Consider the following 72089-nt stretch of genomic DNA (forward strand, 5'->3'; position numbering starts at 1 on the left):
TGGTGATGGAAGCCCCTCGGCGCAATCACCGTTGGAGGCCCCCCGAACTCTAACAACAACACGTACCGAACAAACAAAGAAATAAAAAGGGCAGATCAAGCACTTGCTCATGTCCATGTTTATGGGCACTTTAAGCAGCACAAATTTTGTTTTTAAAATAAACAAAAAGCCTCTTTAATGCGCAATAATATTATTGGGTCTTTCTAACAAGGTAAGATTTGTATGTCTACAGACATATTAAATCATGATTTATCACGCGAATGGTTGTTCATGGTTCTATACAGAACCATTGTCTTTGCTAAAGAACCCTTGAAGAACCACCGTTTTATTGTATTTTACAACATTACACTCTTTTTTGGCACTAAAATGTTTTTAAAGAAAAATACAAATGACATGAGTGAACAGAAAATAAAGGTCTGTCCTCTCGCTTCATTAGGCGGTGGGGTTAGGGTCGCATTTTGGTGGGCCAAATCAAACGTCCTTAGGGGTCACACTTTGGTCAGCCGTGCACTAAAACACTCCATTCGAATGGCAACCACAAAGTCCCAACTTGAGGGTCCTGAGAGCAGCTGGCCTTTCTCCATCCATCCCCTTCATTTAGATAGTTGATTTTCAATGGCTATTCACTCAGCTAATGTCCACATTCTGCAGCGGATCAGTCCGAGCATTTGAGCCTCCTTGGGATGGTGGTCTGAGCCCCCCCGCCCCCCTCCCTTGAAGACCGTGGGGCAGTCAGATGCCCCTGGGTACTAGTCCCTGGATTGGGACCACCGCCCACACATTTCTTCAGCAACCTGCTCAGGTGGGTCCGTTGTATTGGCGGTTTGGGGATTTCCTCGCGCCCCCTTTATCGCCCCCTGGCGGCCTGGCTGTCCACGCTGCTCACGCCAACGTCACGCGCGCGCTTCAACTTTCAATCCACTTTGCTCCACGGAGCTGCACGCGCACGCTTGTATTCTTTCTGTATGAGGGTCTGTGCGCGCTGATCCATCTACACCCTGACTTTAACCAATCAAAGCTCTGACCTTTTCTAATAAAAGACAGCAGTTGGGACAAACAAACAAACAAACAAACAAATGTATAGATCCCAGTGTCCCTACAATGCACACAACGTCCACGCTTTCATCGTCCTAGAGAAGTCTGGACCTCACAAAGAGTTAAACGCGCGCGCGCGCGCGCTCCTCCCCCCCCCCGCCGCCCCCACGCGCCACCAAACACTCATACACCCCCTACCACGCACATGCTTGCGCGCGAGCGTTCGCATATATACACCTATACCACCTCCCGAACCCCCCCCCCCCCCCCACACACACACACACACACACACACAGAGGCGTGCGCGCGCGCCCTCTCTTTCTCACACTTGCACACACGCGGGCTCGCGCTACGTCATCACCGGAGCGCGTGGGGAGGGTCTGGAGGAGGCGCTGCCTGTTTCGGCGGGACTGAGCTCGGGCAGTGCGCGCGGGTGGCACACAGGAGAGCAGAGGAGTGGAGAGGAGAGAGCAGGATGGAGAGAGAGAGCGCGAGGAGCGCGCGCACACAGCACAGCCACGCTTCAGCCGCGCGCACGCACTCCTGCGCACACAGCACCACACTCTGATCTGCACCACCGGGAGAGTAACGCGCCTGAGCCTCCAGAGGAGCCTTCATCATCATCATCATCATCATCACCATCGACTGACCCCCTCTGACACCAAACTGTCCACAAACTTTGAGTCTCTGAGTGGAACATTTCCTGCAGCTGAAGAGCCACTCATACTTTTTTTTTTTGAAGGAAGCAACATCAACAAAAAAAAAAAAAAGAAAGAAAAAGAAAACTTCTTGGAAGAGAGGAAAACAATAGCAAAATAAAGAAAAAGGAGAGGAAAAAAGAGCTGTTGTTTGCCCCCCTTCTCCAGGTGCAGCCCCCTGTGCCATGCGAGAGTAAATGCTGGGGGCACAATGTCCCGCCGCAAGCAGGGCAACCCTCAGCACCTATCCCTGTCCCACAGGGAGCCAGCACAGCGTGAGTATGACTACTGTTCCCTGGCACTTTGGGTTCTGTGTCTTTTTTTGGACGGATGTGCATTATTAGCTGGTTTTGAGAGCGCACAGCTTCATTTTTGCTTGTATATTATTGTTTATTTGCTTTTATTTACGTAGCCTTATCTCAGCGCCTCTGCGTGAGTGGACTTGAGGCCGTGGTGCATTTAAAGTCATCTCAAATTCTCTGATAAACTGAGTTTAGTTGACAGGGAATTTTCTTTAAAATACCTTTAAGATGGTGCAACATATTAATTAACAATATGCAAACAAACTCGATTGACTCCATTGAACAAAGCTTGAAATGACTGATGTGTGATTTTAGACTGCGCTGTCACTCTTCAGGCGTTTGTTTTGGAAAGCTGCTCCATGCTACAACTATAACTTTACTAACTATTTTAGAAACTACCAACAAGAAATAGGTTAGAAATAGGATAGAAATAACAGCAGCAGGTTTAAGAGTAAAAGAGCAACCAATGAAGGACCCAAAAAGGCCTCAGCTACATTCAACGCGCAGGCCAAAACACATCCAGACTTTGTCAAGCGGTGTATTCTACTGAACAGCCATACCCAGGTCACTGTAAGATCGTACATCTGTTTGGATAATGTGCTTTCACGGGTTTCGCTCCATAACAGGCTCAGTTTATATCGTGTATATTTCTGTCTCACCTGAAAATGCTCACCCTTCTTTAGATTTCATACGAACGCTCACGTTCACACATGGCAGCGTTTAGTTTCATTTGAGCAGCAGCATGTCGTTCTCTCCACATTTTGGATTTTCCCTTCTTACTGGGTCATCAGCATCATCGGCCTCAGATAATCATTTTCTGAGTGCACGAGCCAAAATTGTGCTCACCTGAAATTTCACTTATCAAATGTAGCAGCACTGGAACGATCCCCATTCTGAGCGTTTCACTGCTAAAGTACAATTTCTGAATAGTGGCCTAATCAGCCCAGTTCACAGCAGCAGGCTCTACTCAATCTGTTCCTTATCGAAGAGTTAAGGGCAGCCTAAGACACTTACGTAGGCAGATTTCTAAATAAAACGCATGCTGCTGTAGTAAACGCCATAGGAAGATCATTCAAGTGTTTTTATTACATTTTTATAACAGTGAAGAGGATTCATTTAGGATAATAATACATTACTGATTCTTTGCTTATGGTCTTAGTTCAACCTTCAGCCAGTTGGCTGTATTTTTATTCTGCTTGAATTTGCTTTTTATTTATTTATTTCCTTTTTGCCAGAAATGGACATATGCGACATATTTATCAGATGCTAATGGCTCTGACGACGTCTACATTTTCTGTAAACCTGATATTACTTGCCGTCACTAGTTGTACATTTGCAGCCATTGTCGTTATTTTCCTATAATTGCAGTTTTTATGAAAAAGTGCCGTTAAATGTAATATAACTCCTGGCATAGCAAGGAATTACCGGATCACTTAATGAGCCTTGTATCATGGATGCAGTGTGTTATCAAAGACGATGAAGCAGAACAGACAGCAAAACTGAACTGGAAGCCGATAAAGGACGCTCTAATCAGGCCTTGCAACCAGGAATTTAAGCCAATAACACCTTGGAGCTTTACTAAACAGTTGACTTTTAGATTTCGAAGTTGAGAAGTTAACGTACGGACGAGGTAACGCTTACAATGAACGCCAGTAAGCTGTGCGCTCCTGCGTGTATGCACATGTTTGTCTTGATGTAGCTCTGAATATTCATAAATACTTGTGTTTGAGCAGAATAATGAGAATGTGACTCATTATCAAAACAGTTTGTTTGAATGGCTGTGCACATGTATCTGTCCGAGGAAGTGTTTCTGTGTGCTAGTGTTTGTTTAACGCTGTAGTTGGTGTGTAAACTGATTGTAGAAAAAGCAAAGCATGCAGAGCAAATCCCAGCTTGACCCGGCAGGCTGTTGTCACTTCTTTCAGGGCTCAAACAAACCGGGGGGGGGGCAAACCAGAATCGCCTCATTTAGCTAAGTCAACCGTCCCTGAACAGGACATGGCAGTTAAAAAGACTTGCTCAATAGACACATGGCCTAGAGTGATGAGACCCATAGGTCATGTTCAGGAGGAGCAAAGGACAAGAGAACTGGAATGTCTGCATACTTCCCGTCTCAAAATATATACAGAGCATACTGTACAGGTGTGCACGTTAAAGAGCTGGAGAGCCTTTAGTCAGTAGTTAGAAGTGTTTTAATCCAACTGCAAATGCACGTGACTCTTATTATTCAATTGCAGTTGTACTCATTTTGAGACATATTGACTCTATACACCTTGTCTTGACTCAAGGGTTTTTACTTTATTTTGCTATTTAGGAAAGTTATGAAAAGGCACAAATAGGTCCTTTTCTCCTGGGAAAGCTAATGGAGTGTATAAAACTAAAACTAAAAAAGAGCATTGTTGTACCTTTGAGGTACATTTACGTTGTTTATTTCATGGCGAACAATGTAACTGTGTATCAGATATGGCTATATATTACTAAAATATAGGTTATTTGACTCGACTATATAACAATAGTGGAATCCTTTTGGTGCTAAATAGAAGATTTTATAAGGTCCTTCAAAGAACCATATTTAAGAGGTTTTTATAGAAGAAATATGTATAACTGTTTATAACTATTGTCACTATATATATATATATAAATGTGTGTATGTGTGTGTGTGTGTGGTGTGTGTTCCTATATGGTAATTTATCTATATATATCCACACGTAATGCTTACATAAGTGCTTCCCTGCAGTGCTTTCTTTTTTACCAATTTGTGTGAAATTTTACTTGAGTCAATGCGCGAGCGCTTTACGCGTGTTTACGTGTAGGAGGGGGACGTCCATCGTAATCCTGCGGCTCGTTGAATGTGTTGCAAATTCTCCACCGTTTCATAATGGTTTTGTGTGGTGGCCTGTGGAGGCACGCACAGCACATCTGAATGACCATTCAGCTTACCCTGGCACATGCTTAAGGCAGGACACCTTCCTCTAATGAGGAGCCACCCACGGCTCAGTGGCTCATGAGAATCCCAGACCTTTCATGTTGTGTTTTGTGGAACGTGATACATTTTATATCCCTTTCTTTACACATACGGCGTGAAGTCGTATGAGATTAATTTACCATAAATCGCCGTCTCAGCCTTTGTGAGGAATTAGTCTAAAACAATTGCAGGAACCGAGCAGTGAAACTTGTTTCATTTCAGTAGCTTCTGAGTGGAGAGAAGCACAAAGAAAATTAGGCCTCGTGTAACCCGTTGACCTTTGACACCGGGAGCTATTTAAAGCTTGTGCATCTGCAGTGTGCTTTCCTATATCGTCATTAGAAATGTTTCTCTGCACATGTTTTTGTCAGTTTCGCAGCGCGTACTGAGACATGTGGGTGGATTTCTCCAAATTTGCTCATGCAGTGTGTACACCACAAGCTGGTAGGGGGTGCTCTAAGTCTTTAGGAGCTTCTTGCAATTGTAAAGCTTGACATTGCCCCCTTTCTCTTTTTCTTTTCGGAACTTGCGCTGCCCTCTGATTATAGCCTTCAGGAATAACAAGTGATAAGTGTGTTTATAATCTGTGCACTGTCTGTCATCCCCAGAGTATCATTCCCAATCCACACTTGCTACACATCTCTTATCTTAAGCTGGATATAATTAATTCAATTTACTGGCATATAAATTTGTCCCTGGAGAGGACATCTAAGTGGTACGGCTGATGAAATTATTGCTCCATCGAGGCGATAATATCAAGTTTAGAGTTTTTGGGATGATGTTTTTGGACGTCATATGGAAGTTATGTCCAGGGCAGGCTGGTTAAAACATGCGTTGTATATGACTCGTTATTTGCTTGGCCGAAAATGTGTCAGCTGTATGGCAATATGCAGTTCTCTGGAAATGGACTTGACGAGGTTTACAGTCAATTGTTAGATCTTCTCTATTCATTTATTTGCACTCATTATGTTTCCATCAGGTGTCTAACAAGCTCTAAACCACATACACCCTCCGATGACCTTTTGGTTAATTTGCGTTTCTAAAGGTAAGGTAGAAAATGTGTTTCGAGGATCGTTTAAAGTATTTGAAAGGATTTTTAAAGATTTTATGGTTATATTTTAATGTGATAATGTTTTTTTTTATTGCATTATGATTATTTACTTTTTGTGTTTATTAACTTTGCATCTATAATCTAGAAGCTAAAATACCAAATAAAAATAATAACAGTAATAAAACAAATCATATGGTTTGAATTAGTAGTAATAATAATCCAAACACTAACAGTAATGATTATTATTATTAGAATAATAATAATAATAAAAGGACATAGATCATTTATCATATTCTTATTACGTTTGGCCATAGATTGCAACACCACCTTTCTGTTTATTCCCATGTTGCATCCCTGTAGTTCTCAGCCCCACCTGCAATTTTTTGCCCCATGCCCCATGGCAATGCTGCGCAGTTCTGGGGGGTGCATTCCTGTGGCATTGGCACTGTGCCATCTCCATGACATTTATGTTCCTCCTCTGGCGATGTTACTCAACCCTGAACGAACAAAACACGTCGAAGCCTCGCTCATCTCGCAGCGAGAGTGGAGCGCAGATGGCCAGGTGTGCGTCAACGGCCCGTCACTTACAGCACTTCACCAACGCTGCTGTTGTGGCTCTGCTTAGGCCGCCATCTCACAGGGCCTTCAGCTGCTGCTGGAACATGGCGGGACGATTTGAGTGACATACAGAGTGAATTTGTCATCACTGTCACTTTCATGCGCTGTTATCTATCAGACATATAGCTGCACTGTACAGATATAAACCCTAGTGTAGTTATACTGCTACACATTGTGATGTTAGTTAGCCATTTATGTGACACAGCCTGCATTATTTTGACCCACATGATTTATATTTGTTGCCCAAACACCCACAAGATCAACTTTGGGTGAGATGCTCACAGCACACAGTAAAAACATTTATTCCCGTCTTGGACTGCTCAGCATTCTGAATGCTGATTTTCCATTGAAAGGAAAATGTAGTCCCTGATAAGGCTTAGTCACTGTCCGGGAAACCAGCTCTTAGTAATCTTCCCCATATATCAAGCCTTGTAATATCAGTACTGTAAAGGTCAATATTGTGTTAATGATATAATAATGATGCAGTACTTGTCTCACTCTTAAAATTAAAGGAACCATAGAAGAACCATTAGTGATTCCCTTTAGAAGCTTTCAGGGGACTTTTGTTTTCATGCAACTTTTTTTGAAAATAACTAAAAAAACAAACAAGCAAGCAAACAAATAAAGAAAGAAAGAATGTGCACATAACATGAAGTCTCCTAGACCCATTTATCTCAAAGAGCTGTGAGACAAATGGAGCTACTCTCTCACAGTAAAAAGTCTATTCACCTTTATTGTCACATCACATTTACAAAGGTGTGAGGGTCAGTGAAAATCTTAGGTGCGTAGCCCTGTTGTAGTACTTAAATATACAAACAAATTATAAGAAAAGAAGAAAAAAATAAATATATATGTACACACATTAGACTCTAAATGCAAACACATATAGGCAATATACACCAATATTGCACCATTCCAGTATACAGTTTTATAACAGTGATATAAGTTATGAAAAAAAATCGGTTAAAAGCTTTTCCATATATGGAATAGGTGAGTCTGAGGTAGATAAATGAGATGCAGGGTGCACAGGGGATAGAGAATTTATATACATATTTAATTTTATACACGATATGGATAGAAGGTGTACAGGATGTCAATCTTAGAATCAACAAAATACATATGAAGTACATAAATGAACAGGAACAAGTATATAAATCAAAAGTTAATACAAAACATGCATTTAAGTGACAGTAGGAAATTATAAGTGAAGTGATAGGTTTGTGTTTAAGGGATGAAATGTTGATACAGCTGTAAAAAGATGTAGGGGCAGGGTGTTCCAAAGCTTAGGGGCAATGCAGGAATGCAGATTCAGGCACTGAGATACGTGTGACGAGGAGAGCCTTCACAATTTGCTTGCAGTCTGCATATCAATGCATAGTAACTGAACAGAAAACATGCAGTATATCGAATAGATAAATCGATACATTCCACATTTAGCCTTATATGCATAGTGTATATGGTTTTATAGCTAAGCATTACTATCAATATCCGTATCCCTTGTATTAGTCCATATCTGGAAATGGAAGTTTGTCATTTGTCTCAGTGTTTTGTTATCATATGCCACATTAAGCATAACTTATATACATGTTACATATATATGAATACAATATTGTGCCAGAGACCACTATTCATTTATTTGATTTACAGTCAAAAGAACCATTAAGTACAAGTTTTTCACTTTTCAGTGCAAGGAAAAAGTGCAAAATATATAGTTAAAGTAAAAATTGACACAGAAGCCTCAAAACTAAATATAATAACAAGTTTTTTTTCACTATATAGTCTTTTCAGTATTTATTTCTATATATAATGTATAATGACTGCAGTAAGTGAGAGCAGCCTGATAGAAGAGTGAAGACCCCAGTCAGACAGGACAGTAAAATGCTCACATGGGACGCAGTTGTTTTTTTTTTTTTTTTTTTTTTTTTTGGGTATCCTTAACCGATCTTTCCCGGAGTGCACCTGCGCTGCGCTGTGTGTGAAAGCTGAGGCGGCCTGCGGCTCTCCGGAGCACACACGCACTCTCTCACCCCATTTGTGGCTTCAGCAAACGCTCTTTAGCATCCTCTGATCTACCTGTACAGTGCATGTGCATCTCTCCAGCATCCGGTCCAGCATGCACAAAACTAGACCGGAAGCAGAGATGCCACTGCAGGATTGTGTGCTTTTGCACAGCTATCACACATACACCTTGTCTGATCTGAGTTTGTAGTTCACAGGTGTTTAGGCTTTGCGGTGCGTAATATTGCAGCATGAAGAAAGTAGAACGGTTGCTAAAGAGGAAGGCATGGAGTAGCTGTAAGGCTCTGTGTGCATTATAAGAAGCATACAGTGCATCAGTTACGTTAGTTTTTAAATGACATGAGTGCATGTGTGTTGTGGTCACTTTGAGGTCTGGTCGAAGCTATGAAATGAGGAATATGGCCCTAGTGCTGAGCAAATTTTTTGGAGTGTGAGATACGGTGTACTCAGTTATTTCCAAATCAAGGCAATTTCGCCGAATAGCTGAAAACAAATCAACTCTTCTGAAACAAAAGAAATGGCTGGTATCCAAAAAAATTGACAACAGTATTGACTTATTGATGTTGTGGGTGACATAACTCATTGCTCAGCTCCAATCATCATAGAATGTATCATAGGTACCACAATGTGTCATTGTACAAATATCCACATCATACTGTAATGTACTGTATGTATGTTCTGCTGTATCATGTGGAGAATGTGTAGATATGTAGGCTACATATTCACATATTCACCACTACTTTTTTATACATCTTTTATGTTACATTTGCATTTTGTTTGAAAATGACCTACTTTGTAAGCATATGTTGGTCTCTTAGCCCTGTATGTGGGCACACACTTAACTCTTATAACTGTATAACATATGTATTATGTTCATACCAGTTACTGAATAGTCCACTAGTCACAGTCTGTGAGTCATAGTATATGTCGGTCAAAACATGCACTGGCCTTCTTATGTGTGTAAAACCAATAATTATTCTAATTGATGGTGATTTTGATTGTAAATTGGAATCACAGTCTGGTTTACATCACAGTCTGACCAGATTCACAGTCAGGATAAGAATTGAAATTAAAATCAAAATCACAATCAGAACACAATCACCAACAGAATCACAAACAGAATCACAGATTAATAGATGTCCAGTTACAGTCACAATAAGAATTAAAGTCAGAATCACGATCAAAACAGAATCAAAGTCAGAATCACAATCAGAACAGAATCAAAGTCAGAATCACAATCAGAACAGAATCAAAGTCAGAATCACAATCAAAACAGAATCAAAGTCAGAATCACAATCAAAACAGAATCACAGTCAGAATCACAATCAGAACAGAATCAAAGTCAGAATCACAATCAGAACAGAATCAAAGTCAGAATCACAATCAGAACAGAATCAAAGTCAGAATCACAATCAAAACAGAATCACAGTCAGAATCACAATCAGAACAGAATCAAAATCAGAATCACAATCAGAACAGAATCAAAGTCAGAATCATTATCAGAACAGAATCAAAGTCAGAATCATTATCAGAACAGAATCAAAGTCAGAATCACAATCACAACAGAATCAAAGTCAGAATCATTATCAGAACAGAATCAAAGCCAAATCAAACCATTAACATCTCTTCTGCCTTGTCTCTTTCCTTCACAGATGACTCCACGCATGACGTGGACACTGATGGCCACTCTCCTGACTCCTCTCTGGTCAGTCCAGTGGCTGGTGCAGCCGGAGAGAGAGACTTGCTGACTTGCGGCCAGTGCCAGACTAACTTCCCCCTGGGAGATATCTTGGCCTTCATTGAGCACAAGCGGAGGCTGTGCAGGGGCGCAGGCAGTTGCTATGAGAAACCAGGTGATAGGGGCAGCGGACCCTCGTCCCCCAGGCCGCTGCGGGCCGGTCCCGTGGAGATCGGTATCCAGGTGACGCCGTTCGGGGAGGAGAACGAGGAGAAACGCCTGACACCTGCCAGAGGAATCTGCCCCAAGCAGGAAAGCGTCCTGACAGGTATGTGCAAGACAGATGCATTGTAGAGCTGAAAACTGGCAGGAAAGTATGGGAGCTACACACTCACATTGTGAGGTGTTCGGTAATATGTTCTGTCACACATGCAGACACAACAAGTCAAAAGATTGTAAGTAACACGCTTATTTAAAAAAATAGAAAAAGGATTCTTTTGCAGTAATACACTTAATACATGTTAAAAACAACATAATCTGTCACTAACTAGAAACATCATTGTGTTCAGTTGGAGACGACACACTTTGTGTTATTTATAATTCAAAATGTGTTGAAAAATTACTGTGCCCAGAGAACAGTATGACACAAAAAGTGTTAAAATGAGTAACACAAGTCAGTGTTGTTATTTAAGCCACCACTTTTTATTGTGTAGTGTCGAGTTAACTGATTCTGGAAGTGCTGCATACACAGCACAGGTCAAACATTGGAAGGCAAATGTGTCCAAGTTAAGATGAATGTTTCATTTTCAAGAGATAACAGACAATAATCTTTACATTCGAATAAAAAATGAATAGAATTTTCTGAGTTATATCTTCAGCAGTAGTGCCCAACTGAATAACCGTGCTAATGCATTATGATAAATGGTGTTAGAGCTTAACAGTAATGCGAGAAATTAAAGTTGAGTTTGATTTTATTCTATTACAGTTACTGTTCAGTAATGTTTATGGGAAAATAATTAAATAAATGAAAGTATTCATTTAAATTATAGCAAGCAATAACACAGATCAAATAAAAAGATGAACAGACCACTATTAGCCTTTTAGGCCATTCGTCAAGGCCAGTTAGAGCTTTAGAAACTAGTAAAAGAACTTCTTTTTTTGTTTGAATCCATGGTGTTGCAATTTGTATGAGTTTAAAGGATGGATTGTTTGCTTAGGACATCTACAAAGAAGACCATTACAGTAATCAACTCTGCTTAAATATGTTTTTGTGTGGCTCTAGAGAGAGATAGAAAAGGTTAAAGCAATATTTCTCAAGTTATAAAAAGCTGTTTAGGTGATTGTGTTTACATGCAGGATACAGCAGAGTTTGGAATTTGTACTTCCCCATGCCTGTACGCTGCAGGCCAAGGGTTTGGAGGTCTCGCTGGGCCAGATGTGATCTTGTAACCTTGTGAAAGTGAACCTTAATGTAACATAAGTTAACATGGCTGAAAAACTCCCCAAGCACCTTTAAATAAACATATATATGTGTGTTGTGTGTGTGTGTAAAACACATTAAATATGGTAAAAATAGATTTTATCTTTTGCTGGAGAAGAATATTCTGTTTTCAAGCAATAGCAATTCTCTAGCTAGCTTGTTTCGCTTGTATCATGAATTGTCCTCTGACTAGAGGAATGTGGGGTGGATTTTAGAAGGACCATTCCCTTATTACCACCGCAATCCAGGGCCAAATGTTTAGCAGGCTGTCCCCAGATGTATATTCTCACCAGCTCAAGTCTGGCCCCTCAAGAGTTTGGAAGCAGAACTCATAAAAAAAAGAAGAAGAAGAAACATTTTACAGTAATATATTTATTGGCACAAAACAAAATTTGACTGCACAGTGAACAAGTAATGCATTGAATATTATTTCTATATTATTGATATAGCCTATATTACATCATCATAATTTAGCAAAAAGTAAGTATACAGAAAGGCACACAATTATTGATATAGTACTTTATTCACATGGAAAGGATGTCCACATTTCAATCAAGTGAATTCAATACATTATTCAAAAAGTAGCTGCAGTTATCATGTGCGCAGTAAGTGATAGTTAATGAGTTGAGCTCCTGCTGTTTCTCCTACAGAGTTTTAATGCAGCTCTAATCAGATCCACCTGATTCCTCTATTCAGATTCTCCTGAAGGCTCATCAGCTCAATCAAATGTTACCACAGGAGAGTGAAAAGAATGAAAAACTCATCGGTATGCTAGAGTTCGACTAAAGCTCGTAACTCAGAATTTCTGACTAGGAAAGAGCTCCCATCAACTCGGAATTCCTACTCAGAAAGTCGGGTAAGGAGTTCCCGGCTCCGAGTTCAGCGTTAACCGTCATAGTTCACATTGCTGTTCACACTGTCAACGATCATAAAGTACCACCTCTCTACTTCTCTCTGAAAGAGATTATAGGAATATTTGCCTTAAATCAGAGACAGACAGACACCGACCTCCACACTCAATGAGAGAACAAACATATTTTGTGCTATTAACCTATTCAGTTCTCATTTTCCTTTAAAACTGTGTTAAGTATTGTAGTAGTCACATATAACATTTTATAAAATCCATTATGAAAATATACTTGTTTTTATCCAGCCTACCTTTTTTGTATTTTGTTTTAGTTTTTTGCCCCTTGGCCCACCACAGACATTACACTTGGGTGCACAGGATAAAAGGTTTTGGTGCCTCTGCCTTAGATAAATCAACATACATACACGTTAGTTGGTTAAATGTGTAACATTGACCATAAAGTTTGCTGAAAATAGACATCTTGATCCTTAAATCACTCATGTCATTAACTGCTGGCTAGTTCGCTGCTAACAGTACTCGCTTTCATTGATATATGAAAATATACAATTCATCATTTATATCAAATGCAGCATAAGATCAGCGGAATGTTCTGGATAAAACTGCTTTGGACGTTATAACATGCTGTATGTTCTTTTGGGCGACTGATGTAATTGTACTTTTAGCCCTACTTTTGGTTCCAACTTTTGGCCTGTAGTGTAAGTTTGTGCCTGTACCTGTGTATGCAGTGGCCCTAAAAAGAATTTGGACACTTTAACCACTTAATAATTGGTAAAAATTAAACGTTAAACATGAAACACTTCTAGCACAACATCAAGCTGTGTTCAGAAAGCCTGGAGAGGAACTCCAACCAGACTGCACTTAGGGTTCTGTAAAACACAGAGGTGGAAACCTCAAGGTCTGGGCATGTTTTTCTTACAGTGGTGTTGCTGAGCTTGTGTTCGTTAGTGGGAGAAAGAAAGGAGTGGAATGGTCTGTTTAAAATAAATGGCACTTGTTTCATTTTTTTTTCCTCAACACGATAAACTAAACACATTTTTAAGTTTGGCACAAATGTCAAAATACCTTTTGGGGCCACTGTATTAACTGACAGGATTCACTGACACATACTGTACCTACTCACACTTGGAAAGCCCAATCTTGAACGTCCTCACCTGTTCTTCACGGAGAGCTTCCGTCAAAGATTTTTCCGTTTGGCTTTGACATGTGCCTTCGAGAAGGATTAATAGCTGTCAGATGATTTCATTAGAACTGCTCTCTCTCTCTCTCTCTCTCTCGCTCCCCCCCCCCCCCCCATCTCTCTCTCTGTCTGTCTCTCTGTCTGTCTCTCTCTCTCTCTCTCTCTTTCTTTCTCTCACTGTGAGTAAAACATCACATAGCAGCCTTGAGCACTTTGGCAGCTGAGAACAATTTTGCTAAAAAAAAAAAAGCAGAAGAAAAAGAAGAAGCACAAGCTTCACCCATGTTTGGGGGAAATTTAGTGCATTAAAAAATGTTAAGGAAGCTCATTAAAATTCGATAGCTGTGAGAAATAGAGACATATTAATAACAGATTTCGCATTCGGTTGGGTGAAAGAGGCTGCAGAGCTGTGGAACTGCACACGCTCAACATTATCAGGTCTCTAAGCTGAAGCTGACAAAATACACACTAGGGCTGTAATGCTGTCTAAAACACTGAGACAACAACTAGCCTTTCAACCCCTTCAGTCCAAATTTCTTGGTGTTTTTTTTTCAATGGTTTGCCGGAGCGTTACATCTTACATCTAGTCATGACGGATTTAACACAAAGGACCATCGCACCCTCAACACACGAGCATCACATCGTTTAGTATAGTGTCATATTGCATTATGTGGCATCACATAGCAGCAAGTAAAAAGCGCAGCTACGCCATGTAGAAGTTGCAGTGAGAGTGCTGATAAGCATTAAGCTGAAGTTAATGTTGCATAATCCCTATATTGATTTGATGGAATAAAAATTTCAATATCATTTAGTGAATTTATCGTGTATCAACAAATTATTTATTGACAAATTCACTATTTTCCAGCTAAAATGCATGATAAAAGGCTAGGCTAGTAATGTTGGTAGTGCTAGTAGTGCTAGTAATGTAGGCTGAAAAAAGGCTAGGCTAGTAATGTCGGTAGTGCTAGTAATGCTAGTAATGTAGGCTGAAAAAAGGCAAGGCTAGTAATGCTAGTCAGTTGTCAATGTTAGCATCACTAGTAACGTTAGTAACAGAGGCTGAAAATGACTGAAACTGAACTGACCTGACAGACCTTTAGCATTTGTCTGTTTATATTAAAGAGTTTGGATTGACTGTCTTTCTCTGGATGATTTTAAAGCCACATTGTTTCTAATCACATTCTGGGTTTATGCAGTAATAGTTATTAGTGCCACTTTGTGTTACTGTTTACATAAAATTATATAATTATATTTTAAATTATGTAAGGAATTACATTTACATTCCACTCATCATTACATTTACATTCCTCTTTACCGTTTGTTTCGATGTCAGGAATTGACAACAAGCTAGCCAAATTCAAATTCAACTCATGTTAAAATATCCCCTCATCTATTTACAAGCACGAAGTAGGTATGAGTTGAAAGTTTATAATTTAGAGTCCATTCACTGATGTTGTCGGATGTATGGAAGTTTTTTTTGTTTGTTTTTCTGAAGATCATCTGAATTTCTTGACCAGACTTCCGTTTATAGCTTTCTTTTTTTTTTCAGTAGATTGCTTTCAGTTTTCAAAGAAATCTGCAGAGATATTTTTCCACACCTCCAAACTTCCGTCTTGGTTTAGTTGGTTTCTTTTTCAGATTCTTACAATTGAAGTAATTAGAAACATGTTCGGTGGTGTTGAGGTCTGGACTCTGGTCTGGTCAGTCCATTGTTCGGCTTCTTTGTTAGATGCATTCGTCTCCTTTTCTCAGTGAGGCTTCTTGGCGGCTACACGTCCTTTCAGACCCATAGCGCTGAGTTGTCTTCTCACAGCGGAAGGATGGACAGAAACACCTGTGGATCTGAAGCAGCTTGATTTTCTCCTCTCTCTCAGAGATGAAAAGCACTATTTATCTGAAGGCGGCAGTTTTGGTGGTCCTCCTGTTTTTTACTTCTTTTTCTTTCACTTTCTTCTTCCTTATGCAAGTGGATCTTCTTTCTAATCTCCTCAGAAATGTCTCCAGAAAAATGCATGAGTTGTACACAAATGCCATTTTGACTGGAGGGTGCAGGGTGGTCTGTGATGTCTGCACAGTACTGACTGTGGTTCTGGCCTCAACAAGGCCATGACTACACACACATGTGTGCACACAGACCTCATACATCAGTTTCACACACAGACAGACAGACAGATCTTTCTCACCTTTGCATGTCATTCTTTTTCTCACTGTTTCCTCAGTCTTACACTTCCACACATTAAAGCACAGTACCTCACATATAGAGTGGTGTTCAGAAGCTTTTCATGTAAACCTGAAAATAGACAATTTTACAATTTTGAAAAAATGAAAAATAAATAAAAGTGAAATGTAATGTGAAAGATTCTGCACTATTAATGCATCACTGTTCACATTCAAGCATATTTGTGACATTCACCATGTAGAATGACATATTACAAAAATGTGTGGAATAAATTAAAGAAAGAATAAAATATCTAAAAAAAAAAACAAGCACATGTTCGTCAAACATCTCAAAGTAAGATTGCTGATCTGTGGTCAGCTTTTATAAAACACTGAATAGAATTACATGAACCGATAAAACCTGATCTCAGATCAGTGTTCTTACTTTGAAATACTTGATAAATATGAGCCATTGTTCAGAAATCCATAGGAAATGGTCAGGGGTTAGTTGAACCTCTACTGTGAAGAGATGGGGTAGTGATCCAAAAATAAGTGTCATTTTTCCACAAACTGTGAACAAGAAATATGGAACTGACATCTATGAGACTTATTGAAGATTTTTGAAAAATATTCGGAATTTCAACACAGTGCTTTTATTGATTAAATATTCCACAAACCACAATCTTCCAGGTTAGTTGGACCCCAGTCATGCATTCTGGGGTCAAGTTCGAAAAAGAATGCAAAATATACGCATTTTCACTACTGCGCTCAGACTTTTGGGCTCTCGGATTTTAAGATCTCAGTGTATTTCTTTACAGTCATTCTGTGGCTCAAATTAGCTTTGCACAGCTACATGTAGTGCTAAAGTACAGCCACTGAAGTTCTTTCTTTACTTCACTAAACTCACTTTCTATGACTTTGTCATGTTTAGCATTTGTAAGCACTCTGGAGCAGCAGTGAAATGAAGGTTTGTCTTGAGCAGTACTGAACAGAGAGGTGCTGGAGGCCGAACTGGATTTTTCCACAGCATCCAAGCATCAGTGGATTAGACTGCCACTAACCGTTTCAGTTTCAGGCAAATTAGGTTATATTTAATAGGTCTAATTAAATAAAATATGTTACTATGGATGCTGGGGGGCAGGAGCAACACATACGGACTGGGATCGAGGTTGATGGGTTCACAACATGAACCCCCCAGACTGGACTTTCCAGTGGCTTTGAGCTTTTTGGATCTTCATAGTGTGAATTTTCTTCCAAAAGCCCAGTGCTGACTATACTTTAGATCCTTTATGCAGTCATATGCAAAAGCTTGAACACCTCCGGTTAAATTACATGTCTAAGTGAAAAACCAGTTCTCCGAAAGGTACAAACTTAAATATGTTGTTTTTCTGCAGACTTTAGAGTTTAACACGTTGGAAAAGACATTCAATATGAAACGTGCACAAACTACAGTTTATGTTTTATTTATTCTCTTTTATTTATTCTCCCAATAAGTCACATTCAGCAAAGAAACCGTGATTGTGCGCTAGTGTGGGTTCTCAAAACGTAGAAAATCAAAAAACGCATAATTTGACCACGACTGCACTTGAGGGTAACGCACGTCGTGAAAATTACTTATCAGTCTGAAGGTGTATCGTTTTTATTGTCTGCATAATTAATAATTAGTAATGTCTGCATCACACATTATTAGTAATGTAGTGATTCTGTATCACATCAAAATAAGTGAATCAAACAGATTTGTGAATTAATGTGCACTGAATTGTTTCCTAAAGAATCAAATTGAACTTTGAATTTACAGCCCAAATATAAACTATTCAGGTCTGTCTTTGTAACTGAGGGCACTAAAGGGGCAGCGCTAGAAAACCGCCTGTGTTTACATTCATCTCCTCTCCTTGAGGAGAGAGTGAATGTATAGAGATATGGACCTTCATCCAGCTCTGTCCCACAGGGCTAATCCTGGCACGGGGCAGCCCTGGCCGAAATCTGAACCCATTTTCCCCTCCTCACAGCCCCCACGGGCCAGTTAGTTGGCATCACTGGCTTGAATAAGGGGCAGTTACCCCCAGCTCTCCTCCTGAAATCCCAGTGCCATGGAAATTGTGCGCAAGACTCCCTATCGTGTTATTGTACAGCCAAGCTTAAGACAATGACCACTAACAGGCTTATTTGTGCATTGCAACTGTTCTTTCACGAGTCATGCATTAAAGCTTTGTGGTGAAACAGTATACACAGTTAATATAACTGTAGACATAGTCATAAGTTTGGGGACACCAAGTTCATCACTTGTTTAGAATCGGAATGAATACATTTTGTTTGTTGATTTGCAATTTTCTTTTTTTTTTTTACTTTTCCACTTATAACATTTGTTTGGTCTTACACACCAGGAACAGCTATAATTTCTTTATACATGACCAATTTCTTGCTTCTCTTTAACCCTTAGAATTAAACAGGCATTTTTTTTGTTTTTACAAAAACATACATTTCCTGATTGCTAATTTTATAGTGTAAAAAGCAGCTTATTCCAGATTTACACTAGATTGTGGATAGTCCCCTGCACTTTCGGGATAAAAGAGTTTCAGTATATGCTTGTAACAATAGCTAACCCCCTAAAATCCCAGGGTTATTACATACTAAGGCTAATCATTCAGTAACTACAGGTACTACAATGCAGACTGGCTGAGCTATTCTTTGCTTCTAGAAGTGTGTAATGAAACTTTGGGCCTGCTGGTGTTCCTTGGTCATTTAAAGGGTTAAGTAGCTAGTAGTTAAGAGGTAAAGAAGAAGACCCTTTAATAAACATGCAACTAATGTGGAAGAAAAATACACCTAAACATTTAGCACACTGCTGCTTTGTCACGGCTTTAATCCTTTGCAGGTGTTTTATTTTCTTAAGGAGCTAAAACTCAGAAAAACAATGATATAAGACAGGGCAAAGTGTCCCCAAACTTTTGATGGGCAAGTTGCAAATGAAGAAGCTGCAAAACTTTCAGAAAAATAGGTAGAAAGCTGTCACTATGGTCATACCCTCAAGGGTACATCTCAGTACCTTTAGTCAGGGAGCATAACTGTACCATATGTCGTACTGACTATTTTATTGTTCTGTTTTAAAGCCTTATGTTCTGAAAAGATACAAATATGTATTTTTCACTTAGGAAAAAATATGTAGGGTACACAATTGGACCTTAAAACCACTGAGGGTAAATTTTCATTGTTTGTACCTTATGGAATGAAAAATGTACCTGCACAGAACCTTAATGTCTGACAGTGAAGTAGAACCATTTTGTAGGTTTTAGGCCTCTCTTTGTAACCAGCGTTCACTGTAGGCCCCACTGTGGGCTCCATAAAGTGTTACTTCAACATTTGCACTTTTATTGTGTTGCTCAAAGTCCTATTGTGGTCAAGGTCAGAATTCAGTAAGGATTATTAGCGATTTCATTGCTTTTCTTGCATGTACCTCGAAGGGATTTGAACGTGTAGCTGTGCTGTTGTGGATTTGAGTCAGCTTACCGCTGTGCCACTGCCGCAACACATACCACAGCTTCCAGATGTGATCATAATCGTCTTTGTCTTGCCAAAGTTCATCAAAACGCTAGGAGCTGTAAGGAACCATTAATGAGCTTTTTCTTGTCGAAAGGCCGAGTGCTTTTCTTTTTAACGGTTGCAGATAAATGTAGTTTGCGGTGGAGGTGCATCCGATACTGTCTGCACTCGCACTTGTGCAGGATACGCAAAGCAGTAAACAGGATAGGGTGGTCAGAGTATAACTGTAGATTGCTGGGCTTTACCGCTGTTTGCGAGTTGTGGGGTGGACGATTTGATGAAAATATAACGTCACAACATTTTCATGTTACATAATACAGTCATGAAGTTTGTATTCAATAAAATGCACCACCAAAGCAGCAGTGCAACGTATAAAATGCTATCAATACCTATGAGTACAATCATTTTAATTGGATAGTTTTACACACTGCACAGAAACACATCCAGTTCGCTGGGCTCTGTTGACATCTTAGCCTGCTATGCCACATACAATGACTTAAAGAAACATGCAGTTGCTCACTGTTTACAGTTATTTACAGTTCCCATAATATGTTCAGAAAACCTTATCATGACATAACGTATCGTGATAAAGATATCATATCGCCTCATCTCCTACCCTTACTGTCTTCCTCTTATAACACACCTCCTTTTTTGTATCTGCCCTGCTTCACACCTCTTCTGAAGCATAAAACAACACTGTAGTAACAAAACCTTGTATCTCCAAAATAGTCATTTTAAAGGAAAAGCAGAAATGTTCCTTTCATTTCATTTAAAGAGGAATTCCACCAAATGTTCAAAATTCCTCAACGGTTAAAATGTAAAGCAAGTCATTCAGAGTGGTTTGACATGAAATGCTCCAGTCTTAAATAACAGAGTCAGAAGTGTTCACAATGGAACCAGATGTCGAAAGAGTTTAATGCCTCTAAAGTCTCCCACACTGTACATTAAACAGTTTCAAATGCACTACTTGTTGTCTGAGACATTGTTCTGTGATTGTGTTGACGTAAGAATTTGGCCTAAAACATATTTCTAAACTCATTCATGGTAGATAGAGGTAGGTACATACAGGGCATTGTTTGGAAAAGTAGTCCTCAAAGAAATTGTTACACTGTTATATAACAATACACACAAAAACTCATGTACATTGACTGGTGATTTTAGATATCACATAATTCTATCTGCATTGTGAACATCACCCCCCTGGTTCCCATCACTACCACTGTAAAGAAAATCTGAGTCGGTAAGTTTCTCTACAATGAACCTTTTCACATTAAAACACACTGAATGACTTTGTTTACATCTCAACCATTAAGTCACACTGAAATGTGAAAGGTCGGTGCATTTAATGTTGCACGATTTTCAAGTCATTGGTACATTCATCATGAAACGTCATGAAACACTATGTAAGGCAACTGGTGTGAAAAATAAAAAGGAAAAATAGAGGTCTTTTATTATTACAACAATAATAGCATATAATCTAGATATGCTTATATATGTAGCAAATTACAAGTATTCTGGTGTAGTTGCACCAAATCACCTCACTGGTTTGTTTTAATTGGTTTATTTTGCTTGGATAATTTCAGATGATAAAAAAATATTGGAAAACATTGTGATGTCTCTTAAAACATGAAATATGAAAGGCCAGGATTTTACTTATCATTCGCAAAGCTGCATAGAATGCATCTACCCTGCGTACGCATTGTGCGCTGCATGGCAACTCGTTTGTCATCCACTGAGGCGACTGTACACACGCGCACGTCGGTCCTTCGCAGTGTTCGTCTAATCACCGAGCATGCTCTCATTTAAATATTAGAGTAGTCTTTAATCATGGAAAGTAATCAGTGTCATGCATATTCATACGGTCCCAGTCTAACGGTCGCATTGTCTCGCTTCAGTGCCAAATCATCTCAGCCAGTCTCTCAGCTGCCTGCTCTGATAGCAAGGGCCTGGTGCCGTGCCAAAAAAGAGCGGAAAAAAAATCATCTCAAGTTTAAAATAACTTCACTCGCATTTATATGTCGTCCCTGAAGAGAGAGAGCGGTGCGAGTGTGCAAGCGAGCGTTTGTCTGTGCGCATGTGTGTGTGAAAGACAGCGAGAGAGAGAGAGAGAGAGAGAGAGGAAGTGATTTTCGAAAAGATGGCAAGACTGATCCCTGTTCCGAGTGATGAATATTTGCACAGAGGCTCAAGGAAAACTCCATTTGCATAATGACTTTGTAGTTTTGCATTAATTAAATTTGCATATGAAACTGCGTTAATTACCTCTGATCATCTGTTTTCAACTTCGCTGCATTTGATGTCCAGCCTTCGGGGTTGTGATTAGAGGTTACAGTGGCAGTTTGGGTGTGTGTGTGCGTGTGGAGGACGGAGGGAGGGCTGAGAGATGGTGAGATGATATGAAAGACCTTTTTTTTTTCTCACAGTGTCATTCAGAGTGTACAGAGTACAGAGTTGACTACAGCGGCCTGCAGACTATACAGGCTTCTTAAAACTGTTTATCAACACCGTTGAAATCTGACCAGGCCTTAACTCATCCAGCTTCCTTTTTCACTGTCACAGGCTCAGCAGCACTGTGTCAGTGATATTTGACTCACAAGCAATTTGCAACCTGCATCATTCAATTAATGTGTGAATCATATTTGAGCTCCAGCAGATAAATGGCTTTTGCTATAGTCGGCTATTCTTATGACGGAATAATTCACAGACTTGCACTGTCTATGATGCAATAGAGCACTCGTATACACTGTTTTATTAATATATGAAGAGTTTTCCAAAATCATGTGTATCCATTTGTAACAATTTTGGATAAAGGTTTTGAAAAGATTAAGAACTTGACAATAAAAAACACATTTAATTTCACCAGTAAATACAATATTAATTATATTATAGTATTTATATTTCTTATATGTGTAAAAAACATATTTAAAAAGACAATTCTTGAAAGTGGTTTATAATGTGTTTCAAAACAAATCTCTGAATATGGTCATATATATATATATATATATATATATATATATATATATATATATATGGCATTATACTGTATACATGTGTAAATTTGTGCATATTTGTGTATATTTGTATGCATATCTGGTGTTAACACTCATTTCTGTAGCCCTTTCAATGTGGCAATAAGTAAACAAAAATAAAATGATTCATTGTAGTGACCTGTACCAAGCCAGAGTTGTTCACAGTGGTGGTAAATTAAACCAGATGTCTGAAGCTGCCTCACAGAAAGTTAGTACATAAAATTGGTATGAATGCACTGCTTCATGTGTGCAACATTGTATTATGTATATGTATTACTCTTGCGATGATGTTTTGTCCTATTATTATTATTTCTTTTGATGTGATTTTGATTCATGAGGGGTACATGCACTGAGAAAAAATAAAGTAAAACTTTTTCCCAGATTAAAACTTGTGTAGGTTCACTGGTCACTTTGATTATAAATAAAATGATTGTATTTGTGTTGTAGACATGGTGACCTCTGGTTCCTAACACCACCACTGTAAAGAAATCAGAGTCAGTAAGTTTCTCTACAATGAACCATTTCACACCAAACCACTCTGAATATGATAGCAGTAACAATGAATCACCAGAGAATCTGATAAGCCTTCCTTCATAGCTTCTGTACTGCTATTGTTCATATGCTGTGAATACCTTGCTGAAAAGATATGAGTGAACATCCATAAAAGACATGAGTGTCAGCCATAGTCATCTCATTGTCATTATATACTGAATGGAGTTTGAGATGAACAGGTATTAAGGAATTTTCTAACTTTAACTTTTACCACACCGTTGTCAATGCTCAAGATAAATATGTATATAATAATTTAACATTAACATTTCCATGTATGCAAAATGAAAAAGGGGTGGGCCTTGAACTAGGACAGAGCTGGGAAATGCAAATTAGGTGGGCAGGTCCTACGGCTTAACGTAGGCCCTTGAGTGGCCAAAACAATCAGTGCTTTTCTTTTTTTTGGTGCTTGCACTTGACTGCTGAGTGTAATGTGAGAGTAAGCCTACCAGTTCTTCAGGACATCTATGTTCTTCAGGACAGCAATTAATTGTTGTGCCCTATGTCGAAAGGCTACGTAAAATATAGGTTAGTGTTGACTAACAGTATGTAGCTACAGTCGTATGCAAAAGTTTGGGCACCTACATGTTTTCTTGATTTTTGAAGTGAAAATAAGTTAACACATCCTCTACAGCGAGTATTTGCTGTGTTTTGAGGAATAAAAATTAAACATAAATTATGGTCTGTGCACAAGTTTTGGCACAAATTCTATGTTATTTTTTTCTAGCTAAAAAAATAAATAAATTATGCATTTAAATTTTCAGGAAAAAAATGCCATATTTAAGTTTTTTTCCCTCTAGAAGTCTGGAGTGTTCAAACTTATGCATACGACTGTATGTCTGTGACTGTACTGTTTTTAATGTGATGTTAAATGCCATGTAAACTCTCCACAAAACTATATAATCATAGTCAATGTCTTTTACTATTATACTGATTGCAATCATGCATGCGCCCCCTGGTGGCCCACACATGGGAAAGCCAACTCGGTTAATGCAGTGATTAGTACAGTATCATAAGTTAGCTAACAATACCCAGTCCTACTACTGAGTCTGGAAGCCCTGCAGGGCTGGTTGTTTTGGGCCTCGGACAGGGCTGTGGCTCTCCATGTCTGGAGGAGACCAGAGACCACCCCACGTAGGGCTGACTGGTGTCGTGTGCTGGCGGGGGTCACCCTGGTCCATGCTGGATGGGTTAGTGAGCTGGGCTGGCGCGGCATGTGCTCGCCACTTGGAGCCCTGGAAGGAGTTAAAGTCTCCCACATGAAGGCATCAAACGCTCCACATACCGCTTTATGGTAGTCATATGGCAACAGATTTGATATTTTTCCTACCACAGCAGGGAATAAAACTCGCCAGTAATTTAGGCTGCGAGCGCCGCCGCTAAATTTCAGCATGTGCTGACGGTGTTTGCCAGATGTTTTCCTTTTTCTCCCTCTCACTTTTTTGTCCTCTCTCTCTCTCTCGCTCTCTCTCCTAATATTTCTCCCACTAATTTTGTGAGAAGCTGCTTGCACTCTGTCCAACTATGTCACAGCTTTGGAAAGCAAATAGTTTTTTTCATGTTATTATTAAAAACATCATTGTTCTGCATATAGGCTTTTTTGCTCTAATGTGCAGTGAAAAGTTTGCTATCTGTGGCTGCTGTGAGGAGGAACAGTGTGACATTGTGTCTGTCAAATGAACACGTCCCAGCAGCTTGTTCTCATTGCGTCTCTGAGAGCCGCTGACACACAGATGGGACGGTGCGAATGGAGCAGTGTTTGATTCCCTACACTTTTCTTAAACGTTTTCTTAAACACCAGGAGTCTGTAGATCAGTCTATATTCTCATAACTGCTTCGTTTATAGCAGTTACTGTTTATATACTTCAGTTTAGATTTTCAGGGCCTTAGTAAGCGTTTCTGTTAATGTAAATTAACCAACTCATACTGTTTAGCCAAACAGATAACTGCAATTTATGGGGTTAAAGTACACTTCATCCCTGAATGTAGTAACTATTCCTGCAGTGCCATGGAAGAATCTCTAGTTTATGATGATACAGTCAGCATTGGTTTAGCATGGGAAATGTTTGTTGCATCATAACAACAGTGCTTCCTTGTTTTCCACAGTTACTACAAACACATTTATTCAACCTCCCCCAAAGAAAGAAGGGACTTTTCATTATCCTCCCACAGTAAGGCGTTAAACAGTGAGTGTAGGCTGCTGTAGGTGAGTGTTTGAAGAAAGAGAGATTTGGTTATGGAGTTACACTAGCCAATAAAGCCTCACACACACAAAATATTTCTCATAAATATTAGCTATGTAATACTAGCATATCCCATATGTTATACTATATATTGTCACTGTGGGCCAAAATCTCCTATATCCAAAAAAATCAGTTTGTCACTAAATTTTGCCACAAAGAGCAGCTGCTGTTTTCAAACGAAAAACAAAATGAAGATTATGGTTTGTTTAAAAAGAGATGATATGGTAAGTACCTGTACATACTGTACATACCTGTACATACATACACTTACATACATATACATCACACTCCTAACCCTAATCTTAACCTCAGGAGCCAAAAACAAAATTGTTGAAGAGTGAATTTTTTAATTTGAAAAAAATTAAACATGGAGCTGTAGATTTTGCTGGAGCTGTAGATTAGCCCTGTTTTTTTTTTCTGTTGTTGTCTCAGTACATTTTTGTCCCAAAAATATATGAAAACAAGTACACACACACACACACACACATACACACACACACACACACACACACATACTGAGTCCCTCATGAAAGCACTCCCCTCTCTTTTTCTTCACTCCACCTCACACAGACCGTGAAAGTTCACAGCAGCGCACTCAAACCTGTTGTGCAGCTTTTTCACAGAGTTTTCACAAACTCTTCAACCAGAGGACGAGTTACTTGTTTAGCTTAGAAGAAGCAAAACCCGAAGCTTTGTCTGTTTAAGCAAATACAGTTTCTCTGTGTGGACATTAAAATCGTAGCGAGAACCCTTTGACTGCGTTTAATTCAGTAGTAAAGTGCAGCGGAGGCTTTAGCATTATTACCCAGAAACCATGGGCTTGGTTACGGTGGCTTTGACTGCCACCATTATTGTCATGTTGTGTAGACACAATCTGGGTGGTACTGTAAAAGTATGAAGAGGGCTTTTAAACTCCAGTGTCCTCATATGCTTTTACAGCTGGCTTTTCTTTTCTCTCTCACTCAAACTGAGGATTTGAGCATGGCACTGATTTTCATTTGTCTTGATGTGATAAACGCCATGTGCTTAACATGACCGGGCCTTATACTGCACTGCTGCTGTGGATACTGTTTCCACTGACTTATCCAGCCCAGTCTTCGCTTTCAGACTCTTAAAAATTGCTTTCTTTACGGCGATGCCACTTTTGGTTCCCTAGAGAACCTTTCAACTGATGGTTCTTAAAGGAACCACTTTTGTAAACATATGGAAGCATGAAGGGTGTGTTGGTGTGTTGGTTTATGCACCAATAACAGTCATAATTCTTTTCTACATCACCATTTTTCAACCTCTCTTCATCCTTTAGAATCAAATGGACTGTTTCTAACTGTACCCTTATGCCTGGTATATGTAAACGATCTCTGTATATAGGCTGTCCTGTATTGTGCCTCATTCAAAAAGCAGTGTGAACGGAAACCCTCCTTATCACTTTGATGGTGAAGGGGCGTGGCTGAACTGCTATGGGCTAAAAAGGTGGATGTGTGTAAATTAGTACTTGTGACATCACAGAAACAGTGAAATCAAAACAGGCTATTTTTGGCTATCAGCTTAGTTTCCATTTGTGGACTGTATGGACCAAAGAGTGAATGGTATGTTTTGAAGGTGTTTACATACTACATCAAAAAAGGAAAGGAAATGTATATTTTCCAAGATATGGGCCCTTTAAATAGACACGAATGCTCTACAATAGGTAGTTATTGATAGTATAGTGTTTTTATTGTATTTTGTAAATATGGAAGGTCCATTTTTTCTGTTCCAATATAACAAACACTATAAAAATGAAATACCATCATATACACTGTGTATCATGAACATATCTTCAATTATCATGATATTTATACACTATAATGAGTTTATACACTATAATCTCTTATGACTGGTTATTGGATTAGTGTCCCAGCCACTATATTTAATTTCTCCACAGATTACACTCAAAAATAAAGGCTTCTAAAATGTTCTGTAATATTGTAACATCCTCTGAAAGATTATTCAGTGAATAATTTGGTTCCACATGTATTTTTAAGAATGTGTTTGAAACAGTTTAGCATAAAAATGTATCCCTTTGCTTTGTCATGCTAGTCATAGCTGATGACATTGCAGCCTGTAGCTTTACACTGAGATTGTATGGACACCTCAGTAACCCAGCACAATAAGTCTTCTCTGGGAGCCCCATGTGAAATGAAATAAGACCTCGATCTTATCAGATTTTATTCATGCCAGTGAGGGCTTGTTCCAACGCGCTTTGCTACGTTAGCCGCGGCCCTGGCGGTGTGTTTGCTAAAGGCACTGGGCTAGATGAAAGGGCCTCCTTAACCATAAGCTATGCAGGGAACGGAGCCAAAGCTGGAAATGCATCAGCGTGATAACAGCCAAAGGAAAAGCGAATCTCCTCTTGTTTATTCCGCCACGGGCCACGAGGCTGCTGGAGCAGGAGGCCCATGGCTGAATCATGCAGGATCTGGGCACATGTGGGGGAGAAGACGGCTGGTTAATGCAGACGCTTCTGTGCTTTCATAAACTTGACTGACATGAGGGAGTTTACTGTAATGTGACGGTTCATTTCTAATAATGTCAGTTTATTACTTTATCAGTTTAACTTTGACTCTTATCGGGATTGTAAGCATAGTCATCCTTACAATGCACTAAGTGTTCATCTCTTCTCAAATTTTCGTTTTCTTTTCCTTTCGTCTGCCTTGGGAAATTCTTGTATGTGTTAAGGCTTTGGACACACACATAGGGTACTGTGAACAGTCAGAGAACACCTTTCATTTGTTTAAAGAGCACATATGCTATATTTTTCTTGTATTTTGTTTTCACTTTTGGTCCATGTTTGTGTGGTTTGTGACATCACAGAAGTAGTGATTTCAAAACAGGCTGTTTTCGCAGTTTTTTCCGTATGAGGTCCAGACTCTGATTAGGTCAGTCCTTTGTTCTGAGAACACCAGCCACCTATTTGTTTGATGTGCCTCCTTTTCTCAGTGAGCCTCTTAACAGCTACACATCCTTTCAGACCCATAGTGCTGAGTTGTCTTCTCACAGTGGAAGGATGGACAGAAACACCTGTGGTTTTTTTCAGATCTAAAGCACATTGATTTCTCCTCCCTGTCAAAGATGAAAGCATTTATGAAAGCTTTTTGATAAGGATAGTTTTGGTGGTCTACCGGGTCTAGCAGGTGGTTGTTAGGAGTCCAATTATCTCTGTATTTTCAAATATGAATCCCAGGTTCCTTTTTTTTTAAATTTATTTTCCTTTGACTCCATCATTCTGCAAAGGGATTATCTTATGTCTAATGTCCTCAGAAATATCTGGAAAATGGATAACTTGTACTTAAAGATGGTTCTGACTGAAAATTAAAGAAATGAATAAAAATACAACATGTATCTTAGCCTAAGCCACAAATGTATAGGTAACTATTCTGGTAAGCCTGGCTCCACACGCACACGGCTGTAATATAGGCAGCGCAGGGGCACAGTGCCAGCGGGCATGGCATTAAGGTGGCTGGCATGTGTGGCGGCTCCCGCCTTCATAAGAGCCATGCGGCATCAGAGGAGCCATTTTATAGTGCGCACACACACACATGCGTGCACACACACATCCTGATTATAGCAGGCTGATTGTTTTGGAAGGCGCACTGAAGGCCTGTGGAGTTTTACAGTGGCCTTTAAATGGGTCTAGATGCCTGTGCTCAGCTGGGGACCATTAGGGTGCACGTTATCCAAAAAATGCCTGGGCAATTATTTCACATGCGTGGGGTTTGTTCTCCGTGCCTTTTTACTTACACACACTCTTACACGAGTGCATACACACACACACACACACACACACATACACAAACAATTAAATATACACACATGCACATGTACAGTCATATGCTTGGACACCACCAGTCAAATGACATGTTTTGTTGATTTTCTAAGTGGAAATAAGCTAACACCACCTCTACAGAGAGTAACCTTAAATAAGTAATTCTTCTCCTAATTTTACAGCAAAATTTCTGTTTATTTGCTGAGTTTAACATGTTGGGGAAAAAACATAAAGAATGAAATATGCTGCAACTTTTGCCCAGGCCATATTTTATAAACGAAAGTCTTAGGCACCTAAGACACATTTTCAAAATCTATTTATATATATATATATATATATATATATATATATATATATTATACTATTATATAAATAGTGATTTTCTGGATGTTAGTGTGTTTGTTTAACCATTTCCAAGCCTCTCCTCGAGGAAGCCCAGTATTATACGTAGTCTCTGTGGCGGCTGTGAAGGTGTCAAGGAAAAATATGGACCCAAGAAATTCTTGTTACTTTTTATTGTTTTTATGTTTGCGTGACTTGCTTGTTTTTGCAGCTCTGAAACCTGGACTTCTTGCAATATTGAAACAATCAATGGCCTGTCACATTAACAAACATTTGTTCTGGACTGTGCAAGTTATGTTGACTCATGCTAATTTGAAGTTTTTGAAACTCTATGAAACCTTACTATATCTGCTAGATTTACTAGTACACTATTTTGGGAGAGATTTTGTAATGTAATGTTACAGTCCCACAGTGCAGGTAGTGTCCAGCAATGTTAACAAAGAATACCCACAATGCATTGCGTTGTGTGGGACTGAATGTGCCTGCTGTCCCAGAGTCGCAAGCAAGTCTAAGTAACAGTAACATGCAACATTATTTACTTGAATACAAACTCTGTTCCTTATAATACTATTAGATGCCCTTGATTTTCCATGTTCGCTATTATAGTGTTTTATATAGTGCCCTTAATTTTCTAATGTGGGGGTTGTGACTAGGGTGTCCTTAGCGTTACAGTGTAGGTACCAGTGAATAGCTTCTGTTCCAGAACAGTGTTCTATAAAGAGCTGGTAATTTCAGTTGCCTATAATAGTATTCTCTATAGTGCCCTTGGTTTTCCATTGATTAGGGGACCGTTTCTGTTTCCTATAAACATGTTTTGTATAGTGCTCTAGGGACTGTAATTAGGGGTGTTTTATATAATGCTGTTGAATTTCCCATGTTTATAGTCAAGAGGTTCTGTTTTATATAACAGTGCTCTATATAGGGCTCTAGAAAATAGCGATTACAGGGCCATTCCTGTTCCCTCTAAAGTGTTATATAGTGCTCCAAAGAAGGGAATAGAGATAAGGGGGCAATTCTGTTCACCTAAATAGGGTTCTATATAGTGCCCTATATAGTGATTAGGGCCATTTCTGTTCCTTATAGTAGTTCTCTGTATACCTATAGTGTCCTTGATTTTCCAGCATAGGGAATTTCTGTACCTTATGGTGTAATAGTGTTCTATATAGTGAAGGCAGTTGTTTAGGGGAAGGCAGTGTTAGTCTCGCATCATGAGTTTAGCAGTTAGCTTTTAGCGTAAAGCTTGTGGATGCGTGGGTGGGAGATGGTACCCATCCAGGGGAAGATTGAAGAGACGTGAAGCACGGGTCTTGTGCGTTCCCTTTGATCTCGTTTTCTTTCTCTCGCTTTTTCTCTCCTCCCCTGCTCGCCTGTCTGCGTCTCCCTTCAGCCACGAGCACGAATGTCATCCATCAACCCCCCCACACCAGCTCTTCACCCTCACTGTCTTGCGCCAGACTGGTTTTAGCGTAGCGACACATACTGGGGCTCGCGCCCGAACCATGATTCAGGCTAGCTGTGATGCCACAAAAAGCTTAGCTAATGCACTTTCTCTCCCTCTCACTTACTCTTTCTCTCTGTCTGCCTTTCTTACTGAGGCAAGGCCAAGAGTCATAGCTCTTACCGACAGAGAAAGTCTTTCCAGTTGTTTTTCACTGTCTGGTCAAGCCTCTGCCACCGGACACCTCTCTGAAGTTCAGATTCATACGGCTGTTTTAAAATGTTTTAAAAACTAAATATATCAACTTTTTCACTATTTAGTGCATCCATTCTTTACGTCTACTACAGCTTCCATTCTTTTTTGTTTCTCAGTGAGGCTTTTTGACATCTACACATCCTTTCAGACCCATAGCTCTGGGTTGTTTTCTCACAGTGGAAGGATGGACAGAAACACCTGTGGATGTGTTCAGATCTGAAGCAGCTTGATTTTCTCCTCTCTCATATATGAAAGCTTTGTGTTGTTTATCTGATGGGGACAGTTTTGGTGGTCTGCCAGGTCTTGCGTGGTTGTTAGGTTTCATTTTCTCTGAAGCTTTTAGTCAGTTTTTGGACTCCATTTGTGCAAATACCTGTTTTTTCATGTGATATATGCTCATGGATTATCTTCTAACTCATTTTTCAGAGCATAACTTGTACGGCTGTTTTGAATGGAAATGACTTTAATTGAAGGGTGGTCTCTGACTTTTGGACAGTACTAATGTCCATACACACTGAGCAGTTCTATTTATGTAGTTATATGCACAGAATACAATCTCCTTTTTGCCCAGTTACATTTTAGGTGTTCACATCATGTTGCTAATTCCTTTTTTGAGGTTTCATTTAATTCCGTTCTGATGCTTCTCCAAACTTCAGTTCCTAAGCCTAGAGACAATCTCATTGCAGAGAGGGGAACTTTGTGCTCAAAGAGGTTTTAGGCCTAAACCTTTTCGCACTTACTAACCTTTTTTTTTTTTTTTGCTAGAGATCTTTTACTTCTGAGTTACAGTAGCAATACAGTTACTTAAGTATGGGTTTAGGCTACTGTAATTACCTTTGCTCCTGCACAGAGACATGGGGGCGATGGAGGTATAGCAGGATGGGGGCCCTGCTTATGGAGGCTCTTTAAGACAGCGTACATACAGCACCTGCTGATGAGTGAACTACTGGCCCAACTACTAAACTGAGTGTCTGACTGGCTTTGCGTTGTATTGATATCCAAGCCTGTATCTTATATGGGTTTGTCAGTGTTGGTATTTGGGCCACAACAATTAGTCAACATGAAAAAATGTGAAGGGCAAATTCTCTTTTTTTACAGTTAGTACGTATCCTTTTGTTTTCCAAAGACAATAAAAATATTTATTTATTTTCACATGAAGATCTCACTTCGAAGGTGAAATGAACACACTGTTATGAAACACATAATCCTAATAGATGTGCATGCATGACGAAACATTCAGAGGACATTTGTTTTCAAAGAAAACATGTCCTACTGACATAGGGGTCAGTTTTTGACTATACATATAATGTAGCACAGCAGAGAATGCAGGTATATTTGCAGGAACGAGTGGTCTGAAATCATAGGAAACACCATATCAAAGAACACAATGTTTACTTTTCTCACTGAAAAAAAGCTCATGAATTTACTGGAATATACTAAATGCTTTATGTTAGTCCAGGTTATAAGAAGTTCGGGGGATGGCTGTCTAGCACCAGGATTGTTAAGGAAGAGTAGTGCTTTGCAAAAAAAATTAAAAAACAATAAATGCAGAAAAAAAACAATAAATGCAGGGTCTATACTTCGCTGACTCACATCATGTGCATCATTAAATTGCAATACAGATTTTAATAAATTGCCTGAGTGCTGATCATGTTAGAAGTGAAATTGTCTGATTCTGATTTTGGCTGCTTCTGACTGTGCAACATAGATTTGACAGTGTCAGTTTAGATTTTTTATTATAACTACATCATCTTTTTTCAAACGTCTGTAATTCTTTATAATGTTCACATGGTAGGTGTGGCCACTTGTGGCAGATCGTAATAGACTAGAAGAAGCACAGAGGGTGATTTACAGTAGCTACTATTTTTTCATCACACTGTAACAGTGGTTATGCACGACTCAACCTAATTGTAATCAAGAGCCACTGATATAGTTGTATGCAAAGGTTTGAACACCCCTGGTCCAATGACATATAGTGTGGACTTGTGAAAAAGTGAAAATTCATCAACACTTCTTTTACAGAGAAAAACTTAAACATGCCATTTAAGTGCACAGTTTCTATTTGGTTTAGTATATAAAAAATAAAACAGCATTGCATATGTTCCTTTTGCACAGGCCACATTTATTTCCCTTTTTTTTCAACGTTAAATTCAGCAACAGGAATTTTCACTTGGAAAATCAACAAAACACATAATTTGACCGGGGCTGCTCAAAATGTTGCATATGACTGTGAAGGGATACTGTGGAAATTTAACCAGCTTAATTGAGTTGCTCCACGCATTTCCACTCTCTGATCATCACTATATCACAAAAAGTCACTTATCTCACATATGGACGTTTAAATAAGGAAGACAAATGATAAAAAGCAGAGTAGTGGAAAAACAGTTGACAGATAAGTTAGTAAGCCAAAGTTCTAGCCATCTTTTAAAGGTATTCTGCACCATCTTTTCTCTTTCTTCCTCCAGATGGAGAAAGACTGGAGGGTTTACAGTAATGGGCCTGCTTTCATTTACACAGGAGGCAGCAAAATGTGTGTGCATGTGTGGTTGTGTGTGTGCCATACCACTGCCACTGCCACCATTCATGGTGGCTTAGCCGCTGCACACACTTTTTCCACTGTTATGTTTCAGATCGGCTGCGTTTTCTAATATAGCTGTCTCTTTCTGTTATTGCACAGACGGATTGAAGACAGTGGCTCAGTGACTGGATAATCAGAAACCAAGAAAGGCAGAAAGTGATACAAATCAGGCTAAATGAAATAAAAATAAAATATTCTGTTGTATTAAACTGCAGAATTACATTTACATCTATCAGAAATAAAAAAAAAAACATGCAGTCAGACAGATACATACCCACACACACACACACACACACACACACACACACACACACACACACACACACACACACTCAGTAGTCAGTCTACCCTTGTAACCTCAAGCAGTTTAACCTCTTTCTGTAGCCCTTCTGGTCCCCATTCTGACAGTAGAAAAAACATCAGATGTTTTTACCTTTAACAACAGTTGGATCTCCATGTGTTACACGTTGTGACTCAGCTGCTAGTGTAAATCCAGACAACAGGCACACCAAGTCTGTGTGAATCTGCAATGCTGCATGTCGAGTAAACGCTGATTGGCTATTCGGTATTGTTGGGGGAGCAAGACCTAAACAGTTCTACACTGGAATGAGAACTTGTGGCGTTAAGGCTGTTTGATTTCAGAAACTTTGGAGTCCAATTCTGATTACAAGTGATTGTAATTGAGGGCTTTGATTCCAAGAGTCAAATCCATGCAATATTGATTCTCGATTCCAAAAATCAAAACTCAGGAAGAGATACAGTATATTAATGTAAAAAAGAACAATATTAAGTACACAATACACTGTTATGACTGATGGCATGAAGGTATCTTAACATAACAACTTTTTTTCCCAGACATACTGTCTAGACATAAAATCACTGCCAGACTTCACTGTGTTGCTATGGAGTTGACTCTTAAGTCCCAAATATTTGGAATATTTACACTTTTTGGGATCGACCCCCAGCCCTAACGCAACTAGCACTAGCTCAGAATAGACCAGCTCGAGGATCAGCTGGCAGAAGAGATGCGGTGTTTCAAACATTTATAAAATCCATCTCCAAAATATGGAATAAACTGGAAATGTCATTTGTTTAGTCCCTAAAACCCAAACATCTGCACCACCAGGACACTGCCAAGTAATTTATTTAGAAAGAAATAATTTTAAAAGTGTCACTATTTCTGCCTGTAAAAAATATAAATGACTGATGCTGTAAATAAAGAGTGGTTTTAAGGTCCAGATGTGTACCTTAAATATGTTTTTTTCTGGGTGAAAAGTACATATTTGTACCTTTTCATAATCGAATATATTAAAACTGAAAAATAAAATAAAAAGCCTGGAGACGAGACGGGGTGTGTGGAGTCAATACAACTTAGAAAATATAGTTTCATTGGATTATGGTAAAATTATGGTCCTTGACTTAAAGTACTGAGATGTACCCTTGAGGGTACTGCCCCAGTGACAGGAGGGGTACTGCCCCAGTGATAGTTTTGTACCTTGTGTGGAAATAACTACCTTAAACAAATTCTAAATAAAACCGAAGCAGTCCCAACATCTCTGAGGTAAGAAAATTTGTTCAGGCTTTACAGGGCGACTCCCAGTAGAGTATGCACACCATATTTCAGCATGAACTCAGTAGACTACTGCTTTCAATTTTGACAAAAAAATCTTATCTAGTTCAGTCCATGGTCAATATCACACATGCTTTATCATTTTACTTTTTGTGACATTCTTCAACATTCTAAAAAGTTTTGTTTATTTCTAAGTTCAAATGAAAAATAAATCCTAGATTTTCAATGTGGACTTTTGGACCCCATTGTACATGCCTTCTTACACTCCTGGCCTGCGTTAGAGACAGAGGCAGCTCTTACAGCAGGATGCCCCACACCTCTGTATGTGTGTGTGTGATTTGCATGGCAGTCTGTCCCCTTGATTAGCCGCCATCATCACAAACAAGACATCAGCGATGCGAGGTGAGGCCCCATGGGCCCCCGGGAGCCGCAGATCACAGCCATGCTAATGCGGGTCTGCACTGGCACGGTGCCAGGTGTCAGCCAGCCGGTGACAGGTGCACAGAGGGGGCGTGGGTGCCGCTGGGGGGGCGCCGCAGTCCCCGTGGCATCACCTCAGCCTTTGTTCTCTATGCTAATCCTGCGCCGGAGCATCATCCACTGATAGGAATGTGGCGCATTCAGGAAACACAGCTCCAGCAATGCCAAGCGTGAGTGTCGCAAATACATGCGCACACACACGGTTTCTGTCGGTGCCGAGGGTCTCGTTTAGCACTGTGATATCAGCAATGCACCACTCTATCTCCCACAGATCAGTGTAGCAAGGCATGGCTTTGTCGTTCGTGATGCTGACCCCTTAAAGCCTAAGGGTTCACACTTCAACCCCTACTATAGATCATAACCACATAAAATATATATTCGTTTCATAATAGTCACTGGATTATTTATTAGTTAATGGATAAAAATCTTAAAGGCCTCATTTCATATTAAACTGAACTTCCCTCACTTTTTTACTAAATAAAAAATTTTATGTAGTATGTAAGCATAGTTAAAGTTTCAAAATGTACCATGCACTCCCCAGTCCATGTAAAAGTTTAAACCCTCTCTATCAAATGACCTTTTCGTTGAGTTTTTTGTTGACATCCTTTTCAGGGGACGTAAATTGGTTGTTTAAAAATGGACCCTTTAAATAGAATTGCTTAACTACACATGGCCAACAATAAATAGATCTTTGTGGCCACCAGTGAGCATGATGCTATTTGCATGATGGTAATTGGCGGCTATTCATTTTCAGTCGTTTTTCTGAGCAGATTGACTATTTCTTTTAGATTAATAGCGGAATAATAAGACTACAGTTCAAGAGGTTAATAGCGAATGTGGTGCTAGTTTTCCCAAAACAGGACAGGCACTCCTTCCATCTGTGCTGAGGGTCTCATTTAACTGTAACGTCTGTGCTGTGCTGTTCTGTCTCTCTCAATCACTCAACCAGGGTGCTGTGGATGCTGAAACCAGTACTAGCGCTAACGCTAGGCCCCCAAGACTATGCATGAGACATGAGGTGGCTGAACCCTCTCAGAGATAATTAAATATCAGACCTCGCTCTTTTTTTGCCTCTGTCTCTGCCCCCATGCCGTTACAGGCAAGTTAATCGCCTCGACATAGTGAAATATCCCCCATTTTAAATGAAAGCTAAACCCTGAAACGGGGCTCTCTAAGGAGGGTTTAATTGGCTGTGTGGTTTTGTAATACCAAACCCAAGAGGGTGGGGAACTTTAGCGTAAGACCACCTTTGACACACACATACACACACACGCGTCATTAATCACACACTCACACACGCTCACTGTGATGGGCAGGGAGCCCCTCCTCACCATTTAGCGCCGCTAGCATCGAAGCACTGCTCTGTCTGGCATATAATATAACAGCTATGACTCAATTTAGCTATTTAACCTGTAATCCCTGCAATGTTTATGGTAGTGTATGTGGTGGTGGTGGTGGTGGTTGGGGGGGCGTAGAATTAGGCCATTAGGCTCTTGCCGCGACTACGCTGAGAGGGAAGAAGACACTCCGCTAACTGCTAGTTGACCTCTGCGGCCCACGGCGAGCGTTTTCACCAGCGCGGACGGCGGTAATTGCTGCAAATTGAATCACAGAGTGAGTGGTGATGATTCCTTAATGAGCGCTTTTATTGGCTGCTGCAGCACGGTGTGACTCGGCCTCCGGAGCGCGGCACCATGCGGCAGGACCCAATGGGCCATGATCAGATGGAGATTTGTGATCCTGAGGTGGCTGATGGCTAATTTCTCACCATCGCACCACACAAGCTGCTGTCGCGAAAGACATGGGTCTCTGATGGGTCATTAGCATATTTTAACTTATTTATGATGGGTCTCTCTCCCTCTCTCGCTCTCTCGCGAGCTTGTTTTTGAAAGTTGATGAAATTTGTCTTTGGTCGTCATTAGGCCTGCCTGTCTGTTAGCTGACACGCTCCTTTGGCAACATATGGCACTTTCTGTGAGATGTGATAAGATGCAAATTGCCAGAGCTTGAGCGCACATTTGTGGCAGTGTAGGGGCGCAGTCAAGTCTCCCTCTCTCTCCTCACACTCCCTCGCTGTCTTTCTCTCTGCCTTCCTGCCATCTCCCATCTCCCACCTCTCGCTCTATTTAGAATAATCCCGTTCAGCCTTTAAGCAGTGACTGGAGGAATGTGTGATATTGACGAGGCGTCATTCGGGACTTCTGAGGGATATCAATTAGGTCCACTCCTGATTTAATCCAGACTACTGGGCTGAGTTCCACATACTCTGAGATGGGGAGGGGGGTTTGTATTTTAATAGCTGTTCTCCTCTAACCCCTATTCCTCTCATCCTTACCCTCTTTCTCCTCCTTTATGCTCTCCAGCCTCCCTCTCCTGTCAGGCGTGCATATGAAGGCCGGCCAAACCAAACATGGGCAGCAGGCCTGCACGCGTCCATCACTCTCTCCAGCAGAGTTGCACCAGCAGGAAGCCACACAAGCCCCCAGCCACAGCCCCAAAACACGCATACCCTCCAGTCAAAATAGAGCTTTCACTAACCTACCATCCTTCTGTGGAAGAATTAAAGGGGGAACTCCTCTGATTTCTCAAAATTTCTGCATGATTAAGTCATTCAGAGTGGTTTGATGAGAAATGTTCTACATGTAATTCTACAGTTAGAATTCTTCACCATGGTGGTGATAGGAGCCAGACATCTGAAGAATTTAATGCCTCTAAGAGCTTCCTCATAAAAAAACATTAACATGAAGTTGGTATGGATACTGTACACAATGCCTTAGACATAGTTTTGAGAATGTTTTGGCCCAAAACGTCTTTTAAATGTGGTGTTAGGGGCAAAGCAGACTTCTTTTAAAGATTCTGCACTGTTTTACCATGATCAACATAACATAAAACCTCTGACGACACGTCATTTTGGATAGTCAAATGAAACTCGCATTGCATTATAGACATCATGACACCTCGTCCCTATCACCACCACTAAATAAATCTGAGCCAGTTTCTCTATAGTGAACCATTTCAAATCAAACCACTCTGAATGACTTTGCTTGTTCCCAACGAAAGAAATATGTAAAAGGCCAGGAAATTAATCTTTATTGCCTTTCTATGTCCTATAACAAATTCTTCATTTTTACTAATCGTTATCTGAAAGTTCAGTCCATGCTCTTATTATTTTACAAACTGCCACTTTCCATTACAGGGTATCGCTGAACACAGAAGAGTCGTGAATATTTGAGTACACTTCAATTTATGATCTACAGATGAACACATTACACCTGCTGATAAATCCATTGTAATCTCATTACAGCTGGCATAGAATGAGCTGCGATTGTAATATTTGCAAATAGTTGTCAGAGAACATCATGGCATGTTTTTGCATTTAACGTGGTTAGGCCTGGTTTTAGGGTGCAAAAGCATTCATTGAACCCTCACTTGAACTGGTGGAAAATGCATTTAGACAGTCTGAATAAACCTAGCTGAGATCTGTGCAAAGCATGAAGGTACTTAGAACAGGTCTTGTAGTCTAGTATAGAGATGAATTAATTTACACAGTGTGTGATCAATGTGTGATCAATAAAAAATTGCTTGCGAATATCAGGCAAATTCATCAAACATAGCGAGCAAACAGACTAACTATCATACATGTACTGATTTTTTTTAAACGAATAGCGTTCAAATATGACAAAGAGAAATCATACAGTTACCATTTCTATGGCACTCATGCATTTTGCTTTCACAAATTAAAGCTTGGTTCATAATAAAGTTCATAGTATTTTAATTCTTGGTCACGTAATCATCAAACAACGTAGTTTTCAATAAACATGCACTTTTCTGTTATTATTTTTGATGGACCCTTAAAGATTTTGTTCTGAAATCAGGCCTGAACATTATTTGAAATACCAGCTTTCATAAGAATTGTTTTTGCCCCCTAATATGAGTATCACTGTAGCAGCATTGTATCTTGTATGCACAAATTCTCTATCCACTAGGTGTATTATTCATAGTGTATGCTTACATTATTGACTGTAATGCATGTTTATGAGTCAGGGGTGAAATAAACCTATCACCATCTCCCTTGTTCTTTTTTTTCTGTCTCTCCATCTTCTCCTTTGCCACATACTTATCTATATATGGAAATAGCGAGTGCATGCATGTGCGCGTGTCTGTGTGGAGTTGTATATTAAAGCTTGTCTGACGTTAACATTAGCATAATGCGTTGAGGCCTTGAGGCTGTACCTGCTATCTGCATAAGGCTCCAGCCCTCAGGGAGTCTCAGGGAGTGCCGTAATGCCCCACCCCCCCACACACACACAGACACACACACACAGACACACACACACACACACACACACACACACACACACATCCTCCCAAGCCCTCCGGCCCTGATCCCAACCTAGTCACATACAGACGGATCCACTCCACTGGGGCTTGAGAGAGCAGCAGACACCGTAAGGCCAGCAATAACCTGGCAGAGCATCAGCCACCTCGGCTCTCTCGCTTACAATGATGTAATTTTCAGTTTGTCTCATAAAATGGCTGTCACCGGAGCATGCTGAGATGTCTCTCACGTGTTGCCTGTTTAATTTTTAAAAGGAAATGATCCATGAACCTCATCATAGAGGACTCTTCTCTTTGATTACATCCAAAGCCATTGCCACGAACAAACAGATGCCAGAATGACATGAAAATCTATTAAAGCGTGCTATCTGAACTGGCCCTAGGAAACATGTCATGCTAATATTTATGTGTTCATTCACACCACATCTCTTTTGTGTCTTCCAGGAAAGGATGAGCCGTCCAGTTACATCTGCACCACATGCAAGCAGACCTTCACCAGCGCCTGGTTCTTGCTGCAGCATGCCCAGAACACCCACGGCATCCGCATCTACCTAGACAACCACCCATCCAGCTGCTCCCTCACACCCCGCATGGCCCTACCCCCGCCTTTGGGGGCAGACGTCTTGCCCCGCTCTCCTCTGGCCAGCTTCCTGGGTGACACCAGCAACCCATTCCATTTGCTCCGCATGGCTGCCCCTCTGCTGCGTGAGCCTCCTCCTCCTGGGTACATGGAGACCCGCTTGCCCTCAACCCCACCTTTTGTGAGTCCTCCACCTCCACCTCGTCACCCTTTAGACCGTCTGGGCCCAGAAGAGATGGGTCTTCTCTCCCAACATCCTAGCGCCTTTGAGCGGGTGATGCGTCTGGCCCCTATGCCCATGGACCCTCCATCCATGGACTTCTCTCGCCGTCTCCGTGAGCTCGCTGGCAACAACAACAACAGCGGTGGACCTACGCCACCTCTCTCACCCAATCGTGTGCCACCCATGCACAGGCTCCTCAGCCCCACTCTCTTTCAGCCTGGCTCCAAGCCAGCTGCATTTCTGAGCACTCCTCCTCAGCCGATGCAGGCTCCTCCAAGGAGCAGTTCTTCGCCACCCTTGGGTCAAGGAGGCAAGATCAAGTCCTGTGAGTTTTGTGGCAAGACTTTCAAGTTCCAGAGCAATCTCATAGTCCACCGGCGCAGCCACACTGGAGAAAGACCTTACAAGTGTCACCTGTGTGACCACGCCTGCTCTCAGGCCAGCAAGCTGAAGCGGCACATGAAGACCCATATGCACAAGTCTGCTTCCATGGGCAGCTCACCAGAGCAAGGCAGCCGAGACTCAACTGGAGAGGAGCCAAAGAGCAGAGATGGCAACGGCATTGGGCCAGACAATGAGGAAGAGGATGAAGAGGAGGAAGAAGAAGAAGAGGAGGAAGAGGAAGAGGAAGAAGAGCAACTGAATGGTAGCAGCAGGCCCGACTCTAATCTCAGTATGGACTCTGAGTTCAGCAGGAACAGAGAGAACGATTCCAGGCCCTCGCTGAATGAGAAACCACTCTCTGCTGAGAGAATGTCAGAAAGCCAATACAACAACCTTGACAATCACCTGAGACTTCCTCTGGGGACCAGGCCACGGGATGAGACTGGCACAGCAGACCCAGTGACCAGACAAGCAGACACAGAAGGCCGACCCATGGTGAACGGCAGAGGCTGTGGCCCAGACGACTCCATCCCAGGTTTGTTCCAGCAAAAACCCATGCCGATCTCGAGCCCTAGTCTTAGCTCCTCGGCTAAGAGGATCAAGGTGGAGAAGGACCTGGAGCTTCCGCCCATGCCCCTCATCTCTTCGGAAAACGTGTACTCTCAGCTGCTGGCTGGCTATGCTGCCTCGCGCCACTTCATCAGGGAACCTTTCCTTGGTTTTGGCGATTCCAGACAGTCGCCCTTTGGGACTTCTTCTGAGCACTCTTCCTCAGAGACAGGAAGCCTGCGATTCTCCACTCCCCCAGGAGAGCTTCTAGAAGGTGGAGCCTTGTCTGGCCGTAGTGGCAGCAGCACACCCCACCTCCATGTGCGGGGCCCAGGTCCTGGGAGGCCCCCCAGTTCCAAGGAGAGCCGAAGAAGTGACACATGCGAATATTGTGGTAAGGTGTTCAAAAACTGCAGCAATTTGACGGTGCATCGGCGCAGCCACACAGGAGAGAGGCCCTACAAGTGTGACCTGTGCAGCTACGCCTGCGCCCAAAGCAGCAAGCTCACCCGCCACATGAAGACCCATGGGCAGTTTGGGAAGGAGGTGTATCGCTGCGACATCTGTCACATGCCCTTCAGCGTGTACAGCACCCTGGAAAAACACATGAAGAAGTGGCACGGGGAACACTTGATGAGCAATGAGGTCAAACTTGAGCAGGCTGACCGAGCCTGAGGCTAGGTGCACTAAAGCACACTCTTACAGACTGATACAATGGGTTTAGCTGGATAATCTTTTGGATTAATCTGACTATAGATTTTTTCGTTTATGGAATGATTTGATGTTTTTTTGTTTTTATTTTTTATTTTGTGTTTTTTTTTCCTAGTGAAACAAACTGCCACCTGAGAAATAGGAACATTAGTAAATGTTTGTGGATGAATTTCAAAAAGCCCTGCTGGCATTCCCAGCGACCAACAGAGGAGTTGTCCATTAAGAATCCATGGAGCCTTTCTACTGTGCAATAATTTCTGTATTTATTGGATTATTTCGTAATGATACATGGCATGTGCAGGTACATTATCAAGGGGTTTTTAATACATTCCTTTGTTAGAATTTTATTTTTCGGATGCCATTTTATTAGATATGACAGATACTGAGATTTTGGCATTCAGCCACCTTTATGTTTGAGCAATTTCCTAAATGGGAAAAAAAACTTATTCTGCTAAATTCTGAGGAAGAGGTCAACTTCTAAAAATCAGAGAGGGTTTTTTTGTGTACTACTGTTGTTTGCAGTCCCACCAGACTCGAGTGACATTTTTAAAGAGTAAAGCACTGAATGTCAACTAGACAATAAATATTAAACTAATTTGAGTGATATGGAAGATCAGGGATGTCTCAGGCAGCTGGAGGACAGTTTGACTGCATTTTAATGATTCCTTGTTGATGACCATCAAGCTTATATGACTTTTTATGTTTTAAGCAACAAAAATATTTCTTCCTGACCACAGTACATTCCTTTAGACAGTGTTTTATCTCCAAAGGCTGGTAATGTGATACAGCCTATGTCTTACGTTTAATTAACTAAATGTTTACATTACCACAATCTAACCTCTATACACAGTTTTCACAGCAACCACGGAGCGTATATTTTCATGAGTTAATGAGTTATTTTGCTTTGGTAAACATACTCACCCGTTTACTGTAGGCTGATTGACTTAAAATGTCTGGCTGGTGGAAGTTGCGAGACGTTTTAAGACTCCGTATTGAAAACTAATTTGAACAAAACATCAGCCAGGACTGTTCAGTTCTCTAGTCTCACAGTATTTTACATTTGATGTAGACAAAATCGTAATGAACAGGGCACTTAGGGCCGGAGCATTATGGAATTAAATGATTTGATCTATTCCTTTGCTGTTCTCCACACTTCAACTCAGAGTGTTGCAGCCTGAACACATTCCCATTCACTCTTCCCAAAGCATCTCAGCCTGCTGCTCATTTTATGGTTTTATTTTTAGTACTGTGTATATCCCATGTTAATCCTACAATCAGCACTTGAAAAAAAATGCTGGGTTTTGTTGACTGTTTACTTTTTTTTTTTTTTTTGGATTTTTGTTGGTTTCAACCAAATTATTGCCGTATAAGTTTAGACAATTTAGAGAAAACATGATGGATGTTTCCCAGATTCAAAATTTTATCTGTAAGTATAGTTTATACCACATTTAGTTTGCCTCTTAGTTCATTGTCCTCCAGATACAACTTTGTATATCTTTTGAATAGCGTGAGGAAAAAAGCCGTGGCTGTAACTTGAATGACAGTGACAGATTTAAATGAAAAAGAGATGCAAAAGGGGTTTTAGTCAAAGAGGGCATGCCAAATTCAAGTGCCATTCCTGATACCCCTGTCCTGTAGTGTTTGCTACCAATCAATCTGACATGCACACAGTGCGTTTTCTCTGATGCAACTGAAATTCCTGCAACATGGTGAAAATCACATTACAAACGCGGCCAATCCAGTATCACATTCACATTTGTAAAACAAAATCCATTTAAATGACAAGATATCGCTTTAGGTTAAATAAAGAGGTTAAATATTTATGCATTTGATGTGTGTAGTATGTGTGATACCTTTCAAAATAAGACGTAACGCACAGGTTTGTTTTCCACCACCAAGATGACCAAGCTGTCTCGTCACTGATACGTTGCAGCTGGACTCTCTCCAGTAGCAACTGAAGAAAATTGACAAAGGGAAAAGCGAAAAAAAAATGACACTCTGTCTTTAAATAATGTTTACAGTGTTGAAGTACAAGGATAAATGAATTCCTGTGTAAATGTGTTTTTAAAGAGAAAGAAATATTCTCTCATTTTTAACCACTTTGTTCTAAATGCCATAGCAGGGTTTTGTTTGTTTGTTTATTTTGGTTTTGTTTATTTTTTTGGTGCAGGGTTTTTTTTTTTTTTTTTCCCTTAGATTTCAATGGATATACACGTATATGTTTTGTTTTGTTCTGTTAAATACACAGTGTATTTGTATACCAGTGACATTTTATGAAATGATGCAAAAAAATCTTTATATTTTGCAGTCCATTATAAAATTGTGAGTCTATCCAAATGTTTTTTGTCTCTATATCTGTTCATAATTTTGGTAATCGATCCTTGCAAGGATGTAAAAAAAAAAAAAAGGAAATAAAAATGAATGAAAATTCAGCGTGTTTGGTGAATTGATGTCAAAGAAAGGATTAGGGGAGTAAAATAATCTTGAGAAATATTTTAAAAGCGCCGAAATGTACAATGCAGGGAAAGGTCATTCGCTACAGGTATTATACTGTTGCTTGCAGAATGGATGAAGTGGCTTTAAAAGCTCAAATAAATCTCACCCAGTTTTCATTACCACCACAGAAGCGTATGGAAACTTCAGACAGGGTTTCTTAGTTCATGACCTCTGACCTAAGGAGCTCACTAATTTGTGAAACCTTTCTTTATGTTGCACCTGCCCGTCCCCCTTTCCCTCTGAGAGATGCTCCAAACACAATGACTCGTCTGACCTTTCTTGACCCCGTCAATGTTGCCTCATCCCGTCTCCTCTTTTGTGAGACAGGTGGGCCTTTGTAGACCCAACAATGTTGCTTGTAAGGGAGGGGAACTACTTGGGAACCCCTCTTAGTCTATTTACACTTGACCAGTCATAGTCCTTTGCCTTTGAATGAGGCTCCCACCACAAGACCTACAGACCCAAAACAACCTCCTCAGTGATTTTCGTTGCAGTAGCGAACAATTAGTCTGTAGCTCCTAAGTCCTGAAATGTCTTCCAGCCTTGCACGCTGATGTGACCATCCCATCAAAGATCCAGTCACGGATATGGTTAGACCGAGGCTGGACATCTGGGACACATCTTCAGCCCTCAAACAGATTCTGACGAAAGATTAAAAGACAGAAGATTCCCCGAGCCTCTCTCGTGGCACCAGTTTCGCCTCGAGGTCTCACCATTTTCACATTCTAATTACGCAACTCTGCCACACCAATGAATTGCCAAGCAGATCCACACAAGCTGGTGTCATAGTTCACATCCGACATGTCATTTAGGGGCCCTTTTAAGCTTGAGTAATAGAAGGTCCCACTTGCTCTGTGAGGCTGATGCCATGGGAAGACAGTGGGCCCTCTGCAGTGGTGAAGTAGCCCCTCATTTGTCAGGCCAAAACGACTAGGACATGAATGGGTCGCACACAAGGAGGCTTCAGGAAATGATGGCCCTTGCTAAAACCACGGTCCAAGGCAACAGGGTGTCAGCAGAGCCCGCGGTCAGGGCCTTGACCACACAGATCCACTGCTGAGTCCTGGGTTTTTTATGGGATCACAGGGACCATAACCCGCCGGGCCCCTATGTCTATATCCAGTTACTAATCTCCATTCCCTGACCAGTGGCCAACGAAACAGCACCCAGCAAAGAGCTTTGCCCCCAGGCAGGGGAGCTGGAGACCAGAGAAAATCCTCCCCAGCTGGGTTGGTCTGGGAACAGGGAGGGCACTGAGAAGAGTTTCTGAAAAAGGATGGGCAGGAGACGGCTGGAAGTGTGTGGTCGCTCCGCGGTCACTCAGCAGCTGTGGATTCTTCCTCAGCAGAGATTTGACCCAGAGGAACAAAGGCACTACAGAGCATCTCGCAAAGCACTTCCTGACCGAAACAGAACAAAGAAAAGCTCATCTAAGAAAGCATATTATGTACACATTATAGTATGGAAGCAGAATATATCATGATACTTGGAGATTTTAATTAAACATATGCATCACTTATTATGCAAGCCCATGTCTGCTGGGTAGAAGAGCAAAAAAGTCTCCTACAATTTTTTCTCCTTTGTAGTTTCTGTAGTGTCTTGAAATAATTACTTATTTTCTCAAAATAATGACTGGGAAATGATGTGTTTAATAGTGAGTATATCAAAACAATTATTTATTTCCAAAGATATTGACAAACTTTGCCAAAATGATGATTTATTTACTCCAATATTCACATACTATGTCAAATTGATTACATATTTTCAAAATAGTGATCATTATGTCAAAATAATTACTTATTTTCTCTACATGATCACTATATTTTAAAAATAATGATAGCATGTCATAATAATGACTTATTCTCTCAAAATATTGACATTTACAACAATGACTATTATTCTCAAAATAATTATTATGTCAAAATATTGATTTGCTTTGTTGAAATAATGAATTGTTTTCTCAATATGACTACATTTTATTATTATGTATTTGTAGAACAATGACATTATATTGAATTAATGGCATTTTCAAAATAATGATCATTATGTCAGAATAACTACTTATTTTCTCAAACTGTTGACTTACTATGTTGAAATAATTACCTAATTTCTCAAAGTGTTGACTTACTATGTTGAAATAGTAAATTATTCTCTTAATATATTGACTACGTCAAAATGATAATGTATTTTCTCAAAATATTGACATAATATGTCACAATAATGACAGCATGTCATAATAATGACTTACAATGTCAAAATAAGGACATTTTATCAAAAATATTGACCTATGTCAAAATAGTTACTTATTTTCTCAAAAAATATTGACTGACAAGATATAAACATATTCTGACAAAATTTTGACTTACTTTCCTTAGGTTATTATCCTGAGATGCTTACATCTTTTGTTTTTATTAACTACTTGAATCAACATGTTATCTAAAAAAAATGAGCTTAATTTTTTTCTGTTGTTTTTCTGAGGTTAAAAAGTCACATCAAAATGCATCAGTAGTGCCACATAAAAAGCTTTAATATATCACTTCACATATTATAAAGTATTACATCCAATTATGGGGAGTCAATTGTTGAGATTCAAACTCACAATATTCTGGCAAAAAGGGTGAAACAGACAGCAGTGTGACTCTCTTTTTAATGAAACATGCAATTGGCCAGTTTCTTCCAGCACTTTGATAGGTTTGATATCATATCGTTATTACAATGTCATGTCATCACATCACGCACCCCTAAGATGAGCTGGTTATGTTGAGCATTTTGCTGCTCATTGAACATGCAAATGCATGCCAAAATGTCAACTAGCAAACAATGTGCTTTAAAACATTTTATTACCAGTCTGCGAGTCCTTGAGAGACCAGAGGACACAATAGAGAGTCGTGTTGTGTTCAGACCCTATTGTGCACGTGGATGATACCTTTATACACTGCAATATTAATTCACCCTTGCTGAACTATTTTATTTGTGTAAATGAAATATGAGTTTGGGTCACACTGACACAGCTTCTGGAGATACTGGATGACACACTGGAATAGGAGAACAGTGAAGCATAGCCTTTGTAATGAAAAAAAAGTCAGAGTAATTGCTTTTAGTCTATCCAGGTTGTAGTCATCTGAATTCCTGAAGCTAGACCTCCCTTGAGCTCCCAAACAGAGGTGAATTACTGAGCTATTTGGGCGGTTGTTGGGGAGGGGGGGTCAATGTAATTGTTGACATTGGACTCTGCTCTTGTCCCAGCAAAATATTAAATCTTCTCATTTGATTTGGGCCGTAATTATGTCGTAAAAGTAAACTGGCTGTGAAACGGCGAGCCCCGCCAGTCGAATTTGCTTTCATCAAGTACGGACTGGCTTAATTACATAGCGCGCCGTCGCCTTTCTTTCACTGCCTGTTTTGCTTTCAGAGTCGTTGCACTCCTGTATTGGGAGCTAATCACGAGGTGATTGTGCCATTTGCAGTGACCAGAGAAAGGATTTGACACCAGACTGCACATGGCAGAGTGAGGAATTTCAAGGCTAGTTAAGTGTCTGCTCCAGCTGGACATCTAATGATCAAGCACTCAGTGCTCAGGATCCTTCAAATATGAGGCATAATGTATATTGCAAAGTGATGAGTCAGGGGAGTTATCTGTGTTATATGTGTGTGTGTGTGTGTATATTGCAGGAGAAGGAAAAAACATACTTTATTTTCAATGTACGTCAGTGAAACCAGCCTTTTTCCTATGTCATTTTGGGTTGGCGCTTTTAGTCCGTTCATCATGAAATTCACAACAGGTATTTTCAAATTATATCAAAAACTGAAAAACGGGAGATATGAGGTTTTGTCCCAACAGCAGTGATATGTAGGTATATCCACTATATTGCTAAAAGTATTCACTCACCCACCCAAATCATTGAATTCAGGTGTTTCAATCACTTCCATGGCCGCAGGTCTATAAAACCAAGCCCCTAGGCCTGCAGACTGCTTCTACAGACATTAGTGAAAGAATGAGTTGATCTCAGGAGCTCAGTGAATTCCAGCGTTGTACTGTGATAGGATGCAACCTGGGCAGGTCGTGAAATTTCCTAGCTACTAAATATTCCACAATCAACTGTCAGTGGGATTATAACAAAGTGGAAGTGATTGGGAATGACAGCATGAAGTGGTAGGCCACATAAAATGACAGAGCGGGGTCAGCGGATGCTGAGGCACATAGTGCACAGAGGTCACCAACTTTCTGTAGAGTCAATTGCTACAGACCTCCAAACTTCATGTGGCCTTCAGATCAGGTCAAGAACAGTGTATAGAGCTTCATGGAATGGGTTTCCTTGGCCGAGCAGTTGCATCCAAGCCTTACATCATGAAGCGCAATGCAAAATGTGGAATGCAGGGATGTAAAGCACCACCACTGGACTCTAGAGTAGTGTAGACATGTTCTCTGGAATGATAAATCACACTTCTCCATCTGGCAATCCGATGGACAAGTCTGTGTTTGGTGGTTGCCAAGCGAACATTACTTGTCTAACTGCATTGTACCAAGTGTAAAGTTTGGTGGAGGGGGGATTATGGTGCGGGGTTGTTTTTGGGTTGGGCTCGGCCCCTTAGTTCCAGTGAAAGAAACTCTTAATGCTTCAGCACTTTTGGGCAATTTCATGCTCCCTACTTTGTGGAAACAATTTGGGGATGGCCCCTTCCTGTTCCAACATGACTACGCACCAGTGCACAAAGTGAGGTCCATATGTACATACATAATCTCAAAAACTCACTCGAGCCCTAAATAGCGAACAACTGTAACACTAGCTTCCATAGACTTATTTATGTACTACCTATTGGAAGCAGTTTGTCTTTGTACTTATATGTATAAACAAATGTTAAGTATGCATCCATAGCAATTTAAAAAAATGTGATTAAATACAACATCCTATCTGTTTTCATCTTGATTGTTTAGTTAAGTCAATTAATGGGCTGGGCTGTTTTAAATCCAAAACTGAAAAACTCTTTGTCTAAATTATATTCTAATTCTTTTCTGACAGAAATGGAAGTCAAACTAAAGCCGTTAAATCAGCAAAATGAGATGTTCCAATCAATAATGCCATCAGTCTGACATCAACAACTCTTCCTGTTCTTTCATCTGCTTGGATCCTCTGCGTCTTGTTTTAAGAGAGTACAATACAGCACAATGAAGTTTAACCAGAAAACCTGTGAAATGGTTCACCTCTGTGCAACGCTTCACTGCCAGGTTCTACTCTATCCAAGTAGATTTTGGAAACGTTTTTCAAATTGTAAACCTGCATTCCTACCTAACATCTCTACCCAATTTAACTCTGATTAGTGATATTAAACTAAAGATATTAAACTACTTTTAGCTAGCTTGGTGCAAATCTGTGCCTTTGAGTACATTCATCAACAGTTAGTAAAAAGTCAGTAAAACTGTTGACTAAACATCATGCAAGGCTGTCAAATTTAGCAAAAACACATTTTCATGGAAGTGCTACACTGTATTGACGTTGATGTAGCTTCCTCCATCTGACAGCTGTAGGTTTTCTGGCTACACAAACCAGACTAGACATCTCTGAGACAGAGTGCTTTACATTACTTCAGATTTAAATAACAGCACATAACCTCGGCTTCTTGTTGAGGTATCACAACTATTTACCAAGTTAAAACATCACAAAACAGCAGAAATGAATCAACCAATACTTCCCGAGTGGTAGAGCGAGATGAGGACTGTTTAAATGAGTGGCAGCAAAAAAAATAAATAATTAAATTGAAGGACGGTGAAGTTAAAGGTCATTTTTCACCATGGTTTATTACACTGAATAGTTCAAACAGGATTTCACAAAGATTTTATTATGAAACGGTTCACGTTTCCATTAAATTACAGCACCAGAGCTAAGCTCTGTTTGCCGTTGAGACAAACCCAATTTTTGATTCGCTTCGGCCCCGTTTAACCCCTGAGCTGCAGAGTCAGCATGCGCTGGTGTTCCTTTCGATTCCTGATGTTTTTTTAAATATGCTCTGGACGCTACATAGAACAATTTTTGAATAAAATAAAAAGAATAAAAACCTAAATATCATTTCAACCTTAAACATTGCAGCAGTCACCTTACATGATGTGCAGGGGCCAGAGCACCATGTAAGGTGGAGTAAAATGTTTGAATAAGAAGCCAACGTCTACTTCATCAGAAGTTCAAAGTCTAACAGTTTACTGATATTGTAAAAGTGGCCTGATATAACAAAGCAGCATTGCAGCCGCAGAATTAAACTCATTTGTGGTCGGTGTTGGTAGCTGACACTGGTTAGCCAACCGCAGCTCTCTCTTTGTTCCTAGCAGTATTTGTGTCAAACGTGTCTGTGCTATTTTTTCTAGCAGGGCAATAGCTTGAACATTACCTTGTTACCTTACCTTGCTACATTAGCCAGCTAACTGACACGCACAATAGAACGTATATACAGCATCTCTAAATTGAATAAAGAGCTATCCTAATTGTAAAGCAACAACGAATGATCTAACTGGAAAACAGTAATGTAACACCATACCTGGTGAGTTAAATTAGTCAGTCAGCTAATTGCTTTGTCAGGTTTTCACAGGTTTTGAGAGGAACATTTGGCATCTCATAATAGTTCTGTTTTCCTTAATGCCTTTGAAACTGAACAGAGATGATAAATGGGCCAAATATCTTCTTCATGTGCGCCCGTATTGTCTCCCTCTGTCTCCGCTGCCTCTGACATATTTGCACATGATGTCTGAACACATTAGCAGCCTAGCATTTCAGAGTAGGGCAGTGCTTTGTTTTGACTGGCCTATATAACTGATTTCAGAGTTTTTAAGTCTGCTCGGTACAAAGTACAGTTACAGGGAAATGTTATGAGCTCCTTTCCACCTCAGCTATATGCACTGTAGTTTGTAGGCACCTGCTTATCCATCACATCTTCTGAAGTCGAGGATATTAATAGGGAACTCGCCCCACTTCTGGGTGACAACATCTACTCTTCTGAGAAGGCTTTACACCAGATGCTGAAACATTGTTGTGAGAATTTGACAGCAGCCACAGGAAAGTCAGGTGAGGTCAGGTACTGATGTTGGATAACTAGTTCTGGATCACTCCAGCCCATTCCAAAGGTAATGAACGGAGCTTCATTGTTACAGAGAATGCAGCTCCACTGCTCTACAGCCCTTGGGCATTGGGCATGGTGACCTTGGCTCATGCATCCCATTCTACTGGTCTTTGCTTTTCAGTAAAGGGTGCCTAAATGCTGCCTAAATAAATAAATATGTATGGTGGTATGTTAGTGTGTATTGTGCTGGCATGAGTGGATCAGACACAGCAGTGCTGCTGTAGTTTTTAAACACTGTGTCCACTCACTGCTCACTCTATTAGACACTCCTACCTTGTCAGTCAACCTTGTAGATGTAAAGTCAGAGACGATAGCTCACCTGCTGCTGCACAGTTTGTGTTGGTCATTCTCTAGTCCTTCATCAGTGGCCACAGGATGTTGCCCATAGGATGCTGTTGGCTGGATGTTTTTGGTTGGTGGACTATTCTTAGTCCAGCAGAGACACTGAGGTGTTTAAAAACTCCAGCAGCATGGCTGTGTCTGATCTACTCAGACCAGCCCAACACACACTAACACATCACCACCACATCAGTGTTACTGCAGTGCTGAGAATGATTCACCACCCAAATAGTACCTGCTCTCTGATGGTCCAAGGGAGTCCTGACCACTGAAGAACAGAGTAAAAGGGGGCTAGCAAAGTTTGCAGAGAAACAGATGGATGTCAGTCTGTAACTGTAGAACTACAAAGTTCACTTATATAGTAAGTGGAGCTGAATGGACTATCGTCTGTAGTTGCACACATAAATAGTGGACTTAATAAGCTAGACTGACCTCATAAAGTAGCTAGTGATGTGCATAAGCTGTATACATACATACAAGACATGTTAATGCTGCCATTTGTGAAAAAGTCGAGCCCTCTGTGTCCTGTGTGAATGAACACAAGCTGTATCTTTATTAGCAGATAATTAGCTCCACATCTACCACTGACTCTATCTGTCTGTTTATGGTGAGACACATCTCGAGAAGTGTTTGCTCAGCACTGGGCTTGTTACAGTGATAAGTGAAGACAGAGCTTCTCTCTTAGAAACACTCCATCAGGACAGCATACGCTCTTGGCAGCAGTTTACAGGCAGCCACTAAGCAAGGCCCTGGACTGTGAGGAAAAAAAAAGAAGAAGAAACAAGTTAAGTCACTTAGTATAGAGCAGTTAATGTCCTCTGAGCTTATTTGCTTCACTCTTCTTATTTCTTTCCCATCACTTTTAAAGTAATGTTTAGAGGTCACAAATCACAGCATGCAGCCAGGTTTACCTTAGAAAGGCCTGGTTTAATGAGGTGTGTTCAGGTGTCGCTAGCATTCTCAAAAATATGTAGTCATATCATTATAATGTCAAACATAATGTCAAAACACCCATTTAAGTACAGGCTATTTTTTACAGCACATATATTTAACAGATTAAAAAAACACAAACTCATCAATAACTGAATATAATATTATTTTTTCACTATTTAATGTGTTCACACCAAACGTGTGTCCATTCTTTCTCGTTTTCAGTTTCTCAAACAAAATATACATGGATATTTTTACACATCGCCGTTTACCATTTTCTCACCATACAAATAATCCCAAACAAATTCAGTGATGCTGAGGTCTGAACTCTTGGGTGGTCAGTTCCGTGTTCTAACACCAGCAGCTTCTTTTTTTGACACGTGTGTCTCCTTTTCCAAGTGAGGATTTTTGACAGCTACATATCCCTTCATATCCATAGCGTTGAGTTATATCCATTTTACCATATTGGCTGTAAATATGTCTCAGTATGTGCCAATGTCCTAGTACAGGCTAAAAAATTTTACCTGAATGAAAATGCAAACTTACTTTGCTCTGCTTTACGCTTTAGCTCAGATTTTCTCACATCTCCAGCAGGATACCTTTCTGCAAAAAAGAACAGTCTCTTGTAAAATGTCTCTTAATGTTTAACTTTTTATGAGGCTGAAGTCGCTTCTCATTCGCCAGTTTCTTGTTCAAATTTCCCCACTCCACCCTGGTGCCTGAGGTGCCAAAATGTAACTGCTACACCCTTTAAGGTGGAACAAGATAATTGCAAATAAATCTGTTTGTCTCCAAATGATCAATGTTCGTCTTCAGTCTTTAACTTTGCCTTTTCCTAAGCTACTAGCTAGGCCAGACTGTTGTCTGCAACTGTGTGACCATCAGTCTGTGGCAACATTTAGGGTTAAAGGATGAATTCGCAGTTCAACTCCAGCGTTTAAGAACATTTATTGTTGAAACTGTGTTTGAACGATCAGCAGAGCTTTATTTTCCTGGAACGGAGGGTTTTTTTTATTTTTACCTACAAATCTAACCTGACCTTGTATTTTTAGCAGACATGCTAACATTAGAGAAGAAGAGAAAAACATTCATAACTTTAATATACACCAACATGACTATATTTTTATTCCAAGTTATTTTGGACTCATTTCTATTCATCTAGAAATACTCACACTATAAAAATGCAATTAAAAAATAGAAATTAAGTTCTAAGATTTGTTCGTTAAAACCTTTACAAATACATAAATGCACATTTCTATTGAGTGTCCTCGTTTGTCAATTAGAAAATCTGACAGCCTACAAAATAAACTTGGACAAAGGAAATATTAGGGATGCCAAACAGGATTTGTACACCATCAGGTTTTTAGCTTAGGAGTGAGGATTGCATGGCTAGGACAGGGAAGCAGCTTGGCTGAAATGTGAGCTTTTGTGCCTGAAGTGTTTATTGAGAAAGCAGAGAGAAGACTTGCAGAGATATTGTAAGCGTGTATGGAGTGGACGCATTATGCTCGTTGACTCTTTTTTTTAAACGTTCACTTTTGTTTAGGCACCTGGCTGGAGAAAAGCTTGCTTGTGCATTAATGGTCCATCTCTTAAACAGAGGTTCTCTTTGTCCTTTGCTTGGACAGACTCTGCCTCATTAAGGTAGAAAGCAGGAAGAGAATGAGGAGAATGGACAACTGCCTCAAAATTAGAGTTAATCTGTGTTTTATGACCTTTTAACTCATTATTTGAAGTTCAAATAATAAGAAAATTTTAGGGCTGCCCAGACAAAACACAACTTTTAGTGTGGATTGAAGGGTCAATGTTGTTTTTTTTAAAAAAACCTACAAACTCCAAACTCTTTTTGAACTCTGAATCTATACTCTGAATTTAAAAAGCTAAAGATATATATAATTTTATTATATTTTCTTATGTATGCATAGGCATAACTTTAGCATATCACACATAGTTCTTTAACCAAATCTTTCTTTTTTTCTATGCAAGTGAAATCATTAGGTTAATAAATGGTACATGATTTTTTTGGAGCAATGATCCAGAAGAGCTGAGAGTTGCAATTCACAGAGTTGAGAGCTGACTTTCACAGATCGCAGGTGAGAGGAGGAGACATGGTGAGAGCTTCTATCAGAACAGATGAATGTGTCAACACTGCAGGGGTTTCAGTGGGCAAATTCTTCCATTCACCTCAGGTACATGACGATAGCTGTAAAGAGAAAGTCGCCAGTTCGGATATGATAAACCTGTAGTTAAAGTAACCAGGAATGACTATGCTTATACAGTAAATATGTGCTTTTCAAATTTTGTTTGCAATACATTGTCAAGGTTTCAAGGTTTGTCATTCTAGTAAATGCACAAATGCACCAAGATTGTGTTCCTGCAACAGCTAGATAGTCTAGCAAGGTTCTGGAAGATGTTCTCAGAGCAGAGATCTAAGCAAGACTGTGTCCTTACTGTGTACACTCCTGAACTATTGTGCTCATCCCTCTGCTTGTTTTCAACCCCTTAAATGGACAGGACCTGCTGACAGGTCCAACGTTTTACTGTACAATTCTACAACCTAAGAAGAACTCAGCCAGTTTGTATTGTAGTCCTTGTGGTTATTAACTGAATAAAAACCCTGTAATGTAATAAGACTGGGATTTTAAGGTGTTAATATTTGGGGTTTTATTATTTGCTGCTTTTATTTGTTTATTTCTATGTTTTTAATTCAGATTTTCTTCCTTTGGTCTGGAAAGGTACTATATAAACTGAGCAAAATGCAGAGTGATTGCACAGCGATTTTTAAAGCAATTCCCAGGTGGTTGCTAGGTGTTGCCATGTGGTTACTATGATGTTTTAGGTGGTTGCTGGGGTCTTGCTAGTTGACTGTAACAACATCATAGGTGGTTGCTTGGTAAATGCTAGGTTGTTACTATGGTATTTCAGGTGATAGCTAGGTTGTTGCTACATGGTTGCTTTGGTATCCAAATTGGATACAAGGGCCTTGATTGGTAGTTGCTGGTGATTTCTATGTCACCTCACATGCTTAGTAGGATATTATTAATATTATTAATTATTATTAACTTTTAACATCAGGATATAAACTAGGAGCACAAACCTTTGCCATTTAACAACAATTGTGCAAAAAACATACGCCTGAAAAATCTGTATGCAAACATACCATTCCCAATCAGACATCTCAGAGTTGGACTGGTGTAGATATTCCAAAAACTCTGGGACAAGTTATCGAACAAAAATCTGTGAGACAAATAAATAAAGAAGAAGAATATACCGTTGGACAATAGTTCTGCACTTTGCTTTCCAACGTGCAATCACTAATAAATAATTACTCACTTTTCTAAACCTTTCATAATTCAGTTTGTCTCGATTAATGGACCAGTAGAAATAGTTCAAATGTCCAATATTACTTGGAACAAAATCTCTTTACATGAATGTACATTAAAGGTTTTCTTACGACAGCCAGCCAATATTCAGATTGCCGTGCACACTCTGATTGCTCTGAATGAACAGCGTGATTAGCCTATATCGTCTATAGCTGTTATAAAAATAAAGAGCTTCTACTTTGAGTAGGCTCTGGGTTTGTTGAAGTGTCCTGGCTAAAATAAGCCTCAGATGTAAGGCTAAAGTACACTCAGCACTGGGCCGGTCCACTGATGTTGATGGATGTTCTATATGTTAAGCACTTCCAGTGCTAAGCTGATAATACTTCTGAGCAGTGTGTCTTACCATTGACCTTCTTTATATACTCTGAATGAGAAAATTGTCCTTTCGCATGTGTCTATTCCTAAAATCTGATTAATCACCCATGTTTGTTGCTGTATCTTCTGAACTGGGGCAATTTCCTGACACTCGAGGTCTCTTTCCTGACACTCATTAGCCTGGTATTCTGTAGCTTGATATTTTTCCTTCTGTGAAGCCTTCATCTGTGGCTGCAGTGTTTGCTTGTGGACCACCAGCTGGAGCCACTTATCTCCCCCCAGTTCAGATGTCCTGCGTCCAAGGGAATCAGCATCATTAGCTTGATTTCACATGATCATTTTGCTCAGGTTGTCTGAATGATCCTATCATTTTGAATTAACCCTCAGAAGTCGCAGTTATCGGCAGCAATAACAAAAGCACGGTGTAATTAAGTATAAATTATTTTGCACTCGTAGCTCATTCAAATAAGCGGAGCAATTTTACAGAAAATGTGGATTCTAAACTCTAAGTCTATACGAAGTTTGTGTTTGTAAGTAGAAGAGCAGATATTTTATTATGAACTCAGTTTGAAGAAAAGTTACTGTGTGTATGGTTTTGAATGGTGGAAAGAAACATATTTTGTATTTTAACAATGTTTTTGTTTTCCTTGACCTAAAGCAATCATTCTGACTTGAATCTGTCAATACAAAATTGTAAATGTGAATACAATTTAATGGCCCAACTTAATGCAATTAGATGTATAATCACACAATAAAATTAAATAGTGTATCAAAATGAAAGTAATAATTCTCAGTCAGTTCTTATTTAATACCAGTAAGGAAACCTCAGAGCCCTCTGTGCCTTCAGAAATATACATCTGTAGTTTCAATATTAGTCTTATTTAAAAGGACAATTAGAATGTTTTTATTTAAACTCTGCAAATATCATTGAGATTTTATTATAAGCTTTTGTTTGAAAAGAACAGTGTTAAATTCTTAAAAAGTCCTATTAAAAATGGTCAAAATAGGTATTTAGGTAGATACAGCCAAGCAGTCTCTCCCATTGGTTTGGCTTTCCTGTGTTGAACTGAAGGCCTTTCATGTTTGATTGACTACTAATATATTTGGGAACTGACAGAAAAATCAATCATGTTTTGTTTACAATTGGACCAATTTTGTGAATAAAAATGTCATTTCAGGCTTTCTAGAAGTTCTTGATACGTCACTGACTGCAAATATGAGCCGGGGTCTAACCAAGTTTTAGCCAGTTTGATAGAAATGGAATGAAACCTTTATGCCAACATTTGTTATTGAAAGAGTCACTGTAAGCTAGATATGTTATTGTCTTTTACAAGCTTTAAATATACACATTAAATCTATAATGGCAAAAAAAAAAACTATGTGAATTCCCGTAAGCTAAACTTATGCTAACATACCATTAACACTCCTGTAGAATGTTAGTAGAAATTTGCATTATTAGAGTTTTTTTGAGCATTATTAGAGTTTTTTTCCTTGTTTTTGACCAAATTTTGACATCTATGCGCTGAACTGAAGGCCTAGCTCAAAAAGTCTAGACATAGGAGACTTATTTTACAACAGGTCAATGTAAAGACATGCTTAAATGTCATACAGCCACACAGCCATACATGGATGTAGGAGCTTTGCTCTAGGTTTAATAAAGTAATTAACTAAAGATAATCATGCTAGCTAGCTATTGCTAACATTAACCACTTTTTATCCCTGATGAAGACTAAAGTTTCCAGTAACACTGTTGGAAAGTGGTCTTGTAAAAAGAATTCTGGCCATTTTTGATACATAAAATCACACAAATGTTAGAAGTGGGACTCAAGGATAAAAAAATAAAACGCAAGGAAGAAATAGGACATGAGCCCTTTAAATAATAACAAATGAAATAATATTTTTTGCCAAATTTAAGAAGCAGAAGCAATCACAACACACTGTTACCAAGCTCCAATCACAAGGATGCAGGTACTATTGGGGGGCGGGGGGCGGGGGGCGGGGGGTGGGCAATTCGCTCCTCTCCAAACACTAGAGAAGACAAGACCCCCACACCCACCCCACCAATCCACACCTATATGCACATGTATACTTTACATAAACCCACCAACATGTGCTGTCTTGGCAGGAACTTGCCGTGCTGTTTTAAGGCTTGGCAGCCTCGGCGCCCTCCAGGTAACACCGTGCCGGTGAAGTGTGATCAATTTAGAAGACGTCGGGCTATTTAAATGATTTTCAATGGGGCGCAGGCGAAAGTAGCAAGGGGGGATAAACACGAGCGCAAGCGCATGCGACGCACACGCACAACGGCGAGCAAACACAGGCACCCCAAATTTGCATGGTGCTCAGTAATACATTAGTGAACATCACTTGGCAATCTGTTCATACCAGCTTAATTGGATTTTAATACCGCCTCTGATCTTGTTTTCTAATTAATGGCGGTGGCTGGCAACGAAGCAGAACCGTGCACTGAACTACACCTTTGATCCTGGCCATATGGAGCTCCTCCAAGCATGGCTGGGATGGAGAAATCAGTCACCTCAATGCGGGCTGGAAAGGTATGGGGGCGAGATGGGGGAAGCGTGGCACAAACCGCAGCCCCCCGGTGGCATCCCTATTGATTAATTTCCCCTCACGATCGGTTGTGATCGCAGATAAATAAAACATGAGCCAGTGAACTGATGCAAATAAGCCCTTGCATGCTTTAGGGAAATGTCAATTGCTTTTCTAATCTGTTTATTTCTCCCCTCATGGCCTCTTCCACTCTGTTTTTGATGAACGCCTGCTAAAAATGCATTCCATTCTTCCTCTAGTAAGAGCCCGTTCCTCCATCTTTGGTAATTGAATGGTATTTGATAAAGGATCGAGATATACAAATAATATAATCGCGACGCACGGACTATACGTGTTGACGTGGGCTATTTAGCACTCGTTCCATCTCTAGGACGTTCGTTCTGATTTAAAGCCCATGTTTGGCATGTCTTTGACATTGCATCACGGAACAACCTTCCACTGAGCAAACTACTGAAGTGCATCTGCGCGGCCTCATTCTCATCATGTATGGCTTCACATGAAAGATCGCCATTGAAATAGTGTTTGCCCTTCACAAGCTAATTATTTTAAATAATGTTCTATAATAATGTCTAAATAATTATCTTTAAGAGTGAATGTTCTTTGGCTAGTATCCATATGCATCTTCGCTTTGATGACAGTTGTATACGGCCGCTAATGATTCAAATCAATTTCATCTAAAGTGGAAAGCGAAGGCGTTCAGAGAAGGTTTGAAGAGTTCAAGTGCACGTAGAAGAGTTTGTTTTGAACATAACTGTGGCATTGAACGTCTATATACTTGTGTGCCTACATGTTTGCCTTCATTTATTTATGCATACATTCAAAGCACCCGTTCTAACATCAGGCCAGGTTGCCAATTTGTAACCCTTTATTGCTCGTTAATATAAAAACTATTCAGTTCAAAGTACAGATTCCAAACCTTTAATGCACTTTTGTCTTTACATAGAAGATGAAACATTTTATTATGATTTCACGTGATTGTTGAGCTCACAGTCTTGTTTTAAGGAGAGAAAAACAACCTTCACATTGCTTGAGATCAAAACAAAGTTCAAACTCTAAGCAGTCAATACAGAATGTAAACTGAATAGGAATGTATTGTTTCATTTGTAACTTTTTAAATGAGGCGCATTATATTTCCACACACCACTTCTAATTACTGAGTTCAACTACTTGGTTCACCCATTAGACATATCTCAAAGCTGAGGATGCGGTCAAGGTAGGAGAGTGAAGTGAAGGATTGTGAATGACTGAAGGTGACGGACACACCAGCTGCATCCTCCGGTTTCTGTCAAACAAAGAACGCATGTCTTGTTCCGCAAAACAGAACAGCCTTCAGTGACACAATGTAGCTTTTGCTGGGCTGCATCCTTAGCTTTGAGAGATGGCTATTGTATCAGACCTTCAATTGCCCTCAAACAGTTTGTATAGTCTCTGTAGAAAAGCGCTGACCAGTAGAATAAGACATTTTTGAGCCTATACTCAAAAAAAATTAATTGTTGCATGAATACACAGACCTTGTTTTCAGTTTTTCTCTTCAGTTTATAAGTCAAACAATACTTACTATTTCATTTTTTTGGTTAACATGCTCAAAATCAAAGGGTTATAAAGACCCCCCAACACTGGTCTGTGGACCAGTGGAAATGCATTCTCTGGAGTGACGGAGCTCTATTTAATACCGTTTGCATGAGTTGGAGTGATCCGGAGCTAATCATCCAACATCAGTACCTGACCTCACTAATGTGTCTGCAATCAAATCCTCACAGCAATGTTCCAACATCTAGTGTAAATCCTTCCCAGGCTATTACTTCAGCAAAGGAGGATAAAGTACATATTAATATGCCTAATTTTGGTAAAGATGTTTGGATGTTTTTTGACCGTTCTACATTAAACACAGCTTGTAAATTATTATTTGCAAATTATATGTTTATTTAAAGCTTGTAACAGACATTAGCATACAACATATTTACCTTGAAGTGTTTTTACAGTAATTCTTTCATTAAATAGAGCCACTGCCGCTTTTTTCCATTTTTAACAAGTGATTGAAACCTGGTTAGACTAGCACTCATATTCAAAATCAGTCATGTATCTAGAACTTCCAGAAGGCCTACTGTGACGTTTTTGCTCATAATAAATTCAACTGCGATTCAAAAAATGGTTGATTCCATCGTCATTTACTAATTATGTTAGTGTCAAATCTGACACATTTAGCCTTCTTTTCAGCTCCTGAAGTCCTACCCAGTGGCTGCATCTACTTAGAGAAAACTGCTGCTTGGATAATTTTCTGTTTGTAGTTTCAAGAATTCAACCCTTTGTTTACAGCCAAAACCTAAGAATGAAATCAAAGCAGTACTACAATACTTGGCAAGCAGGATAATAATATTGAGTAATATCAAATTAAAATGTAAATATTTTGTTACTTCATAGAAATCTCTAGAGCTTCTTTGAAGACCTAGAAGGCCAAGAGGATCCCCCTCTGTAGCGTACTGTAGTGTATGTAGTTATGTAATTACATTTAACAGTATAGCAAAATGAAAGCAACAGTTCGACATCTAAGGGTGAATAAATTCCTGCAGTTCTTTGAGTGTTTTGTTCTTGAGCAATGTACAAATTAAAGAGACTCTATAATTAAAGATACATATCTATCACTCCACGTAATTCCTGAAAGTCAGTAAGACGCACGAGAGGGTCTTTGATCGTGTCCCCTCTAGCCCACTGAGGCCCTGCAGACAGAACATTTTGGATAGTCAAAGCGATAGAGGAGCTGAAAGGATGTTATAACCTAGCCATTCAGAGATGGCCACTGGCAGACATTATCAACTCAACTCCACTGCAGAAATCTTTCAGCATTGTCAATCAGCTCAATTCCCTCTGGCACGCCGAACAGTTTTCCAGTTTGACTGATGAACCTTTACATCTGTGCATTCATTTCCAAATGTGTCAGTCAAGTTAGAGAAAATAATAAAAGACACAGCAAAGTGTGTTTAAAAAAAAAAACAATAAAAACAGCCCAGGTCAGATACATGGTGTCAAATCTCATTATGACTTTCTATTTTGTTTTGCTGTGTCTGTGTGAGAATATGAATTATTAACACAGCCTCTTAGGTGAGGACAGCCACAGATCATATGCTCAGTGACCATCAGCCTTCAAATACATGAGTTATTATTCCAAACACATATTTGATAAAGGAGCTAAACTTGCTGAAGGCAAGGTGCTTCTCTAGTTTCCTTCATAATTGCCCAAGAACATTTCAACAACACTAATTCCGGCTCTGACAGGAACGATCAAACTAAGCTGTCTGTTTGTCCTGAAGGCGAATGGTCATGGGAAAGTTTGTGATGGCCAAAATGTTGCTGTTGACATGATAATAACTCATCAAAGAGAAACGACAAATGTCGCCACACTGGTTTGACTCTGATGATGCCTGAAATTACTGCACCTGTCTTTGAGCACTCTTTTGTTCTTACCCTGAGGTTTCCCAGCTCAGCCCTTGACTTCCTCAGCCAGACCAGGTGAACCTCCAACATTTTTTCTGTGGTCAGTTAGGCCATCATAGCCTACTGATGTCCAGCAAAAGTGCTGGGGGCAGAGTTATTATAGTTAACTAAAACTATTACTAAAACAAAAACTAGCAGTGAAAGAAATGAACTTACTCAACTACAGTACTCAAAAACATAAAGACTAAAACAAAGGTTTGTATCACTCTATATAATACTTTTTATAGTATATTTCATAGCACATGTCTGCTTGACCTGCATACATACAGACATCCACACATCTTATAGATACATCTCCTGAGCTCTTTTCACATTGGCTGCTTTTGTTTTTATCCTTTATTCTATAATCTATTTATTGTATTTTATTTTACTTTTCTCTTACCTTAGTACTTGTTAATAGTCTGTGAGCTTGTCTGGCCTGCTTAGTACATTACCTGTTATACATGTGTGACTCATCAAGACTAGTTCCTTGCATGTGTAACATGCTTGGCAAAATGAAGTGATTCTGATTCTGATTCAAAACTATAATGACTGCAAAACTAACTAAAACAAAAGGGAATTATCGAGTAAAAGCCTGCAGTTTTTGTTTTTGCAGTGTGTTAATGAGAGTTTAGAAGTGGAACCAAGCCAAGGTCCATCTACTGCTATGTTAATTTTATTCTACTCTTATTAAATACCTGCTATCATAACACTAAAAACTACAACTAAAACTGAAATAAAATAAAAAATAAACTAGATCTTTTACTTTACAGAAAAAAACTGAACAAAAACTGTTACTGCTCTCTTAAGACTATCAGAACAAAGACAAACTGAAAACAAAAACAAAATAACAAACTAAATAACAATAAAAACAAATTGAAAAACTATTATAAAAACTATAATAACACTGGCTGGGTTCCACAATGTAAGAAATAAATATTCTGTGCAGGTACATTTTTTGTTCATCAGAGTACAAACAATGCAAATGTCCCCTTAAAGGTAAACAGTGGTTTTAAGGTCCAATTGTGTACCTTAAATAAGCCTAATGTCTAAATAACCTTAAATAACCTAATGTTTTAAAACAGAACAAAATAAAATAAAAAAGGCTGGAGACCCTTGAGTTACCACCCCAGTGACTAGAGGGGCACTACCACAATGACACTTTGCTACCTTTTTTTTCTGACAGTGCATCCAGAAGTCTGGAATTGCTTGTCATATTTGAACTTTCTCTTCATTTTAAATACAACAAAAAAACAAAAAATGTGGATGTAAATATAAAAAGCTATTCGCCAAAAGGTATTTTAGATGTTTTGCTCAATACATGAACAACAAGTAAATAACATGACAAAACATATAATGTGATTATCTCTGCATGTTATTCTTTGTCACCTTATCTGCCTTGAAATCTAATCTTCACTTTTGAAATATGATGAATTCACGGCAGTCATTTAATATAACTTCATACTCTGTGTTGCACAGCTTTCTCACTCATTGTAGTATCTCAGCTCATCATTATGGACAGATCTAAATCTTTTTTTCATTTACAGCTTCATAGCATCCCATTCTTTATTTGAAATGTGTGAGGTTGTACAGGAAGAGCATATCACTTTAGAAACTTTTCTCTGTTGCCAGACTGATTTCAAGTCAAATTAGAAGTGAATGCTTTTCCTAACAAAACATTCCCAACATAATCCAAAGCAGCTGCAAGCAGTTCCACCTCATTCCCAGTTCAGGTACAGATCATCAGCAGCTACTGGTGGAGATAAAGTGGGTGAGTAGTTGACTGAAAACACAGAACAGGTGTGAGTAATCATCAAAATATCTTTTTATTCTCAAACCAGTCTTTCTTATGCCAAAAAAAAAGAATGCCCCCACTATGAAAATTTCAATGAATAGAAAAAAAAACAATGTAATTTGCTTGTTTACTGAAAATTATTATGTCTCAAACAAGTTAAAACAAGTTTCCATGCAACTCCACCCACTAGAATATAACATTCACAGGCTTTATTTTTGCGATAAACAAACTGTTTGCTTAGCAATATATCATATTTAACTGTCTGCCCTGGCACGGCCCAATAAGAACATAAATTCCTGAAAAGTCTTGATGTGCCATGTGCAAATTTTGTCTTTTGGAATTTTAGAATTACAAATAATTCATTCATTTTGTTTTGATTGATTTTGAATGATTTCCAACGTTTGAAGTTGGCTACCATGGATTCGATTATGAATAAGAGGGAGAAAAATAGACATCAGTTCTGTCTGTGTGGTGTTGATGGAAGTCATGAGTGTCAGTATCTGTATGAGGAGCTTGAGAAAGGTTTTAGAGGGGCCCTCATTAAACCAAACCCCCAACTGCGTTAGTTTCAATACCATTCACGGCTAGCAAGGAGCAGAAGCAGTAGTCATTTGAGGTATTAATACCTCTATATTTAATACGTCTTTAAAGCTCCTCTATGTAAATGTTGGAGACTTCTCTGGTGGAAATGTGTAATTGCATGCAACGTGCAGAACAGTTTCTAATGTTGGCTTCACTTCGTAACCCCACAAACAGACGAATCTGATGATTGTAAGCATGTTAAAAAAAAACATTCAAAGAGAACCCAGTCAAACCTTTATGAATGATGTTTCTTTTGAGGATGGGAATGAATTGTCTACTGTTGTCAACATTGTTATACAATGGCTTCATCATTGCATCGTTAATTTTGCATTTTGTATTTTGCTGTTGTTAAAGAGGATATTCATTTTGTAATGTTGAGACCTAAACACTGAGCAAGACATGTACATGTGACTTTATTATGTAGAGATGCATGACTTGGGCCAAAAAAAACTCTGATGTGACACTTCTGACTTTTAAATGATTATTCCAGGCTTTACTGGGTGACTCGCAGCAGTGCACACATACCATCTCACACAGACAAAAAGAAAATCTTACTCCGTGCAGCTTTAACTTGCCCTTCTTTGCATCATTATGGCGAGCCATTCACCACACACCTCCACAAATTTCTCTTATGAGCCTTGAGCTTCAGACCCACAGAGGAAGACATATCAACACATCCCTGTAAATAATGGAAGCACAAGAATTTGACTGTATTAATCTGAAGGTCTCATGGACATAGGTTTACATTTATTTTGAAAAGTACTGGGGAAAGGAATGAGAGCTTGTAGCGGAGTTAGCTGACTAACCACTCTAAGTCAGTAAAGCACTTAATCATGTTGTGTTCAAGCATAAAACGCAAACATCATGATAAATAGTCATATTTGTCTTAGTAACCTATTATCAGTACTAGCACCAACCCTTTGTACTCACCTCTGGTCAGAAAGAATTCATTGATTGAAAGAAATGATTTTACCCACTAGCGTTTAACTATTCCATCTCCATTTTCTCTGCACCCACAACAAAACTAGTGCCAAAGCACTGCCTATTGTCAATGGCCAAAGACACTTCTCTCTGTGGTACTGAAGATGTGTTTAGAAGGTGCCTGGACATGTTTCTGTTCCAAGCTGCTATATAAAAGCTTTTGAACAGACTACACTTTCAAAAATTGGTGGGGACAAAATCAAGCCTTCTAAAAAGAGCTGGAGACAAGTCTGTGCTCATGGGTGTATTCTCTCAGCGATCCAGGCTGGAAACACTAAGAAATGGGTGCTAAAAATGCCTTAGGCCAAACAGACTTGGAATTCCTGCAGAGTGAGTGAGGTCACCGCCACAGCTGTAGAAAGCACAGGGGCAGGAACGATCAGAGAGATCGGATTGGTGATCTAACATCTTTTCTTTTTGGCTGGTATAAAATCTGTTTTTTATGACAACCTGTTAGCATAAAGTTGCAGTTGTAAGTTGTACATTGCTGCCGATAGTTATATCCGTGGCTGGCAGTCCAAGTACAGTGATGTTGCACTGGTGGCAGCTCGAAAAGATGTGGTGATGCTTTATGTGTTTTGGAGGAAGCACAGGTTAGCCTTCATCCTCTCAATTTTTATTAAGTGAAATTTTCTCACATTTTCAATGCTCACTTTGGAAATGACTGGGAAACCTGGAGGGGGTGATTGGAAAGCTTGGGCTGCCTAATCTAAATCTGAATGGTGAATTGTTATTGGACTTCTGAGCTAGTCGTGGATTATCCATAACAAAGTCCAAACATAAGGATGTTTATGGCACCAGAGCTCTTTGATCAAAACGTCAATGATCAACTTTGTCATTTCAACTGACTTGGGACCATACGTTCTGGACACCCAGGTAAAGAGCTATTGCTATCCCTAGCTGGATTAAGCGGTTTAAGAAGATGAATGAATGAATGAATGAATGATATCTCATTATTGCAGATCATTTTGCTTATTTCTAGCATATTTGTTACAACAAGCAAAATTATACAATGTGGTGAGATCATTTCACTTACAAATGCCTTAAACCAAATAAAGATTCCTATAAATAAGTTCAATAATCATATAATAAGATTACAACAGTCTCAGATATATCAATTAGATTTAAGATAATGTCATTTGCCAAGATACAATTTTTTTTGCAATGCAATGACCTCAACATCATTGAATTTGTTTGGGATTACTTGGATTGTTAGAAGCTGAAGATGCAACCAACTTCTAAGACTGAACTTTGGAGGTGTGAAAAAAATATCCCTTTGAAAAAAAAAATGAAAGGCTCCTGAAAATAGTGGAGGCTGGAATGAAGTTAGAGAGGACGCAATAAATACTGATGTTACATTTTACTCTATATATTACACTTTATATTTTACAAAAACTTGAATGTATTATTCTGTTGAGTTGTTGAGGCTTCTATGTAATTTTCTGTTATGTTTTGTTTTTCTTTTCAAGGTGCAAACAGAACAACTTTAATCTTCATAAGCTGTTATAATCCATGCAGAAATGATATCGGACTGCTTAATAGTTTCTGCTGCGTATGTTCAGATCTTAACACATGAGTGTGAAAACCCAACTTTGACTGCATCATCTTAAAAAATTTGTCAGTGTTATTAGTAACCAGTCTTGCGGATCTTGTGATATTAACCTCTGCAGTGTTCAGCAGTTCTTCAGTCTGTGCTATAGGCGTTCATTTAACGCTGATGATTTTTCTCTGTGATTATGTTTTTATTTCAGCATCTCCTTCATTTAAAGAGGTGTCCTCCTTTTACAAGTCATGGGTTTGCTGCCTTTTGTTGAAATCATATTCGGTTAACTCTCCTGCTGCTCCTCCACTCCTCTGTCCCCGTCCAAACCTGTGGTGTGAAATCCCAGACTCTGTCCGTGGGAGTGCTGCGGTGAGTCAGATGTCAATTCGCTTTTTCCTCAGTTTAGACAAGATTAACTTGTCAAACAACTGGTCCTCTGCCAGGCTGCTCTCTGAGCGGCTCTGAGAGTCTGATCCTTTCTTGGACTGATAGTTTGAGGCTTAGCGGAACGCAGGGGGCGAGGAGAAGGGAGAGAAGGGGGTTGTGGATTTAGGATCACTTTACCTGGATTCGGCCGTGTGGGACGGCCGGATTAGCTGCTTTTGGGCCTGTGGCGTGCAAGTCTGCACCCACCTTATCCCCCACCAGCTCAGCGTCCTACTGCGTACTCACACGGCTCAGGTGCATTCAAGCCTAGGAGCTACAAAACGCATACAGCAGGAAGTAAAGAAACAACACCTCCGCAATCTCTGTAGTACACATCTGTGACTGAGTTTAGGCGCAGCAAAAGAAATGTGGGCTGCGTTCACATTGCAGGTTGAAGTGGCACAAATGAGATTTTTTTGCCTAAATGTCACACGGATCAGACTTTTTGGATACATATACTATCTACAGTGCTGTGCAAACATTTGAGACACCAAATTAGAACTAGAATCTGTCTGGGCAGTAAGAGTTCATTTACCCTGATAAACACTAATAGCACATTAATTACAAATAGCATAAATACAATATATAGTGGTTTGATTTTTGGTTGTGTTTAGCATGCCCAGTATTATTTGTAGGTATCATCCAACACCTGGTTTGACTATTTTACACTTCATTATATTAAATCCACACTGCTAGCAATGAAATTTAACAAGTGGAGGCTTCCAGAAATAATCGGGAACCAAACTTTGTTCTTTAAACTAACTCATAGATATGAACTACTTTTTTGAAAATAAGAAACTCTAGTTATTTTTTACTGTTTCAGTGTTGATTTTCATCTGTTATAAGGATGTATAATGTATTGGTAAGATAAATGGTTTTAAGCAATGTGTTTTGGTGCCTATGCTTTTTGCACACTGCACATCCATGCAGTGACAAGAGTTCCTGAGTTTATGAGTGATGTATTCATGAGTTAATAAATGTCTATCAATTTTACTGTCACATTGTGCAGAAATGATTTCAAGCTGTGACATAAAAGTAACATATTCTTGCAGTGACCGATGACATTACATTATATTTTTTATGTGACAAATTTACCATTTGCAAAGGAAATTTCTGAAGACCTTATGTCTACAGTGTAGAATCAAACTGGCCTAGAAAGCTTTGTAGCCTTGAAAAAGTTCTTAGCCAGGGTGGGATGGCATCATTCAAGCAGCTGGCCCAGGCAGCCTCGTAGCTGTGATGTAGCCTTGTGCAAGTGGTCTGGCTAGGTCTTGTAGCTATGCTTTAGCATCACTCAAGTGGCCAGTCCAGGTAGCCTCAAGGCTGCAGTGTAGCAATACTTAAACCAATGGCCTAGGTAGCCGTGCAGCTGTAATATAGCATCGTTTAAGTGGTCAGCCCAGGTAGCTTCGTAGCTGTAATGTAATGTCGTTCAAGATGCTGGCCCATGAAACCTTATAACTGTGATGTAGCATCAACCAAGTGGTCAACCCAAACAGCCAAGTAGCTGTGGTACAGTATCGCTCAGGCGGCCCAGGCAGGCCCAAGAGGCCCAAGACTGTGATGTAGCCCAAGACTGTGATGTAGCATCGTTCAAGCAGCCAGCCCAGGTAGCTATGCAATTGAAGTGTAGTGTCAAGCTTACATTTGTATTTACCACAAGGTGCAATTTTGAAAAAGACCATTGATATTTCCTCATAGAGAAAAAGGGAGCATAGAGAAAATCTTTGCCATTTGTTAGTTTATTTGATACTAATGGTATCAAGTATAGTTTTGATGCCATTCTTACTATAAAATATACCAAAGATTTAATGTGCACAAGAAGGCTTTTAAAAGTATCGGTATCAGTATTGTTATCAGGGTGCCAGCTTTGGCATTGTCTTGTATCGGATTGAACAAAAAATCAAAAGTATCAACCACCTCCACTGTGAACAGCAGCCCTGGCGCTTAACTTCCCCCTGCCATCTCTCACCCAGTACCTGCTGCCATTCTGCGCTCGACTCTAATTGGTAATTATTTTTTGGGGTTAATGCCTTTATTCAGAGCGTCAGTGTGTCGTGAGGAGTGGAGGATTAGGGGCCTCGGGGGGATGCAGTGCGAGATGAGACCCTGGCAGCGGGAGAGCAGCTCATTTTTACACAGGCAGAGACGGAGGACAGCTCATCTTTGATCCGCCGGGGTCTTCGCAGGCCAGAGGGGTGACAGCTGCACTTTCTTTAGCCCACATTTGAATTTGAATTCTATCTTATGATGCAGCTATGCGCCGACTTGGCAGGGCAGTGGGGTAATCTGCTGCGCACAAACGCCGAGGCTTTCTTCCTGTGTGCCCTCACAGAGATTTGAGTAATTAAAGTTAAATGGAATGCATTAAAAAACTCACTTGTACCGGTGGCTGTCTTGCTTGTGCCAAGTATGAATAGTAAAGGGCTGTCCTTCGCTCTCTAATCCCTTGTACTATTTCTGCCCCTGTGACTTTGGCTGGCCCTGCACTGGAAGCTCCGCTCTCTTCACATCTTTGCAAGCTGAAAAAGTGTAACTTCTGAACTCTTGACAGTTAATTGGAATAAACATCTGTGTTGCTTGTCAGCCTTACGAATCCCTTTTTCAGTAACATTCTGAACCTGCAGCGCTCTGCGCAGCATATGAACGCATGCAGCATTGGCATGTAAGACACAGGAAGCAGTATTTAGCAGTGTTGCACCAATACCGATACGGCTGATACTGGCACTCAAAGGGGAATTTCTACATAATTCAATAGCTGATTTGTAACCACTGTCAATTAGAGTGGTTTGATGTAAAATGGTTCAGTGTAGAGAAAGGTACTGAGTCAGGTTTCTCCACAGTGGTAGTGATAGAAAACAGGGGTCACCATGTCCACAAAGCAAATATAGCCATTTTTTTTTTCATCATCTAAACCAGGCATGTCAAACGGGTGACCTTCTGGGCCACAGTGCTGCAGAGGTTACCCTCATCTAACGCCTATGAAGGGCTTGCTAAGCATCAGATGAGCTGAATCGGGTGTGTTTAATGAGGCAGTGTGCTGAAATCTGCAGCGTTTTGGCCGGCGAGGACTGGAGCCTGACACGTGTGATCTAAACTGACCAGTGAACTTATACGTCTTCTAAATTTTTATATGTAATGCTGATGAAGGTGAAATTGTGGAAAATCTGAGATGTTTTATTTATTATAAAAAACAAATGAATGGATTTAAAAAATAGATGTTTTAGTATCAAAGCTTTTAGATTATGTAAGCTACTCTGTAATGAAGTGTTTCATATCAGTCTGCTCTGTAGTTTTTTGTTAATCTTAAACATTTAACCCCTTAAAATCCCAGACATATTACATTATATACAGTACTAAGGCCTATTATTCAGAAACTACAAGGAGATTAATACAAATTGATTGAGCTATTTTTAGGGATATAGAGATGTATAAGAAAACCTTGAGCCTAAGTGACGTGTACATGTGAGTCAGTAGGTGGACCTTAAGCA

General features: G+C 39.8%; 1 protein-coding gene across 1 annotated transcript; it reads left to right on the forward strand.

Moving 5' to 3' along the window:
- The first annotated feature begins 1357 nt into the window (after positions 1–1357).
- Positions 1358–45066, forward strand: bcl11bb (BAF chromatin remodeling complex subunit BCL11B b). Its single transcript, XM_017695728.2, has 3 exons — positions 1358–2008; positions 10341–10694; positions 40657–45066. Exons 1-3 carry the CDS (start codon positions 1945–1947, stop codon positions 42621–42623), a joined length of 2385 nt encoding a protein of 794 aa, XP_017551217.1. The 5' UTR covers positions 1358–1944; the 3' UTR covers positions 42624–45066.
- The last annotated feature ends 27023 nt before the right edge of the window (positions 45067–72089 follow it).

This window comes from Pygocentrus nattereri, chromosome 4 (genome assembly GCF_015220715.1).
Source record: "Pygocentrus nattereri isolate fPygNat1 chromosome 4, fPygNat1.pri, whole genome shotgun sequence".
Classification (NCBI taxonomy): domain Eukaryota; kingdom Metazoa; phylum Chordata; class Actinopteri; order Characiformes; family Serrasalmidae; genus Pygocentrus; species Pygocentrus nattereri.

Coding starts and splice junctions, on each gene's coding strand:
- bcl11bb (XM_017695728.2), top strand. CDS start 1,945: ATGTCCCGCCGCAAGCAGGGCAACCCTCAGCACCTATCCCTGTCCCAC. Junction 2,009..10,340: donor CCACAGGGAGCCAGCACAGC/GTGAGTATGACT, acceptor TTTCCTTCACAG/ATGACTCCACGCATGACGTG. Junction 10,695..40,656: donor GCAGGAAAGCGTCCTGACAG/GTATGTGCAAGA, acceptor TGTGTCTTCCAG/GAAAGGATGAGCCGTCCAGT.